Source organism: Microcebus murinus, chromosome 18, assembly GCF_040939455.1.
Source record: "Microcebus murinus isolate Inina chromosome 18, M.murinus_Inina_mat1.0, whole genome shotgun sequence".
Taxonomy (NCBI): domain Eukaryota; kingdom Metazoa; phylum Chordata; class Mammalia; order Primates; family Cheirogaleidae; genus Microcebus; species Microcebus murinus.
In genome coordinates this window covers 1479657-1546149 of record NC_134121.1, presented here as the reverse complement: position 1 = coordinate 1546149, position 66493 = coordinate 1479657, and the positions used below count along the sequence as shown (strand labels likewise).

The 66493-nt window shown below is 63.1% G+C and overlaps 16 non-coding genes and 1 pseudogene across 16 annotated transcripts; all 17 read left to right on the top strand.

Moving 5' to 3' along the window:
- The first annotated feature begins 719 nt into the window (after positions 1–719).
- LOC142862122 (uncharacterized) lies at positions 720–839 on the top strand (annotated as a pseudogene).
- A 3795-nt stretch (positions 840–4634) lies between these two features.
- On the top strand, positions 4635–4753 carry LOC142862045 (5S ribosomal RNA). The gene has a single exon (XR_012913191.1). It is a non-coding gene; the product is annotated as a 5S ribosomal RNA (ribosomal RNA).
- A 3788-nt stretch (positions 4754–8541) lies between these two features.
- On the top strand, positions 8542–8660 carry LOC142862044 (5S ribosomal RNA). The gene has a single exon (XR_012913190.1). It is a non-coding gene; the product is annotated as a 5S ribosomal RNA (ribosomal RNA).
- A 3787-nt stretch (positions 8661–12447) lies between these two features.
- Positions 12448–12566, top strand: LOC142862042 (5S ribosomal RNA). The gene has a single exon (XR_012913188.1). It is a non-coding gene; the product is annotated as a 5S ribosomal RNA (ribosomal RNA).
- A 3794-nt stretch (positions 12567–16360) lies between these two features.
- On the top strand, positions 16361–16479 carry LOC142862041 (5S ribosomal RNA). The gene has a single exon (XR_012913187.1). It is a non-coding gene; the product is annotated as a 5S ribosomal RNA (ribosomal RNA).
- Positions 16480–20273: 3794 nt separating this feature from the next.
- Positions 20274–20392, top strand: LOC142862040 (5S ribosomal RNA). Its single transcript, XR_012913186.1, has one exon. It is a non-coding gene; the product is annotated as a 5S ribosomal RNA (ribosomal RNA).
- Positions 20393–24187: 3795 nt separating this feature from the next.
- LOC142862039 (5S ribosomal RNA) lies at positions 24188–24306 on the top strand. The gene has a single exon (XR_012913185.1). It is a non-coding gene; the product is annotated as a 5S ribosomal RNA (ribosomal RNA).
- A 3801-nt stretch (positions 24307–28107) lies between these two features.
- LOC142862038 (5S ribosomal RNA) lies at positions 28108–28226 on the top strand. The gene has a single exon (XR_012913184.1). It is a non-coding gene; the product is annotated as a 5S ribosomal RNA (ribosomal RNA).
- Positions 28227–32016: 3790 nt separating this feature from the next.
- On the top strand, positions 32017–32135 carry LOC142862037 (5S ribosomal RNA). Its single transcript, XR_012913183.1, has one exon. It is a non-coding gene; the product is annotated as a 5S ribosomal RNA (ribosomal RNA).
- Positions 32136–35925: 3790 nt separating this feature from the next.
- LOC142862036 (5S ribosomal RNA) lies at positions 35926–36044 on the top strand. Its single transcript, XR_012913182.1, has one exon. It is a non-coding gene; the product is annotated as a 5S ribosomal RNA (ribosomal RNA).
- Positions 36045–39829: 3785 nt separating this feature from the next.
- Positions 39830–39948, top strand: LOC142862035 (5S ribosomal RNA). Its single transcript, XR_012913181.1, has one exon. It is a non-coding gene; the product is annotated as a 5S ribosomal RNA (ribosomal RNA).
- Positions 39949–43738: 3790 nt separating this feature from the next.
- On the top strand, positions 43739–43857 carry LOC142862034 (5S ribosomal RNA). The gene has a single exon (XR_012913180.1). It is a non-coding gene; the product is annotated as a 5S ribosomal RNA (ribosomal RNA).
- A 3786-nt stretch (positions 43858–47643) lies between these two features.
- LOC142862033 (5S ribosomal RNA) lies at positions 47644–47762 on the top strand. The gene has a single exon (XR_012913179.1). It is a non-coding gene; the product is annotated as a 5S ribosomal RNA (ribosomal RNA).
- A 3787-nt stretch (positions 47763–51549) lies between these two features.
- Positions 51550–51668, top strand: LOC142862031 (5S ribosomal RNA). The gene has a single exon (XR_012913177.1). It is a non-coding gene; the product is annotated as a 5S ribosomal RNA (ribosomal RNA).
- Positions 51669–55468: 3800 nt separating this feature from the next.
- LOC142862030 (5S ribosomal RNA) lies at positions 55469–55587 on the top strand. Its single transcript, XR_012913176.1, has one exon. It is a non-coding gene; the product is annotated as a 5S ribosomal RNA (ribosomal RNA).
- A 3785-nt stretch (positions 55588–59372) lies between these two features.
- LOC142862029 (5S ribosomal RNA) lies at positions 59373–59491 on the top strand. The gene has a single exon (XR_012913175.1). It is a non-coding gene; the product is annotated as a 5S ribosomal RNA (ribosomal RNA).
- Positions 59492–63287: 3796 nt separating this feature from the next.
- LOC142862028 (5S ribosomal RNA) lies at positions 63288–63406 on the top strand. The gene has a single exon (XR_012913174.1). It is a non-coding gene; the product is annotated as a 5S ribosomal RNA (ribosomal RNA).
- Positions 63407–66493: the final 3087 nt, after the last annotated feature.

The window sequence follows — 66493 nt, the reverse complement described above, 5'->3', positions numbered from 1 at the left end:
CGGGGTCCAAAGCAGCCCCGGCCAGGCCCAGGCCCCTTGGACTGGGCCACAGGAGGACACGGAGGAGGGTCCCGGCCCCCACGAAGCGGTGCCGGCAGTTCTCCACGGGCTTGGGTGTTTTCCAGAGGTAGGAGATGGAGGGGACTGATTTCTTCAGCGCCCCCCAAACCACGCCACCCCACCCCACCCATGGGACACATCCCCAGAGAGAGACGCCCCATACACTGGCTGTGCCCCAGCCCTGGCCCGGGGGAATAGGCGGCAGCCCACCCACAGGGCGAGGGGGGGGCGCAGCTGAAAGGGGTTGTGGGGGAGGGCGGCCCCTGGCTGGGGTCAAAGGGCGAGCGTCCCGCGCGTGCGCAGTCAGCGGCAGCGACGCGCTGGGGGTGGGCAGCGGGTAGGTGAAGGAGGCCGGGCGAGGAGACGAGGGGGGCTGGGAGGGCTCCACCTTGGCGAGTCCAGCCGTGGAGGCGCATCTTGTGTGAGTGTGAGTGAGTGTGAGTGTGTGTGTGTGTGTATAGAGAGACAGCCCCCCACCCCGCCCCGCCCCGCCCCGCCCCGCCCATCACCCCCGTCCCTGGGAGCCCGCGGGACCGGGCCAGCGAACTCAACCGGCCCGGCCCGGCCCCGCCCGGCGCGGGGCCTGGGGCGGGAGGCGGCGGCGGGGAAGCCCAGAGAGGCTCGGCTTCTCGAGCGGGGCAGGGGCGCCCTCCACCGCCGTCTAGGGCCACACCACCCTGAACGCCCCCGATCTCGTCTGGTCTCGGAAGCTAAGCAGGGTCGGGCCTGGTTAGTACTTGGATGGGAGACCGCCTGGGGAATACCGGGTGCCACAGGCTGCTGCTTTTTTTTTTTTTTTTTTTTGCCTCTTGTTCTGTCCCCTTTCTGGGAGCGCGGCGGCGGCCCGGGGTGGGGGTCACCCCCACCCTCAGCGCCCGCGCGGTGCCTGGCGCCCCAGCCCGCACCGTGGGGCCTCCTCTTGTCCCAAGCCGCGACACCGCCGCCACGCGGCAGCATGCGTGGCATCTGGACTGTCAGGTCTCAGACCAAAGGTCTGCTCTGTGGGAACCGACACGCTGGAGGAAACCTTGAGAGTCTGAGAGGGGAGGGAGTTCCAGAAGAAGGCCAGGATGTCATTTTGAGGGAGTATGTGACCAGAACTCGTCCCGTTGCTTTTGGGGTTCTATGGGCTACACGCAGGAATCTTTGGTGGTGGCACCTGATGTTGGGGGATCCGGAGTCACACCCAGACCTGCTCCACAGGCCTCCTTTTACTTTTCTCTTCGGATTCATTATTTTTAAAAAGTGTCTCTTACCTCTAGGATTGCATTTTCTTTTCTCTCTCTTTTCAAGCAGATGATGGGAGTACAAGTATTCAGGTGACATGTGTTGCCCGTGCCGCCCTCCCCCCTGTGTTCTTTTTTTTTTTTTTTTGAGACAGAGTCTCGTTTTGCTGCCCAGGCTAGAGTGAGTGCCATGGCGTCAGCCTAGCTCACAGCAACCTCAATCTCCGGGCTCAAGCAATCCTGCTGCCTCAGCCTCCCGAGTAGTTGGGACTACAGGCATGCACCACCACGCCCGGCTGTGTTTTTCTATATATATTAGTTGGCCAATTAATTTCTTTCTATTTTTAGTAGAGACGGGGTCTCGCTCTTGCTCAGGCGGGTTTCGAACTCCTGACCTGGAGCAATCCGCCCGGCTCGGCCTCCCAGAGAGCTAGGATTACAGGCGTGAGCCACCGCGCCCGGCCCCCCCTGTGTTCTTATTCATATACCTCTCATGTTGTTCCAGCGTATTGTGGGGGTACCAATGTTAAGGTCGGGTGCCTTGCCCTCTCCAAGCCTCCCCCCTCGGGTCAGAGCTTCAAGTGCGCCCATCCCCCAGTCGGTGCGCACCCACCCCATGCCTAATGGATGTGTATGCCCCTCCCCTCCCCCCACCCGCCCGCCCGACACCCACCCGATGAAGGTGATTCCTCTCTGTCCACTTAGGCGTCCATCCGTTCGTACCAATTTGCTGGTGAGCGCGCTCACGTGGTGCTCGTGTGTCCATTCTTGGGATACTTGGCTTACTGGATCGGGTTCCAGCTCTGGCCAGGAGAACACGAGAGGCGCCCTCTCACCGCTGCTCCTCACAGCCGAATGGCACTCCGTGGTGTCCACGCGCCACATTTTATTGATGCACTCCTGGATGGATGGGCACTCGGGTCGCTTCCACGTCTTTGGGATTGTGAATTGTGCCCTAACTGTAACCCTAACCCTTACCCAGCCCGTCTCCTCTGCCCCTGCCTGACGCACTCCTCCCCGGCCAGGCCCGTCACTGTCCTGGGCCCCCGCCTGACCGGCTCCTCCCCGCCCGGCCGGTCACCGTCCTCTGCCCCTGCCTGACACGCTCCTTCCCGCCCGGCCTCTCACCGTCCTCGGCCCCTGCCTGACCGGCTCCTCCGTCGCCTGGGCCTTCCAAGGGCTTGGTGTGGACGCTGCTTCCAGGAAGCCCTCCAGAAACCCGGCAGCAGGGTGGCCGCAGCAGTCTCCAGCAGCCGTCCCTAAGTCGCGTGAGTGCGGGGGACGTGCCCCCGCTGTGCCGCGGGGGCCCAGCCTGGTGTCTTCCCTGAGGCGCTGCGGCTGCCGGCTGGGCTGCCGCTCCCCGCAAGGGGAGAGCCGCGGAGGTGGGGACCGCCTCCTGATGGGGACGTACACGCAGCTCTCCACGTCGGATTCCGGGGCTCTCTGTCCTGCCCGAAGGCCCAGCTGGCCTGCGGGTCCTTAGAGTGGCAAAAACCTCCGAAAACTGAGACTGAGGGTCCGGTGGGTGTCTGCACTTTTGTGCTGGGCACCCCAGGGAGGCCCGGGGGCTGGCTGGACAACGTGGTCTGCTGGGCGGGGGGGGGGGGGGGGGTTGGAGGAGCAACTGATGCCCTTTGCACTTTGGGTAGCAAGAGTCTGAGGTGTCTCTGAGCCCTGTGCCCTGTGGGGGCGGGGCGGGGGGGAGGAGGAGGAGGAGGAGGAGGAGGTGGGAAGGGCCGGGGCCTGCAGTCCTGTTCCCGGGGTGGCACGGCAAGTGGCTTCTTCCACAGGCTGCTTGGCCTGGGCTCCCTGCACCTGGGCCTTTGGAGGACCGGCCCTGTGCTTGCCAACACTTCCTGCAGGGACCCAGAGCTGGGAGGTGGCATCTCTCAGCCCTGGGTCGGGCAGAGCCCCAGCGGGCCATGCCCACAACCTCTCTCAGCACCGGTCCCCCAGAAGGCTCCTTTGGGACCAGGATTCTCTTGCGGTGACTCTTTAAGGTCTGGCCCCTGGATGGAGGGGCACCAGGAGTAGAGGAGCAGGAAGGGGAAGGGGGTGGCCATGCGAGGGGACACTTTGAGGCCAAGTCCCAGCTTCAGCCTGATCCTCCTGGGAACCCCGCTCTGAGACAAGGAGCCGGGCTTCGCATTCCCACAGCAGCCAGTCGTGGGCTGAGGACACCTGGGGCGTTGGGAACTCCCTGGCTTCTCCTTGGTTTAACATCTAGAGCTGCTTGTGAATCGCGCCGCCACACACACCAGAGTGCAGGTGTCTTCCACACAGACTGCGGGCCTCGCTCTTCTGAATGCCGCTAGCTCGCCACCCACCCACGGGTGAACCTGGTCAGGGTGCTTTCTCTCAGGGGCAGACTCTTTTCCGGGCGGGCTACCGGTGTCTCTGTTTGCTCGTTTCTTTCTTCCATTTCGGGAAAGTCTTCCTTGCTGGGTGTGGAAATCTCCTATGCCTTCCCTCGCCTATTCTGTCAGCTTTAAAATTCTCCTTCAGTTGCCACCCTCACAGATGGATTAGGAAACTCTTTCCGGTGCACTCATTAGTGAAATGACCTCCAGGAAGCTGGAATCCAATATCTAATGGCCGATTTTTAGCGAGTCCACACGCCAGGGTGGTCGGGGTCCAATGCAGCCCCGGCCAGGCCCAGGCCCCTTGGACTGGGCCACAGGAGGACACGGAGGAGGGTCCCGGCCCCCACGAAGCGGTGCCGGCAGTTCTCCACGGGCTTGGGCGTTTTCCAGAGGTAGGAGATGGAGGGGACTGATTTCTTCAGCGCCCCCCAAACCACGCCACCCCACCCCACCCATGGGACACATCCCCAGAGAGAGACGCCCCATACACTGGCTGTGCCCCAGCCCTGGCCCGGGGGAATAGGCGGCAGCCCACCCACAGGGCGAGGGGGGGGGCGCAGCTGAAAGGGGTTGTGGGGGAGGGCGGCCCCTGGCTGGGGTCAAAGGGCGAGCGTCCCGCGCGTGCGCAGTCAGCGGCAGCGACGCGCTGGGGGTGGGCAGCGGGTAGGTGAAGGAGGCCGGGCGAGGAGACGAGGGGGGCTGGGAGGGCTCCACCTTGGCGAGTCCAGCCGTGGAGGCGCATCTTGTGTGAGTGTGAGTGAGTGTGAGTGTGTGTGTGTGTGTATAGAGAGACAGCCCCCCACCCCGCCCCGCCCCGCCCCGCCCCGCCCATCACCCCCGTCCCTGGGAGCCCGCGGGACCGGGCCAGCGAACTCAACCGGCCCGGCCCGGCCCCGCCCGGCGCGGGGCCTGGGGCGGGAGGCGGCGGCGGGGAAGCCCAGAGAGGCTCGGCTTCTCGAGCGGGGCAGGGGCGCCCTCCGCCGCCGTCTAGGGCCACACCACCCTGAACGCCCCCGATCTCGTCTGGTCTCGGAAGCTAAGCAGGGTCGGGCCTGGTTAGTACTTGGATGGGAGACCGCCTGGGAATACCGGGTGCCACAGGCTGCTGCTTTTTTTTTTTTTTTTTTTTTTGCCTCTTGTTCTGTCCCCTTTCTGGGAGCGCGGCGGCGGCCCGGGGTGGGGGTCACCCCCACCCTCAGCGCCCGCGCGGTGCCTGGCGCCCCAGCCCGCACCGTGGGGCCTCCTCTTGTCCCAAGCCGCGACACCGCCGCCACGCGGCAGCATGCGTGGCATCTGGACTGTCAGGTCTCAGACCAAAGGTCTGCTCTGTGGGAACCGACACGCTGGAGGAAACCTTGAGAGTCTGAGAGGGGAGGGAGTTCCAGAAGAAGGCCAGGATGTCATTTTGAGGGAGTATGTGACCAGAACTCGTCCCGTTGCTTTTGGGGTTCTATGGGCTACACGCAGGAATCTTTGGTGGTGGCACCTGATGTTGGGGGATCCGGAGTCACACCCAGACCTGCTCCACAGGCCTCCTTTTACTTTTCTCTTCGGATTCATTATTTTTAAAAAGTGTCTCTTACCTCTAGGATTGCATTTTCTTTTCTCTCTCTTTTCAAGCAGATGATGGGAGTACAAGTATTCAGGTGACATGTGTTGCCCGTGCCGCCCTCCCCACTGTGTTCTTTTTTTTTTTTTTTTTGAGACAGAGTCTCGTTTTGCTGCCCAGGCTAGAGTGAGTGCCATGGCGTCAGCCTAGCTCACAGCAACCTCAATCTCCGGGCTCAAGCAATCCTGCTGCCTCAGCCTCCCGAGTAGTTGGGACTACAGGCATGCACCACCACGCCCGGCTGTGTTTTTCTATATATATTAGTTGGCCAATTAATTTCTTTCTATTTTTAGTAGAGACGGGGTCTCGCTCTTGCTCAGGCTGGTTTCGAACTCCTGACCTGGAGCAATCCGCCCGCCTCGGCCTCCCAGAGAGCTAGGATTACAGGCGTGAGCCACCGCGCCCGGCCCCCCCTGTGTTCTTATTCATATACCTCTCATGTTGTTCCAGCGTATTGTGGGGGTACCAATGTTAAGGTCGGGTGCCTTGCCCTCTCCAAGCCTCCCCCCTCGGGTCAGAGCTTCAAGTGCGCCCATCCCCCAGTCGGTGCGCACCCACCCCATGCCTAATGGATGTGTATGCCCCTCCCCTCCCCCCACCCGCCCGCCCGACACCCACCCGATGAAGGTGATTCCTCTCTGTCCACTTAGGCGTCCATCCGTTCGTACCAATTTGCTGGTGAGCGCGCTCACGTGGTGCTCGTGTGTCCATTCCTGGGATACTTGGCTTACTGGAACGGGTTCCAGCTCTGGCCAGGAGAACACGAGAGGCGCCCTCTCACCGCTGCTCCTCACAGCCGAATGGCACTCCGTGGTGTCCACGCGCCACATTTTATTGATGCACTCCTGGATGGATGGGCACTCGGGTCGCTTCCACGTCTTTGGGATTGTGAATTGTGCCCTAACTGTAACCCTAACCCTTACCCAGCCCGTCTCCTCTGCCCCTGCCTGACGCACTCCTCCCCGGCCAGGCCCGTCACTGTCCTGGGCCCCCGCCTGACCGGCTCCTCCCCGCCCGGCCGGTCACCGTCCTCTGCCCCTGCCTGACACGCTCCTTCCCGCCCGGCCTCTCACCGTCCTCGGCCCCTGCCTGACCGGCTCCTCCGTCGCCTGGGCCTTCCAAGGGCTTGGTGTGGACGCTGCTTCCAGGAAGCCCTCCAGAAACCCGGCAGCAGGGTGGCCGCAGCAGTCTCCAGCAGCCGTCCCTAAGTCGCGTGAGTGCGGGGGACGTGCCCCCGCTGTGCCGCGGGGGCCCAGCCTGGTGTCTTCCCTGAGGCCCTGCGGCTGCCGGCTGGGCTGCCGCTCCCCGCAAGGGGAGAGCCGCGGAGGTGGGGACCGCCTCCTGATGGGGACGTACACGCAGCTCTCCACGTCGGATTCCGGGGCTCTCTGTCCTGCCCGAAGGCCCAGCTGGCCTGCGGGTCCTTAGAGTGGCAAAAACCTCCGAAAACTGAGACTGAGGGTCCGGTGGGTGTCTGCACTTTTGTGCTGGGCACCCCAGGGAGGCCCGGGGGCTGGCTGGACAACGTGGTCTGCTGGGCGGGGGGGGGGGGGGTTGGAGGAGCAACTGATGCCCTTTGCACTTTGGGTAGCAAGAGTCTGAGGTGTCTCTGAGCCCTGTGCCCTGTGGGGGCGGGGCGGGGGGGAGGAGGAGGAGGAGGAGGAGGAGGTGGGAAGGGCCGGGGCCTGCAGTCCTGTTCCCGGGGTGGCACGGCAAGTGGCTTCTTCCACAGGCTGCTTGGCCTGGGCTCCCTGCACCTGGGCCTTTGGAGGACCGGCCCTGTGCTTGCCAACACTTCCTGCAGGGACCCAGAGCTGGGAGGTGGCATCTCTCAGCCCTGGGTCGGGCAGAGCCCCAGCGGGCCATGCCCACAACCTCTCTCAGCACCGGTCCCCCAGAAGGCTCCTTTGGGACCAGGATTCTCTTGCGGTGACTCTTTAAGGTCTGGCCCCTGGATGGAGGGGCACCAGGAGTAGAGGAGCAGGAAGGGGAAGGGGGTGGCCATGCGAGGGGACACTTTGAGGCCAAGTCCCAGCTTCAGCCTGATCCTCCTGGGAACCCCGCTCTGAGACAAGGAGCCGGGCTTCGCATTCCCACAGCAGCCAGTCGTGGGCTGAGGACACCTGGGGCGTTGGGAACTCCCTGGCTTCTCCTTGGTTTAACATCTAGAGCTGCTTGTGAATCGCGCTGCCACACACACCAGAGTGCAGGTGTCTTCCGCACAGACTGCGGGCCTCGCTCTTCTGAATGCCGCTAGCTCGCCACCCACCCACGGGTGAACCTGGTCAGGGTGCTTTCTCTCAGGGGCAGACTCTTTTCCGGGCGGGCTACCGGTGTCTCTGTTTGCTCGTTTCTTTCTTCCATTTCGGGAAAGTCTTCCTTGCTGGGTGTGGAAATCTCCTATGCCTTCCCTCGCCTATTCTGTCAGCTTTAAAATTCTCCTTCAGTTGCCACCCTCACAGATGGATTAGGAAACTCTTTCCGGTGCACTCATTAGTGAAATGACCTCCAGGAAGCTGGAATCCAATATCTAATGGCCGATTTTTAGCGAGTCCACACGCCAGGGTGGTCGGGGTCCAAAGCAGCCCCGGCCAGGCCCAGGCCCCTTGGACTGGGCCACAGGAGGACACGGAGGAGGGTCCCGGCCCCCACGAAGCGGTGCCGGCAGTTCTCCACGGGCTTGGGTGTTTTCCAGAGGTAGGAGATGGAGGGGACTGATTTCTTCAGCGCCCCCCAAACCACGCCACCCCACCCCACCCATGGGACACATCCCCAGAGAGAGACGCCCCATACACTGGCTGTGCCCCAGCCCTGGCCCGGGGGAATAGGCGGCAGCCCACCCACAGGGCGAGGGGGGGGCGCAGCTGAAAGGGGTTGTGGGGGAGGGCGGCCCCTGGCTGGGGTCAAAGGGCGAGCGTCCCGCGCGTGCGCAGTCAGCGGCAGCGACGCGCTGGGGGTGGGCAGCGGGTAGGTGAAGGAGGCCGGGCGAGGAGACGAGGGGGGCTGGGAGGGCTCCACCTTGGCGAGTCCAGCCGTGGAGGCGCATCTTGTGTGAGTGTGAGTGAGTGTGAGTGTGTGTGTATAGAGAGACAGCCCCCCACCCCGCCCCGCCCCGCCCCGCCCCGCCCATCACCCCCGTCCCTGGGAGCCCGCGGGACCTGGCCAGCGAACTCAACCGGCCCGGCCCGGCCCCGCCCGGCGCGGGGCCTGGGGCGGGAGGCGGCGGCGGGGAAGCCCAGAGAGGCTCGGCTTCTCGAGCGGGGCAGGGGCGCCCTCCGCCGCCGTCTAGGGCCACACCACCCTGAACGCCCCCGATCTCGTCTGGTCTCGGAAGCTAAGCAGGGTCGGGCCTGGTTAGTACTTGGATGGGAGACCGCCTGGGAATACCGGGTGCCACAGGCTGCTGCTTTTTTTTTTTTTTTTTTTTTTTGCCTCTTGTTCTGTCCCCTTTCTGGGAGCGCGGCGGCGGCCCGGGGTGGGGGTCACCCCCACCCTCAGCGCCCGCGCGGTGCCTGGCGCCCCAGCCCGCACCGTGGGGCCTCCTCTTGTCCCAAGCCGCGACACCGCCGCCACGCGGCAGCATGCGTGGCATCTGGACTGTCAGGTCTCAGACCAAAGGTCTGCTCTGTGGGAACCGACACGCTGGAGGAAACCTTGAGAGTCTGAGAGGGGAGGGAGTTCCAGAAGAAGGCCAGGATGTCATTTTGAGGGAGTATGTGACCAGAACTCGTCCCGTTGCTTTTGGGGTTCTATGGGCTACACGCAGGAATCTTTGGTGGTGGCACCTGATGTTGGGGGATCCGGAGTCACACCCAGACCTGCTCCACAGGCCTCCTTTTACTTTTCTCTTCGGATTCATTATTTTTAAAAAGTGTCTCTTACCTCTAGGATTGCATTTTCTTTTCTCTCTCTTTTCAAGCAGATGATGGGAGTACAAGTATTCAGGTGACATGTGTTGCCCGTGCCGCCCTCCCCCCTGTGTTCTTTTTTTTTTTTTTTTGAGACAGAGTCTCGTTTTGCTGCCCAGGCTAGAGTGAGTGCCATGGCGTCAGCCTAGCTCACAGCAACCTCAATCTCCGGGCTCAAGCAATCCTGCTGCCTCAGCCTCCCGAGTAGTTGGGACTACAGGCATGCACCACCACGCCCGGCTGTGTTTTTCTATATATATTAGTTGGCCAATTAATTTCTTTCTATTTTTAGTAGAGACGGGGTCTCGCTCTTGCTCAGGCGGGTTTCGAACTCCTGACCTGGAGCAATCCGCCCGGCTCGGCCTCCCAGAGAGCTAGGATTACAGGCGTGAGCCACCGCGCCCGGCCCCCCCTGTGTTCTTATTCATATACCTCTCATGTTGTTCCAGCGTATTGTGGGGGTACCAATGTTAAGGTCGGGTGCCTTGCCCTCTCCAAGCCTCCCCCCTCGGGTCAGAGCTTCAAGTGCGCCCATCCCCCAGTCGGTGCACACCCACCCCATGCCTAATGGATGTGTATGCCCCTCCCCTCCCCCCACCCGCCCGCCCGACACCCACCCGATGAAGGTGATTCCTCTCTGTCCACTTAGGCGTCCATCCGTTCGTACCAATTTGCTGGTGAGCGCGCTCACGTGGTGCTCGTGTGTCCATTCTTGGGATACTTGGCTTACTGGAACGGGTTCCAGCTCTGGCCAGGAGAACACGAGAGGCGCCCTCTCACCGCTGCTCCTCACAGCCGAATGGCACTCCGTGGTGTCCACGCGCCACATTTTATTGATGCACTCCTGGATGGATGGGCACTCGGGTCGCTTCCACGTCTTTGGGATTGTGAATTGTGCCCTAACTGTAACCCTAACCCTTACCCAGCCCGTCTCCTCTGCCCCTGCCTGACGCACTCCTCCCCGGCCAGGCCCGTCACTGTCCTGGGCCCCCGCCTGACCGGCTCCTCCCCGCCCGGCCGGTCACCGTCCTCTGCCCCTGCCTGACACGCTCCTTCCCGCCCGGCCTCTCACCGTCCTCGGCCCCTGCCTGACCGGCTCCTCCGTCGCCTGGGCCTTCCAAGGGCTTGGTGTGGACGCTGCTTCCAGGAAGCCCTCCAGAAACCCGGCAGCAGGGTGGCCGCAGCAGTCTCCAGCAGCCGTCCCTAAGTCGCGTGAGTGCGGGGGACGTGCCCCCGCTGTGCCGCGGGGGCCCAGCCTGGTGTCTTCCCTGAGGCGCTGCGGCTGCCGGCTGGGCTGCCGCTCCCCGCAAGGGGAGAGCCGCGGAGGTGGGGACCGCCTCCTGATGGGGACGTACACGCAGCTCTCCACGTCGGATTCCGGGGCTCTCTGTCCTGCCCGAAGGCCCAGCTGGCCTGCGGGTCCTTAGAGTGGCAAAAACCTCCGAAAACTGAGACTGAGGGTCCGGTGGGTGTCTGCACTTTTGTGCTGGGCACCCCAGGGAGGCCCGGGGGCTGGCTGGACAACGTGGTCTGCTGGGCGGGGGGGGGGGGTTGGAGGAGCAACTGATGCCCTTTGCACTTTGGGTAGCAAGAGTCTGAGGTGTCTCTGAGCCCTGTGCCCTGTGGGGGCGGGGCGGGGGGGAGGAGGAGGAGGAGGAGGTGGGAAGGGCCGGGGCCTGCAGTCCTGTTCCCGGGGTGGCACGGCAAGTGGCTTCTTCCACAGGCTGCTTGGCCTGGGCTCCCTGCACCTGGGCCTTTGGAGGACCGGCCCTGTGCTTGCCAACACTTCCTGCAGGGACCCAGAGCTGGGAGGTGGCATCTCTCAGCCCTGGGTCGGGCAGAGCCCCAGCGGGCCATGCCCACAACCTCTCTCAGCACCGGTCCCCCAGAAGGCTCCTTTGGGACCAGGATTCTCTTGCGGTGACTCTTTAAGGTCTGGCCCCTGGATGGAGGGGCACCAGGAGTAGAGGAGCAGGAAGGGGAAGGGGGTGGCCATGCGAGGGGACACTTTGAGGCCAAGTCCCAGCTTCAGCCTGATCCTCCTGGGAACCCCGCTCTGAGACAAGGAGCCGGGCTTCGCATTCCCACAGCAGCCAGTCGTGGGCTGAGGACACCTGGGGCGTTGGGAACTCCCTGGCTTCTCCTTGGTTTAACATCTAGAGCTGCTTGTGAATCGCGCCGCCACACACACCAGAGTGCAGGTGTCTTCCACACAGACTGCGGGCCTCGCTCTTCTGAATGCCGCTAGCTCGCCACCCACCCACGGGTGAACCTGGTCAGGGTGCTTTCTCTCAGGGGCAGACTCTTTTCCGGGCGGGCTACCGGTGTCTCTGTTTGCTCGTTTCTTTCTTCCATTTCGGGAAAGTCTTCCTTGCTGGGTGTGGAAATCTCCTATGCCTTCCCTCGCCTATTCTGTCAGCTTTAAAATTCTCCTTCAGTTGCCACCCTCACAGATGGATTAGGAAACTCTTTCCGGTGCACTCATTAGTGAAATGACCTCCAGGAAGCTGGAATCCAATATCTAATGGCCGATTTTTAGCGAGTCCACACGCCAGGGTGGTCGGGGTCCAATGCAGCCCCGGCCAGGCCCAGGCCCCTTGGACTGGGCCACAGGAGGACACGGAGGAGGGTCCCGGCCCCCACGAAGCGGTGCCGGCAGTTCTCCACGGGCTTGGGCGTTTTCCAGAGGTAGGAGATGGAGGGGACTGATTTCTTCAGCGCCCCCCAAACCACGCCACCCCACCCCACCCATGGGACACATCCCCAGAGAGAGACGCCCCATACACTGGCTGTGCCCCAGCCCTGGCCCGGGGGAATAGGCGGCAGCCCACCCACAGGGCGAGGGGGGGGGCGCAGCTGAAAGGGGTTGTGGGGGAGGGCGGCCCCTGGCTGGGGTCAAAGGGCGAGCGTCCCGCGCGTGCGCAGTCAGCGGCAGCGACGCGCTGGGGGTGGGCAGCGGGTAGGTGAAGGAGGCCGGGCGAGGAGACGAGGGGGGCTGGGAGGGCTCCACCTTGGCGAGTCCAGCCGTGGAGGCGCATCTTGTGTGAGTGTGAGTGAGTGTGAGTGTGTGTGTGTGTGTATAGAGAGACAGCCCCCCACCCCGCCCCGCCCCGCCCCGCCCCGCCCATCACCCCCGTCCCTGGGAGCCCGCGGGACCGGGCCAGCGAACTCAACCGGCCCGGCCCGGCCCCGCCCGGCGCGGGGCCTGGGGCGGGAGGCGGCGGCGGGGAAGCCCAGAGAGGCTCGGCTTCTCGAGCGGGGCAGGGGCGCCCTCCGCCGCCGTCTAGGGCCACACCACCCTGAACGCCCCCGATCTCGTCTGGTCTCGGAAGCTAAGCAGGGTCGGGCCTGGTTAGTACTTGGATGGGAGACCGCCTGGGAATACCGGGTGCCACAGGCTGCTGCTTTTTTTTTTTTTTTTTTTTTTGCCTCTTGTTCTGTCCCCTTTCTGGGAGCGCGGCGGCGGCCCGGGGTGGGGGTCACCCCCACCCTCAGCGCCCGCGCGGTGCCTGGCGCCCCAGCCCGCACCGTGGGGCCTCCTCTTGTCCCAAGCCGCGACACCGCCGCCACGCGGCAGCATGCGTGGCATCTGGACTGTCAGGTCTCAGACCAAAGGTCTGCTCTGTGGGAACCGACACGCTGGAGGAAACCTTGAGAGTCTGAGAGGGGAGGGAGTTCCAGAAGAAGGCCAGGATGTCATTTTGAGGGAGTATGTGACCAGAACTCGTCCCGTTGCTTTTGGGGTTCTATGGGCTACACGCAGGAATCTTTGGTGGTGGCACCTGATGTTGGGGGATCCGGAGTCACACCCAGACCTGCTCCACAGGCCTCCTTTTACTTTTCTCTTCGGATTCATTATTTTTAAAAAGTGTCTCTTACCTCTAGGATTGCATTTTCTTTTCTCTCTCTTTTCAAGCAGATGATGGGAGTACAAGTATTCAGGTGACATGTGTTGCCCGTGCCGCCCTCCCCACTGTGTTCTTTTTTTTTTTTTTTTGAGACAGAGTCTCGTTTTGCTGCCCAGGCTAGAGTGAGTGCCATGGCGTCAGCCTAGCTCACAGCAACCTCAATCTCCGGGCTCAAGCAATCCTGCTGCCTCAGCCTCCCGAGTAGTTGGGACTACAGGCATGCACCACCACGCCCGGCTGTGTTTTTCTATATATATTAGTTGGCCAATTAATTTCTTTCTATTTTTAGTAGAGACGGGGTCTCGCTCTTGCTCAGGCTGGTTTCGAACTCCTGACCTGGAGCAATCCGCCCGCCTCGGCCTCCCAGAGAGCTAGGATTACAGGCGTGAGCCACCGCGCCCGGCCCCCCCTGTGTTCTTATTCATATACCTCTCATGTTGTTCCAGCGTATTGTGGGGGTACCAATGTTAAGGTCGGGTGCCTTGCCCTCTCCAAGCCTCCCCCCTCGGGTCAGAGCTTCAAGTGCGCCCATCCCCCAGTCGGTGCGCACCCACCCCATGCCTAATGGATGTGTATGCCCCTCCCCTCCCCCCACCCGCCCGCCCGACACCCACCCGATGAAGGTGATTCCTCTCTGTCCACTTAGGCGTCCATCCGTTCGTACCAATTTGCTGGTGAGCGCGCTCACGTGGTGCTCGTGTGTCCATTCCTGGGATACTTGGCTTACTGGAACGGGTTCCAGCTCTGGCCAGGAGAACACGAGAGGCGCCCTCTCACCGCTGCTCCTCACAGCCGAATGGCACTCCGTGGTGTCCACGCGCCACATTTTATTGATGCACTCCTGGATGGATGGGCACTCGGGTCGCTTCCACGTCTTTGGGATTGTGAATTGTGCCCTAACTGTAACCCTAACCCTTACCCAGCCCGTCTCCTCTGCCCCTGCCTGACGCACTCCTCCCCGGCCAGGCCCGTCACTGTCCTGGGCCCCCGCCTGACCGGCTCCTCCCCGCCCGGCCGGTCACCGTCCTCTGCCCCTGCCTGACACGCTCCTTCCCGCCCGGCCTCTCACCGTCCTCGGCCCCTGCCTGACCGGCTCCTCCGTCGCCTGGGCCTTCCAAGGGCTTGGTGTGGACGCTGCTTCCAGGAAGCCCTCCAGAAACCCGGCAGCAGGGTGGCCGCAGCAGTCTCCAGCAGCCGTCCCTAAGTCGCGTGAGTGCGGGGGACGTGCCCCCGCTGTGCCGCGGGGGCCCAGCCTGGTGTCTTCCCTGAGGCCCTGCGGCTGCCGGCTGGGCTGCCGCTCCCCGCAAGGGGAGAGCCGCGGAGGTGGGGACCGCCTCCTGATGGGGACGTACACGCAGCTCTCCACGTCGGATTCCGGGGCTCTCTGTCCTGCCCGAAGGCCCAGCTGGCCTGCGGGTCCTTAGAGTGGCAAAAACCTCCGAAAACTGAGACTGAGGGTCCGGTGGGTGTCTGCACTTTTGTGCTGGGCACCCCAGGGAGGCCCGGGGGCTGGCTGGACAACGTGGTCTGCTGGGCGGGGGGGGGGGGGGGTTGGAGGAGCAACTGATGCCCTTTGCACTTTGGGTAGCAAGAGTCTGAGGTGTCTCTGAGCCCTGTGCCCTGTGGGGGCGGGGCGGGGGGGAGGAGGAGGAGGAGGAGGAGGAGGTGGGAAGGGCCGGGGCCTGCAGTCCTGTTCCCGGGGTGGCACGGCAAGTGGCTTCTTCCACAGGCTGCTTGGCCTGGGCTCCCTGCACCTGGGCCTTTGGAGGACCGGCCCTGTGCTTGCCAACACTTCCTGCAGGGACCCAGAGCTGGGAGGTGGCATCTCTCAGCCCTGGGTCGGGCAGAGCCCCAGCGGGCCATGCCCACAACCTCTCTCAGCACCGGTCCCCCAGAAGGCTCCTTTGGGACCAGGATTCTCTTGCGGTGACTCTTTAAGGTCTGGCCCCTGGATGGAGGGGCACCAGGAGTAGAGGAGCAGGAAGGGGAAGGGGGTGGCCATGCGAGGGGACACTTTGAGGCCAAGTCCCAGCTTCAGCCTGATCCTCCTGGGAACCCCGCTCTGAGACAAGGAGCCGGGCTTCGCATTCCCACAGCAGCCAGTCGTGGGCTGAGGACACCTGGGGCGTTGGGAACTCCCTGGCTTCTCCTTGGTTTAACATCTAGAGCTGCTTGTGAATCGCGCTGCCACACACACCAGAGTGCAGGTGTCTTCCGCACAGACTGCGGGCCTCGCTCTTCTGAATGCCGCTAGCTCGCCACCCACCCACGGGTGAACCTGGTCAGGGTGCTTTCTCTCAGGGGCAGACTCTTTTCCGGGCGGGCTACCGGTGTCTCTGTTTGCTCGTTTCTTTCTTCCATTTCGGGAAAGTCTTCCTTGCTGGGTGTGGAAATCTCCTATGCCTTCCCTCGCCTATTCTGTCAGCTTTAAAATTCTCCTTCAGTTGCCACCCTCACAGATGGATTAGGAAACTCTTTCCGGTGCACTCATTAGTGAAATGACCTCCAGGAAGCTGGAATCCAATATCTAATGGCCGATTTTTAGCGAGTCCACACGCCAGGGTGGTCGGGGTCCAAAGCAGCCCCGGCCAGGCCCAGGCCCCTTGGACTGGGCCACAGGAGGACACGGAGGAGGGTCCCGGCCCCCACGAAGCGGTGCCGGCAGTTCTCCACGGGCTTGGGTGTTTTCCAGAGGTAGGAGATGGAGGGGACTGATTTCTTCAGCGCCCCCCAAACCACGCCACCCCACCCCACCCATGGGACACATCCCCAGAGAGAGACGCCCCATACACTGGCTGTGCCCCAGCCCTGGCCCGGGGGAATAGGCGGCAGCCCACCCACAGGGCGAGGGGGGGGCGCAGCTGAAAGGGGTTGTGGGGGAGGGCGGCCCCTGGCTGGGGTCAAAGGGCGAGCGTCCCGCGCGTGCGCAGTCAGCGGCAGCGACGCGCTGGGGGTGGGCAGCGGGTAGGTGAAGGAGGCCGGGCGAGGAGACGAGGGGGGCTGGGAGGGCTCCACCTTGGCGAGTCCAGCCGTGGAGGCGCATCTTGTGTGAGTGTGAGTGAGTGTGAGTGTGTGTGTGTGTGTATAGAGAGACAGCCCCCCACCCCGCCCCGCCCCGCCCCGCCCCGCCCATCACCCCCGTCCCTGGGAGCCCGCGGGACCGGGCCAGCGAACTCAACCGGCCCGGCCCGGCCCCGCCCGGCGCGGGGCCTGGGGCGGGAGGCGGCGGCGGGGAAGCCCAGAGAGGCTCGGCTTCTCGAGCGGGGCAGGGGCGCCCTCCACCGCCGTCTAGGGCCACACCACCCTGAACGCCCCCGATCTCGTCTGGTCTCGGAAGCTAAGCAGGGTCGGGCCTGGTTAGTACTTGGATGGGAGACCGCCTGGGAATACCGGGTGCCACAGGCTGCTGCTTTTTTTTTTTTTTTTTTTTTGCCTCTTGTTCTGTCCCCTTTCTGGGAGCGCGGCGGCGGCCCGGGGTGGGGGTCACCCCCACCCTCAGCGCCCGCGCGGTGCCTGGCGCCCCAGCCCGCACCGTGGGGCCTCCTCTTGTCCCAAGCCGCGACACCGCCGCCACGCGGCAGCATGCGTGGCATCTGGACTGTCAGGTCTCAGACCAAAGGTCTGCTCTGTGGGAACCGACACGCTGGAGGAAACCTTGAGAGTCTGAGAGGGGAGGGAGTTCCAGAAGAAGGCCAGGATGTCATTTTGAGGGAGTATGTGACCAGAACTCGTCCCGTTGCTTTTGGGGTTCTATGGGCTACACGCAGGAATCTTTGGTGGTGGCACCTGATGTTGGGGGATCCGGAGTCACACCCAGACCTGCTCCACAGGCCTCCTTTTACTTTTCTCTTCGGATTCATTATTTTTAAAAAGTGTCTCTTACCTCTAGGATTGCATTTTCTTTTCTCTCTCTTTTCAAGCAGATGATGGGAGTACAAGTATTCAGGTGACATGTGTTGCCCGTGCCGCCCTCCCCCCTGTGTTCTTTTTTTTTTTTTTTTGAGACAGAGTCTCGTTTTGCTGCCCAGGCTAGAGTGAGTGCCATGGCGTCAGCCTAGCTCACAGCAACCTCAATCTCCGGGCTCAAGCAATCCTGCTGCCTCAGCCTCCCGAGTAGTTGGGACTACAGGCATGCACCACCACGCCCGGCTGTGTTTTTCTATATATATTAGTTGGCCAATTAATTTCTTTCTATTTTTAGTAGAGACGGGGTCTCGCTCTTGCTCAGGCGGGTTTCGAACTCCTGACCTGGAGCAATCCGCCCGGCTCGGCCTCCCAGAGAGCTAGGATTACAGGCGTGAGCCACCGCGCCCGGCCCCCCCTGTGTTCTTATTCATATACCTCTCATGTTGTTCCAGCGTATTGTGGGGGTACCAATGTTAAGGTCGGGTGCCTTGCCCTCTCCAAGCCTCCCCCCTCGGGTCAGAGCTTCAAGTGCGCCCATCCCCCAGTCGGTGCGCACCCACCCCATGCCTAATGGATGTGTATGCCCCTCCCCTCCCCCCACCCGCCCGCCCGACACCCACCCGATGAAGGTGATTCCTCTCTGTCCACTTAGGCGTCCATCCGTTCGTACCAATTTGCTGGTGAGCGCGCTCACGTGGTGCTCGTGTGTCCATTCTTGGGATACTTGGCTTACTGGATCGGGTTCCAGCTCTGGCCAGGAGAACACGAGAGGCGCCCTCTCACCGCTGCTCCTCACAGCCGAATGGCACTCCGTGGTGTCCACGCGCCACATTTTATTGATGCACTCCTGGATGGATGGGCACTCGGGTCGCTTCCACGTCTTTGGGATTGTGAATTGTGCCCTAACTGTAACCCTAACCCTTACCCAGCCCGTCTCCTCTGCCCCTGCCTGACGCACTCCTCCCCGGCCAGGCCCGTCACTGTCCTGGGCCCCCGCCTGACCGGCTCCTCCCCGCCCGGCCGGTCACCGTCCTCTGCCCCTGCCTGACACGCTCCTTCCCGCCCGGCCTCTCACCGTCCTCGGCCCCTGCCTGACCGGCTCCTCCGTCGCCTGGGCCTTCCAAGGGCTTGGTGTGGACGCTGCTTCCAGGAAGCCCTCCAGAAACCCGGCAGCAGGGTGGCCGCAGCAGTCTCCAGCAGCCGTCCCTAAGTCGCGTGAGTGCGGGGGACGTGCCCCCGCTGTGCCGCGGGGGCCCAGCCTGGTGTCTTCCCTGAGGCGCTGCGGCTGCCGGCTGGGCTGCCGCTCCCCGCAAGGGGAGAGCCGCGGAGGTGGGGACCGCCTCCTGATGGGGACGTACACGCAGCTCTCCACGTCGGATTCCGGGGCTCTCTGTCCTGCCCGAAGGCCCAGCTGGCCTGCGGGTCCTTAGAGTGGCAAAAACCTCCGAAAACTGAGACTGAGGGTCCGGTGGGTGTCTGCACTTTTGTGCTGGGCACCCCAGGGAGGCCCGGGGGCTGGCTGGACAACGTGGTCTGCTGGGCGGGGGGGGGGGGGGGTTGGAGGAGCAACTGATGCCCTTTGCACTTTGGGTAGCAAGAGTCTGAGGTGTCTCTGAGCCCTGTGCCCTGTGGGGGCGGGGCGGGGGGGAGGAGGAGGAGGAGGAGGAGGAGGTGGGAAGGGCCGGGGCCTGCAGTCCTGTTCCCGGGGTGGCACGGCAAGTGGCTTCTTCCACAGGCTGCTTGGCCTGGGCTCCCTGCACCTGGGCCTTTGGAGGACCGGCCCTGTGCTTGCCAACACTTCCTGCAGGGACCCAGAGCTGGGAGGTGGCATCTCTCAGCCCTGGGTCGGGCAGAGCCCCAGCGGGCCATGCCCACAACCTCTCTCAGCACCGGTCCCCCAGAAGGCTCCTTTGGGACCAGGATTCTCTTGCGGTGACTCTTTAAGGTCTGGCCCCTGGATGGAGGGGCACCAGGAGTAGAGGAGCAGGAAGGGGAAGGGGGTGGCCATGCGAGGGGACACTTTGAGGCCAAGTCCCAGCTTCAGCCTGATCCTCCTGGGAACCCCGCTCTGAGACAAGGAGCCGGGCTTCGCATTCCCACAGCAGCCAGTCGTGGGCTGAGGACACCTGGGGCGTTGGGAACTCCCTGGCTTCTCCTTGGTTTAACATCTAGAGCTGCTTGTGAATCGCGCCGCCACACACACCAGAGTGCAGGTGTCTTCCACACAGACTGCGGGCCTCGCTCTTCTGAATGCCGCTAGCTCGCCACCCACCCACGGGTGAACCTGGTCAGGGTGCTTTCTCTCAGGGGCAGACTCTTTTCCGGGCGGGCTACCGGTGTCTCTGTTTGCTCGTTTCTTTCTTCCATTTCGGGAAAGTCTTCCTTGCTGGGTGTGGAAATCTCCTATGCCTTCCCTCGCCTATTCTGTCAGCTTTAAAATTCTCCTTCAGTTGCCACCCTCACAGATGGATTAGGAAACTCTTTCCGGTGCACTCATTAGTGAAATGACCTCCAGGAAGCTGGAATCCAATATCTAATGGCCGATTTTTAGCGAGTCCACACGCCAGGGTGGTCGGGGTCCAATGCAGCCCCGGCCAGGCCCAGGCCCCTTGGACTGGGCCACAGGAGGACACGGAGGAGGGTCCCGGCCCCCACGAAGCGGTGCCGGCAGTTCTCCACGGGCTTGGGCGTTTTCCAGAGGTAGGAGATGGAGGGGACTGATTTCTTCAGCGCCCCCCAAACCACGCCACCCCACCCCACCCATGGGACACATCCCCAGAGAGAGACGCCCCATACACTGGCTGTGCCCCAGCCCTGGCCCGGGGGAATAGGCGGCAGCCCACCCACAGGGCGAGGGGGGGGGCGCAGCTGAAAGGGGTTGTGGGGGAGGGCGGCCCCTGGCTGGGGTCAAAGGGCGAGCGTCCCGCGCGTGCGCAGTCAGCGGCAGCGACGCGCTGGGGGTGGGCAGCGGGTAGGTGAAGGAGGCCGGGCGAGGAGACGAGGGGGGCTGGGAGGGCTCCACCTTGGCGAGTCCAGCCGTGGAGGCGCATCTTGTGTGAGTGTGAGTGAGTGTGAGTGTGTGTGTGTGTGTATAGAGAGACAGCCCCCCACCCCGCCCCGCCCCGCCCCGCCCCGCCCATCACCCCCGTCCCTGGGAGCCCGCGGGACCGGGCCAGCGAACTCAACCGGCCCGGCCCGGCCCCGCCCGGCGCGGGGCCTGGGGCGGGAGGCGGCGGCGGGGAAGCCCAGAGAGGCTCGGCTTCTCGAGCGGGGCAGGGGCGCCCTCCGCCGCCGTCTAGGGCCACACCACCCTGAACGCCCCCGATCTCGTCTGGTCTCGGAAGCTAAGCAGGGTCGGGCCTGGTTAGTACTTGGATGGGAGACCGCCTGGGAATACCGGGTGCCACAGGCTGCTGCTTTTTTTTTTTTTTTTTTTTTTGCCTCTTGTTCTGTCCCCTTTCTGGGAGCGCGGCGGCGGCCCGGGGTGGGGGTCACCCCCACCCTCAGCGCCCGCGCGGTGCCTGGCGCCCCAGCCCGCACCGTGGGGCCTCCTCTTGTCCCAAGCCGCGACACCGCCGCCACGCGGCAGCATGCGTGGCATCTGGACTGTCAGGTCTCAGACCAAAGGTCTGCTCTGTGGGAACCGACACGCTGGAGGAAACCTTGAGAGTCTGAGAGGGGAGGGAGTTCCAGAAGAAGGCCAGGATGTCATTTTGAGGGAGTATGTGACCAGAACTCGTCCCGTTGCTTTTGGGGTTCTATGGGCTACACGCAGGAATCTTTGGTGGTGGCACCTGATGTTGGGGGATCCGGAGTCACACCCAGACCTGCTCCACAGGCCTCCTTTTACTTTTCTCTTCGGATTCATTATTTTTAAAAAGTGTCTCTTACCTCTAGGATTGCATTTTCTTTTCTCTCTCTTTTCAAGCAGATGATGGGAGTACAAGTATTCAGGTGACATGTGTTGCCCGTGCCGCCCTCCCCACTGTGTTCTTTTTTTTTTTTTTTTTGAGACAGAGTCTCGTTTTGCTGCCCAGGCTAGAGTGAGTGCCATGGCGTCAGCCTAGCTCACAGCAACCTCAATCTCCGGGCTCAAGCAATCCTGCTGCCTCAGCCTCCCGAGTAGTTGGGACTACAGGCATGCACCACCACGCCCGGCTGTGTTTTTCTATATATATTAGTTGGCCAATTAATTTCTTTCTATTTTTAGTAGAGACGGGGTCTCGCTCTTGCTCAGGCTGGTTTCGAACTCCTGACCTGGAGCAATCCGCCCGCCTCGGCCTCCCAGAGAGCTAGGATTACAGGCGTGAGCCACCGCGCCCGGCCCCCCCTGTGTTCTTATTCATATACCTCTCATGTTGTTCCAGCGTATTGTGGGGGTACCAATGTTAAGGTCGGGTGCCTTGCCCTCTCCAAGCCTCCCCCCTCGGGTCAGAGCTTCAAGTGCGCCCATCCCCCAGTCGGTGCGCACCCACCCCATGCCTAATGGATGTGTATGCCCCTCCCCTCCCCCCACCCGCCCGCCCGACACCCACCCGATGAAGGTGATTCCTCTCTGTCCACTTAGGCGTCCATCCGTTCGTACCAATTTGCTGGTGAGCGCGCTCACGTGGTGCTCGTGTGTCCATTCCTGGGATACTTGGCTTACTGGAACGGGTTCCAGCTCTGGCCAGGAGAACACGAGAGGCGCCCTCTCACCGCTGCTCCTCACAGCCGAATGGCACTCCGTGGTGTCCACGCGCCACATTTTATTGATGCACTCCTGGATGGATGGGCACTCGGGTCGCTTCCACGTCTTTGGGATTGTGAATTGTGCCCTAACTGTAACCCTAACCCTTACCCAGCCCGTCTCCTCTGCCCCTGCCTGACGCACTCCTCCCCGGCCAGGCCCGTCACTGTCCTGGGCCCCCGCCTGACCGGCTCCTCCCCGCCCGGCCGGTCACCGTCCTCTGCCCCTGCCTGACACGCTCCTTCCCGCCCGGCCTCTCACCGTCCTCGGCCCCTGCCTGACCGGCTCCTCCGTCGCCTGGGCCTTCCAAGGGCTTGGTGTGGACGCTGCTTCCAGGAAGCCCTCCAGAAACCCGGCAGCAGGGTGGCCGCAGCAGTCTCCAGCAGCCGTCCCTAAGTCGCGTGAGTGCGGGGGACGTGCCCCCGCTGTGCCGCGGGGGCCCAGCCTGGTGTCTTCCCTGAGGCCCTGCGGCTGCCGGCTGGGCTGCCGCTCCCCGCAAGGGGAGAGCCGCGGAGGTGGGGACCGCCTCCTGATGGGGACGTACACGCAGCTCTCCACGTCGGATTCCGGGGCTCTCTGTCCTGCCCGAAGGCCCAGCTGGCCTGCGGGTCCTTAGAGTGGCAAAAACCTCCGAAAACTGAGACTGAGGGTCCGGTGGGTGTCTGCACTTTTGTGCTGGGCACCCCAGGGAGGCCCGGGGGCTGGCTGGACAACGTGGTCTGCTGGGCGGGGGGGGGGGGGGGTTGGAGGAGCAACTGATGCCCTTTGCACTTTGGGTAGCAAGAGTCTGAGGTGTCTCTGAGCCCTGTGCCCTGTGGGGGCGGGGCGGGGGGGAGGAGGAGGAGGAGGAGGAGGAGGTGGGAAGGGCCGGGGCCTGCAGTCCTGTTCCCGGGGTGGCACGGCAAGTGGCTTCTTCCACAGGCTGCTTGGCCTGGGCTCCCTGCACCTGGGCCTTTGGAGGACCGGCCCTGTGCTTGCCAACACTTCCTGCAGGGACCCAGAGCTGGGAGGTGGCATCTCTCAGCCCTGGGTCGGGCAGAGCCCCAGCGGGCCATGCCCACAACCTCTCTCAGCACCGGTCCCCCAGAAGGCTCCTTTGGGACCAGGATTCTCTTGCGGTGACTCTTTAAGGTCTGGCCCCTGGATGGAGGGGCACCAGGAGTAGAGGAGCAGGAAGGGGAAGGGGGTGGCCATGCGAGGGGACACTTTGAGGCCAAGTCCCAGCTTCAGCCTGATCCTCCTGGGAACCCCGCTCTGAGACAAGGAGCCGGGCTTCGCATTCCCACAGCAGCCAGTCGTGGGCTGAGGACACCTGGGGCGTTGGGAACTCCCTGGCTTCTCCTTGGTTTAACATCTAGAGCTGCTTGTGAATCGCGCTGCCACACACACCAGAGTGCAGGTGTCTTCCGCACAGACTGCGGGCCTCGCTCTTCTGAATGCCGCTAGCTCGCCACCCACCCACGGGTGAACCTGGTCAGGGTGCTTTCTCTCAGGGGCAGACTCTTTTCCGGGCGGGCTACCGGTGTCTCTGTTTGCTCGTTTCTTTCTTCCATTTCGGGAAAGTCTTCCTTGCTGGGTGTGGAAATCTCCTATGCCTTCCCTCGCCTATTCTGTCAGCTTTAAAATTCTCCTTCAGTTGCCACCCTCACAGATGGATTAGGAAACTCTTTCCGGTGCACTCATTAGTGAAATGACCTCCAGGAAGCTGGAATCCAATATCTAATGGCCGATTTTTAGCAAGTCCACACGCCAGGGTGGTCGGGGTCCAAAGCAGCCCCGGCCAGGCCCAGGCCCCTTGGACTGGGCCACAGGAGGACACGGAGGAGGGTCCCGGCCCCCACGAAGCGGTGCCGGCAGTTCTCCACGGGCTTGGGTGTTTTCCAGAGGTAGGAGATGGAGGGGACTGATTTCTTCAGCGCCCCCCAAACCACGCCACCCCACCCCACCCATGGGACACATCCCCAGAGAGAGACGCCCCATACACTGGCTGTGCCCCAGCCCTGGCCCGGGGGAATAGGCGGCAGCCCACCCACAGGGCGAGGGGGGGGCGCAGCTGAAAGGGGTTGTGGGGGAGGGCGGCCCCTGGCTGGGGTCAAAGGGCGAGCGTCCCGCGCGTGCGCAGTCAGCGGCAGCGACGCGCTGGGGGTGGGCAGCGGGTAGGTGAAGGAGGCCGGGCGAGGAGACGAGGGGGGCTGGGAGGGCTCCACCTTGGCGAGTCCAGCCGTGGAGGCGCATCTTGTGTGAGTGTGAGTGAGTGTGAGTGTGTGTGTGTGTGTATAGAGAGACAGCCCCCCACCCCGCCCCGCCCCGCCCCGCCCCGCCCATCACCCCCGTCCCTGGGAGCCCGCGGGACCGGGCCAGCGAACTCAACCGGCCCGGCCCGGCCCCGCCCGGCGCGGGGCCTGGGGCGGGAGGCGGCGGCGGGGAAGCCCAGAGAGGCTCGGCTTCTCGAGCGGGGCAGGGGCGCCCTCCACCGCCGTCTAGGGCCACACCACCCTGAACGCCCCCGATCTCGTCTGGTCTCGGAAGCTAAGCAGGGTCGGGCCTGGTTAGTACTTGGATGGGAGACCGCCTGGGAATACCGGGTGCCACAGGCTGCTGCTTTTTTTTTTTTTTTTTTTTTTGCCTCTTGTTCTGTCCCCTTTCTGGGAGCGCGGCGGCGGCCCGGGGTGGGGGTCACCCCCACCCTCAGCGCCCGCGCGGTGCCTGGCGCCCCAGCCCGCACCGTGGGGCCTCCTCTTGTCCCAAGCCGCGACACCGCCGCCACGCGGCAGCATGCGTGGCATCTGGACTGTCAGGTCTCAGACCAAAGGTCTGCTCTGTGGGAACCGACACGCTGGAGGAAACCTTGAGAGTCTGAGAGGGGAGGGAGTTCCAGAAGAAGGCCAGGATGTCATTTTGAGGGAGTATGTGACCAGAACTCGTCCCGTTGCTTTTGGGGTTCTATGGGCTACACGCAGGAATCTTTGGTGGTGGCACCTGATGTTGGGGGATCCGGAGTCACACCCAGACCTGCTCCACAGGCCTCCTTTTACTTTTCTCTTCGGATTCATTATTTTTAAAAAGTGTCTCTTACCTCTAGGATTGCATTTTCTTTTCTCTCTCTTTTCAAGCAGATGATGGGAGTACAAGTATTCAGGTGACATGTGTTGCCCGTGCCGCCCTCCCCCCTGTGTTCTTTTTTTTTTTTTTTTGAGACAGAGTCTCGTTTTGCTGCCCAGGCTAGAGTGAGTGCCATGGCGTCAGCCTAGCTCACAGCAACCTCAATCTCCGGGCTCAAGCAATCCTGCTGCCTCAGCCTCCCGAGTAGTTGGGACTACAGGCATGCACCACCACGCCCGGCTGTGTTTTTCTATATATATTAGTTGGCCAATTAATTTCTTTCTATTTTTAGTAGAGACGGGGTCTCGCTCTTGCTCAGGCGGGTTTCGAACTCCTGACCTGGAGCAATCCGCCCGGCTCGGCCTCCCAGAGAGCTAGGATTACAGGCGTGAGCCACCGCGCCCGGCCCCCCCTGTGTTCTTATTCATATACCTCTCATGTTGTTCCAGCGTATTGTGGGGGTACCAATGTTAAGGTCGGGTGCCTTGCCCTCTCCAAGCCTCCCCCCTCGGGTCAGAGCTTCAAGTGCGCCCATCCCCCAGTCGGTGCGCACCCACCCCATGCCTAATGGATGTGTATGCCCCTCCCCTCCCCCCACCCGCCCGCCCGACACCCACCCGATGAAGGTGATTCCTCTCTGTCCACTTAGGCGTCCATCCGTTCGTACCAATTTGCTGGTGAGCGCGCTCACGTGGTGCTCGTGTGTCCATTCTTGGGATACTTGGCTTACTGGATCGGGTTCCAGCTCTGGCCAGGAGAACACGAGAGGCGCCCTCTCACCGCTGCTCCTCACAGCCGAATGGCACTCCGTGGTGTCCACGCGCCACATTTTATTGATGCACTCCTGGATGGATGGGCACTCGGGTCGCTTCCACGTCTTTGGGATTGTGAATTGTGCCCTAACTGTAACCCTAACCCTTACCCAGCCCGTCTCCTCTGCCCCTGCCTGACGCACTCCTCCCCGGCCAGGCCCGTCACTGTCCTGGGCCCCCGCCTGACCGGCTCCTCCCCGCCCGGCCGGTCACCGTCCTCTGCCCCTGCCTGACACGCTCCTTCCCGCCCGGCCTCTCACCGTCCTCGGCCCCTGCCTGACCGGCTCCTCCGTCGCCTGGGCCTTCCAAGGGCTTGGTGTGGACGCTGCTTCCAGGAAGCCCTCCAGAAACCCGGCAGCAGGGTGGCCGCAGCAGTCTCCAGCAGCCGTCCCTAAGTCGCGTGAGTGCGGGGGACGTGCCCCCGCTGTGCCGCGGGGGCCCAGCCTGGTGTCTTCCCTGAGGCCCTGCGGCTGCCGGCTGGGCTGCCGCTCCCCGCAAGGGGAGAGCCGCGGAGGTGGGGACCGCCTCCTGATGGGGACGTACACGCAGCTCTCCACGTCGGATTCCGGGGCTCTCTGTCCTGCCCGAAGGCCCAGCTGGCCTGCGGGTCCTTAGAGTGGCAAAAACCTCCGAAAACTGAGACTGAGGGTCCGGTGGGTGTCTGCACTTTTGTGCTGGGCACCCCAGGGAGGCCCGGGGGCTGGCTGGACAACGTGGTCTGCTGGGCGGGGGGGGGGGGGGGGGGGGGTTGGAGGAGCAACTGATGCCCTTTGCACTTTGGGTAGCAAGAGTCTGAGGTGTCTCTGAGCCCTGTGCCCTGTGGGGGCGGGGCGGGGGGGAGGAGGAGGAGGAGGAGGAGGAGGTGGGAAGGGCCGGGGCCTGCAGTCCTGTTCCCGGGGTGGCACGGCAAGTGGCTTCTTCCACAGGCTGCTTGGCCTGGGCTCCCTGCACCTGGGCCTTTGGAGGACCGGCCCTGTGCTTGCCAACACTTCCTGCAGGGACCCAGAGCTGGGAGGTGGCATCTCTCAGCCCTGGGTCGGGCAGAGCCCCAGCGGGCCATGCCCACAACCTCTCTCAGCACCGGTCCCCCAGAAGGCTCCTTTGGGACCAGGATTCTCTTGCGGTGACTCTTTAAGGTCTGGCCCCTGGATGGAGGGGCACCAGGAGTAGAGGAGCAGGAAGGGGAAGGGGGTGGCCATGCGAGGGGACACTTTGAGGCCAAGTCCCAGCTTCAGCCTGATCCTCCTGGGAACCCCGCTCTGAGACAAGGAGCCGGGCTTCGCATTCCCACAGCAGCCAGTCGTGGGCTGAGGACACCTGGGGCGTTGGGAACTCCCTGGCTTCTCCTTGGTTTAACATCTAGAGCTGCTTGTGAATCGCGCCGCCACACACACCAGAGTGCAGGTGTCTTCCACACAGACTGCGGGCCTCGCTCTTCTGAATGCCGCTAGCTCGCCACCCACCCACGGGTGAACCTGGTCAGGGTGCTTTCTCTCAGGGGCAGACTCTTTTCCGGGCGGGCTACCGGTGTCTCTGTTTGCTCGTTTCTTTCTTCCATTTCGGGAAAGTCTTCCTTGCTGGGTGTGGAAATCTCCTATGCCTTCCCTCGCCTATTCTGTCAGCTTTAAAATTCTCCTTCAGTTGCCACCCTCACAGATGGATTAGGAAACTCTTTCCGGTGCACTCATTAGTGAAATGACCTCCAGGAAGCTGGAATCCAATATCTAATGGCCGATTTTTAGCGAGTCCACACGCCAGGGTGGTCGGGGTCCAATGCAGCCCCGGCCAGGCCCAGGCCCCTTGGACTGGGCCACAGGAGGACACGGAGGAGGGTCCCGGCCCCCACGAAGCGGTGCCGGCAGTTCTCCACGGGCTTGGGCGTTTTCCAGAGGTAGGAGATGGAGGGGACTGATTTCTTCAGCGCCCCCCAAACCACGCCACCCCACCCCACCCATGGGACACATCCCCAGAGAGAGACGCCCCATACACTGGCTGTGCCCCAGCCCTGGCCCGGGGGAATAGGCGGCAGCCCACCCACAGGGCGAGGGGGGGGGCGCAGCTGAAAGGGGTTGTGGGGGAGGGCGGCCCCTGGCTGGGGTCAAAGGGCGAGCGTCCCGCGCGTGCGCAGTCAGCGGCAGCGACGCGCTGGGGGTGGGCAGCGGGTAGGTGAAGGAGGCCGGGCGAGGAGACGAGGGGGGCTGGGAGGGCTCCACCTTGGCGAGTCCAGCCGTGGAGGCGCATCTTGTGTGAGTGTGAGTGAGTGTGAGTGTGTGTGTGTGTGTATAGAGAGACAGCCCCCCACCCCGCCCCGCCCCGCCCCGCCCCGCCCATCACCCCCGTCCCTGGGAGCCCGCGGGACCGGGCCAGCGAACTCAACCGGCCCGGCCCGGCCCCGCCCGGCGCGGGGCCTGGGGCGGGAGGCGGCGGCGGGGAAGCCCAGAGAGGCTCGGCTTCTCGAGCGGGGCAGGGGCGCCCTCCACCGCCGTCTAGGGCCACACCACCCTGAACGCCCCCGATCTCGTCTGGTCTCGGAAGCTAAGCAGGGTCGGGCCTGGTTAGTACTTGGATGGGAGACCGCCTGGGAATACCGGGTGCCACAGGCTGCTGCTTTTTTTTTTTTTTTTTTTTCTTGCCTCTTGTTCTGTCCCCTTTCTGGGAGCGAGGCGGCGGCCCGGGGTGGGGGTCACCCCCACCCTCAGCGCCCGCGCGGTGCCTGGCGCCCCAGCCCGCACCGTGGGGCCTCCTCTTGTCCCAAGCCGCGACACCGCCGCCACGCGGCAGCATGCGTGGCATCTGGACTGTCAGGTCTCAGACCAAAGGTCTGCTCTGTGGGAACCGACACGCTGGAGGAAACCTTGAGAGTCTGAGAGGGGAGGGAGTTCCAGAAGAAGGCCAGGATGTCATTTTGAGGGAGTATGTGACCAGAACTCGTCCCGTTGCTTTTGGGGTTCTATGGGCTACACGCAGGAATCTTTGGTGGTGGCACCTGATGTTGGGGGATCCGGAGTCACACCCAGACCTGCTCCACAGGCCTCCTTTTACTTTTCTCTTCGGATTCATTATTTTTAAAAAGTGTCTCTTACCTCTAGGATTGCATTTTCTTTTCTCTCTCTTTTCAAGCAGATGATGGGAGTACAAGTATTCAGGTGACATGTGTTGCCCGTGCCGCCCTCCCCCCTGTGTTCTTTTTTTTTTTTTTTGAGACAGAGTCTCGTTTTGCTGCCCAGGCTAGAGTGAGTGCCATGGCGTCAGCCTAGCTCACAGCAACCTCAATCTCCGGGCTCAAGCAATCCTGCTGCCTCAGCCTCCCGAGTAGTTGGGACTACAGGCATGCACCACCACGCCCGGCTGTGTTTTTCTATATATATTAGTTGGCCAATTAATTTCTTTCTATTTTTAGTAGAGACGGGGTCTCGCTCTTGCTCAGGCTGGTTTCGAACTCCTGACCTGGAGCAATCCGCCCGGCTCGGCCTCCCAGAGAGCTAGGATTACAGGCGTGAGCCACCGCGCCCGGCCCCCCCTGTGTTCTTATTCATATACCTCTCATGTTGTTCCAGCGTATTGTGGGGGTACCAATGTTAAGGTCGGGTGCCTTGCCCTCTCCAAGCCTCCCCCCTCGGGTCAGAGCTTCAAGTGCGCCCATCCCCCAGTCGGTGCGCACCCACCCCATGCCTAATGGATGTGTATGCCCCTCCCCTCCCCCCACCCGCCCGCCCGACACCCACCCGATGAAGGTGATTCCTCTCTGTCCACTTAGGCGTCCATCCGTTCGTACCAATTTGGTGGTGAGCGCGCTCACGTGGTGCTCGTGTGTCCATTCTTGGGATACTTGGCTTACTGGATCGGGTTCCAGCTCTGGCCAGGAGAACACGAGAGGCGCCCTCTCACCGCTGCTCCTCACAGCCGAATGGCACTCCGTGGTGTCCACGCGCCACATTTTATTGATGCACTCCTGGATGGATGGGCACTCGGGTCGCTTCCACGTCTTTGGGATTGTGAATTGTGCCCTAACTGTAACCCTAACCCTTACCCAGCCCGTCTCCTCTGCCCCTGCCTGACGCACTCCTCCCCGGCCAGGCCCGTCACTGTCCTGGGCCCCCGCCTGACCGGCTCCTCCCCGCCCGGCCGGTCACCGTCCTCTGCCCCTGCCTGACACGCTCCTTCCCGCCCGGCCTCTCACCGTCCTCGGCCCCTGCCTGACCGGCTCCTCCGTCGCCTGGGCCTTCCAAGGGCTTGGTGTGGACGCTGCTTCCAGGAAGCCCTCCAGAAACCCGGCAGCAGGGTGGCCACAGCAGTCTCCAGCAGCCGTCCCTAAGTCGCGTGAGTGCGGGGGACGTGCCCCCGCTGTGCCGCGGGGGCCCAGCCTGGTGTCTTCCCTGAGGCCCTGCGGCTGCCGGCTGGGCTGCCGCTCCCCGCAAGGGGAGAGCCGCGGAGGTGGGGACCGCCTCCTGATGGGGACGTACACGCAGCTCTCCACGTCGGATTCCGGGGCTCTCTGTCCTGCCCGAAGGCCCAGCTGGCCTGCGGGTCCTTAGAGTGGCAAAAACCTCCGAAAACTGAGACTGAGGGTCCGGTGGGTGTCTGCACTTTTGTGCTGGGCACCCCAGGGAGGCCCGGGGGCTGGCTGGACAACGTGGTCTGCTGGGCGGGGGGGGGGGGGTTGGAGGAGCAACTGATGCCCTTTGCACTTTGGGTAGCAAGAGTCTGAGGTGTCTCTGAGCCCTGTGCCCTGTGGGGGCGGGGCGGGGGGGAGGAGGAGGAGGAGGAGGAGGAGGTGGGAAGGGCCGGGGCCTGCAGTCCTGTTCCCGGGGTGGCACGGCAAGTGGCTTCTTCCACAGGCTGCTTGGCCTGGGCTCCCTGCACCTGGGCCTTTGGAGGACCGGCCCTGTGCTTGCCAACACTTCCTGCAGGGACCCAGAGCTGGGAGGTGGCATCTCTCAGCCCTGGGTCGGGCAGAGCCCCAGCGGGCCATGCCCACAACCTCTCTCAGCACCGGTCCCCCAGAAGGCTCCTTTGGGACCAGGATTCTCTTGCGGTGACTCTTTAAGGTCTGGCCCCTGGATGGAGGGGCACCAGGAGTAGAGGAGCAGGAAGGGGAAGGGGGTGGCCATGCGAGGGGACACTTTGAGGCCAAGTCCCAGCTTCAGCCTGATCCTCCTGGGAACCCCGCTCTGAGACAAGGAGCCGGGCTTCGCATTCCCACAGCAGCCAGTCGTGGGCTGAGGACACCTGGGGCGTTGGGAACTCCCTGGCTTCTCCTTGGTTTAACATCTAGAGCTGCTTGTGAATCGCGCCGCCACACACACCAGAGTGCAGGTGTCTTCCACACAGACTGCGGGCCTCGCTCTTCTGAATGCCGCTAGCTCGCCACCCACCCACGGGTGAACCTGGTCAGGGTGCTTTCTCTCAGGGGCAGACTCTTTTCCGGGCAGGCTACCGGTGTCTCTGTTTGCTCGTTTCTTTCTTCCATTTCGGGAAAGTCTTCCTTGCTGGGTGTGGAAATCTCCTATGCCTTCCCTCGCCTATTCTGTCAGCTTTAAAATTCTCCTTCAGTTGCCACCCTCACAGATGGATTAGGAAACTCTTTCCGGTGCACTCATTAGTGAAATGACCTCCAGGAAGCTGGAATCCAATATCTAATGGCCGATTTTTAGCGAGTCCACACGCCAGGGTGGTCGGGGTCCAATGCAGCCCCGGCCAGGCCCAGGCCCCTTGGACTGGGCCACAGGAGGACACGGAGGAGGGTCCCGGCCCCCACGAAGCGGTGCCGGCAGTTCTCCACGGGCTTGGGCGTTTTCCAGAGGTAGGAGATGGAGGGGACTGATTTCTTCAGCGCCCCCCAAACCACGCCACCCCACCCCACCCATGGGACACATCCCCAGAGAGAGACGCCCCATACACTGGCTGTGTCCCAGCCCTGGCCCGGGGGAATAGGCGGCAGCCCACCCACAGGGCGAGGGGGGGGGCGCAGCTGAAAGGGGTTGTGGGGGAGGGCGGCCCCTGGCTGGGGTCAAAGGGCGAGCGTCCCGCGCGTGCGCAGTCAGCGGCAGCGACGCGCTGGGGGTGGGCAGCGGGTAGGTGAAGGAGGCCGGGCGAGGAGACGAGGGGGGCTGGGAGGGCTCCACCTTGGCGAGTCCAGCCGTGGAGGCGCATCTTGTGTGAGTGTGAGTGAGTGTGAGTGTGTGTGTGTGTGTGTATAGAGAGACAGCCCCCCACCCCGCCCCGCCCCGCCCCGCCCCGCCCATCACCCCCGTCCCTGGGAGCCAGCGGGACCTGGCCAGCGAACTCAACCGGCCCGGCCCGGCCCGGCGCGGGGCCTGGGGCGGGAGGCGGCGGCGGGGAAGCCCAGAGAGGCTCGGCTTCTCGAGCGGGGCAGGGGCGCCCTCCGCCGCCGTCTAGGGCCACACCACCCTGAACGCCCCCGATCTCGTCTGGTCTCGGAAGCTAAGCAGGGTCGGGCCTGGTTAGTACTTGGATGGGAGACCGCCTGGGAATACCGGGTGCCACAGGCTGCTGCTTTTTTTTTTTTTTTTTCTTGCCTCTTGTTCTGTCCCCTTTCTGGGAGCGAGGCGGCGGCCCGGGGTGGGGGTCACCCCCACCCTCAGCGCCCGCGCGGTGCCTGGCGCCCCAGCCCGCACCGTGGGGCCTCCTCTTGTCCCAAGCCGCGACACCGCCGCCACGCGGCAGCATGCGTGGCATCTGGACTGTCAGGTCTCAGACCAAAGGTCTGCTCTGTGGGAACCGACACGCTGGAGGAAACCTTGAGAGTCTGAGAGGGGAGGGAGTTCCAGAAGAAGGCCAGGATGTCATTTTGAGGGAGTATGTGACCAGAACTCGTCCCGTTGCTTTTGGGGTTCTATGGGCTACACGCAGGAATCTTTGGTGGTGGCACCTGATGTTGGGGGATCCGGAGTCACACCCAGACCTGCTCCACAGGCCTCCTTTTACTTTTCTCTTCGGATTCATTATTTTTAAAAAGTGTCTCTTACCTCTAGGATTGCATTTTCTTTTCTCTCTCTTTTCAAGCAGATGATGGGAGTACAAGTATTCAGGTGACATGTGTTGCCCGTGCCGCCCTCCCCCCTGTGTTCTTTTTTTTTTTTTTTTTGAGACAGAGTCTCGTTTTGCTGCCCAGGCTAGAGTGAGTGCCATGGCGTCAGCCTAGCTCACAGCAACCTCAATCTCCGGGCTCAAGCAATCCTGCTGCCTCAGCCTCCCGAGTAGTTGGGACTACAGGCATGCACCACCACGCCCGGCTGTGTTTTTCTATATATATTAGTTGGCCAATTAATTTCTTTCTATTTTTAGTAGAGACGGGGTCTCGCTCTTGCTCAGGCTGGTTTCGAACTCCTGACCTGGAGCAATCCGCCCGCCTCGGCCTCCCAGAGAGCTAGGATTACAGGCGTGAGCCACCGCGCCCGGCCCCCCCTGTGTTCTTATTCATATACCTCTCATGTTGTTCCAGCGTATTGTGGGGGTACCAATGTTAAGGTCGGGTGCCTTGCCCTCTCCAAGCCTCCCCCCTCGGGTCAGAGCTTCAAGTGCGCCCATCCCCCAGTCGGTGCGCACCCACCCCATGCCTAATGGATGTGTATGCCCCTCCCCTCCCCCCACCCGCCCGACACCCACCCGATGAAGGTGATTCCTCTCTGTCCACTTAGGCGTCCATCCGTTCGTACCAATTTGCTGGTGAGCGCGCTCACGTGGTGCTCGTGTGTCCATTCTCGGGATACTTGGCTTACTGGAACGGGTTCCAGCTCTGGCCAGGAGAACACGAGAGGCGCCCTCTCACCGCTGCTCCTCACAGCCGAATGGCACTCCGTGGTGTCCACGCGCCACATTTTATTGATGCACTCCTGGATGGATGGGCACTCGGGTCGCTTCCACGTCTTTGGGATTGTGAATTGTGCCCTAACTGTAACCCTAACCCTTACCCAGCCCGTCTCCTCTGCCCCTGCCTGACGCACTCCTCCCCGGCCAGGCCCGTCACTGTCCTGGGCCCCCGCCTGACCGGCTCCTCCCCGCCCGGCCGGTCACCGTCCTCTGCCCCTGCCTGACACGCTCCTTCCCGCCCGGCCTCTCACCGTCCTCGGCCCCTGCCTGACCGGCTCCTCCGTCGCCTGGGCCTTCCAAGGGCTTGGTGTGGATGCTGCTTCCAGGAAGCCCTCCAGAAACCCGGCAGCAGGGTGGCCGCAGCAGTCTCCAGCAGCCGTCCCTAAGTCGCGTGAGTGCGGGGGACGTGCCCCCGCTGTGCCGCGGGGGCCCAGCCTGGTGTCTTCCCTGAGGCCCTGCGGCTGCCGGCTGGGCTGCCGCTCCCCGCAAGGGGAGAGCCGCGGAGGTGGGGACCGCCTCCTGATGCGGACGTACACGCAGCTCTCCACGTCGGATTCCGGGGCTCTCTGTCCTGCCCGAAGGCCCAGCTGGCCTGCGGGTCCTTAGAGTGGCAAAAACCTCCGAAAACTGAGACTGAGGGTCCGGTGGGTGTCTGCACTTTTGTGCTGGGCACCCCAGGGAGGCCCGGGGGCTGGCTGGACAACGCGGTCTGCTGGGCGGGGGGTTTGGAGGAGCAACTGATGCCCTTTGCACTTTGGGTAGCAAGAGTCTGAGGTGTCTCTGAGCCCTGTGCCATGTCGGGGGGGGGGGGTGCGGGGCGGAGGAGGAGGAGGAGGAGGTGGGAAGGGCCGGGGCCTGCAGTCCTGTTCCCGGGGTGGCACGGCAAGTGGCTTCTTCCACAGGCTGCTTGGCCTGGGCTCCCTGCACCTGGGCCTTTGGAGGACCGGCCCTGTGCTTGCCAACACTTCCTGCAGGGACCCAGAGCTGGGAGGTGGCATCTCTCAGCCCTGGGTCGGGCAGAGCCCCAGCGGGCCATGCCCACAACCTCTCTCAGCACCGGTCCCCCAGAAGGCTCCTTTGGGACCAGGATTCTCTTGCGGTGACTCTTTAAGGTCTGGCCCCTGGATGGAGGGGCACCAGGAGTAGAGGAGCAGGAAGGGGAAGGGGGTGGCTATGCGAGGGGACACTTTGAGGCCAAGTCCCAGCTTCAGCCTGATCCTCCTGGGAACCCCGCTCTGAGACAAGGAGCCGGGCTTCGCATTCCCACAGCAGCCAGTCGTGGGCTGAGGACACCTGGGGCGTTGGGAACTCCCTGGCTTCTCCTTGGTTTAACATCTAGAGCTGCTTGTGAATCGCGCCGCCACACACACCGCCGCCACACACACCCGAGCGCAGGTGTCTTCCGCACAGACTGCGGGCCTCGCTCTTCTGAATGCCGCTGGCTCGCCACCCACCCACGGGTGAACCTGGTCAGGGTGCTTTCTCTCAGGGGCAGACTCTTTTCCGGGCGGGCTACCGGTGTCTCTGTTTGCTCGTTTCTTTCTTCCATTTCGGGAAAGTCTTCCTTGCTGGGTGTGGAAATCTCCTATGCCTTCCCTCGCCTATTCTGTCAGCTTTAAAATTCTCTTTCAGTTGCCACCCTCACAGATGGATTAGGAAACTCTTTCCGGTGCACTCATTAGTGAAATGACCTCCAGGAAGCTGGAATCCAATATCTAATGGCCGATTTTTAGCGAGTCCACACGCCAGGGTGGTCGGGGTCCAATGCAGCCCCGGCCAGGCCCAGGCCCCTTGGACTGGGCCACAGGAGGACACGGAGGAGGGTCCCGGCCCCCACGAAGCGGTGCCGGCAGTTCTCCACGGGCTTGGGCGTTTTCCAGAGGTAGGAGATGGAGGGGACTGATTTCTTCAGCGCCCCCCAAACCACGCCACCCCACCCCACCCATGGGACACATCCCCAGAGAGAGACGCCCCATACACTGGCTGTGCCCCAGCCCTGGCCCGGGGGAATAGGCGGCAGCCCACCCACAGGGCGAGGGGGGGGCGCAGCTGAAAGGGGTTGTGGGGGAGGGCGGCCCCTGGCTGGGGTCAAAGGGCGAGCGTCCCGCGCGTGCGCAGTCAGCGGCAGCGACGCGCTGGGGGTGGGCAGCGGGTAGGTGAAGGAGGCCGGGCGAGGAGACGAGGGGGGCTGGGAGGGCTCCACCTTGGCGAGTCCAGCCGTGGAGGCGCATCTTGTGTGAGTGTGAGTGAGTGTGAGTGTGTGTGTGTGTGTATAGAGAGACAGCCCCCCACCCCGCCCCGCCCCGCCCCGCCCCGCCCATCACCCCCGTCCCTGGGAGCCAGCGGGACCCGGCCGGCGAACTCAACCGGCCCGGCCCGGCCCGGCGCGGGGCCTGGGGCGGGAGGCGGCGGCGGGGAAGCCCAGAGAGGCTCGGCTTCTCGAGCGGGGCAGGGGCGCCCTCCGCCGCGGTCTAGGGCCACACCACCCTGAACGCCCCCGATCTCGTCTGGTCTCGGAAGCTAAGCAGGGTCGGGCCTGGTTAGTACTTGGATGGGAGACCGCCTGGGAATACCGGGTGCCACAGGCTGCTGCTTTTTTTTTTTTTTTCTTGCCTCTTGTTCTGTCCCCTTTCTGGGAGCGAGGCGGCGGCCCGGGGTGGGGGTCACCCCCACCCTCAGCGCCCGCGCGGTGCCTGGCGCCCCAGCCCGCACCGTGGGGCCTCCTCTTGTCCCAAGCCGCGACACCGCCGCCACGCGGCAGCATGCGTGGCATCTGGACTGTCAGGTCTCAGACCAAAGGTCTGCTCTGTGGGAACCGACACGCTGGAGGAAACCTTGAGAGTCTGAGAGGGGAGGGAGTTCCAGAAGAAGGCCAGGATGTCATTTTGAGGGAGTATGTGACCAGAACTCGTCCCGTTGCTTTTGGGGTTCTATGGGCTACACGCAGGAATCTTTGGTGGTGGCACCTGATGTTGGGGGATCCGGAGTCACACCCAGACCTGCTCCACAGGCCTCCTTTTACTTTTCTCTTCGGATTCATTATTTTTAAAAAGTGTCTCTTACCTCTAGGATTGCATTTTCTTTTCTCTCTCTTTTCAAGCAGATGATGGGAGTACAAGTATTCAGGTGACATGTGTTGCCCGTGCCGCCCTCCCCCCTGTGTTCTTTTTTTTTTTTTTTGAGACAGAGTCTCGTTTTGCTGCCCAGGCTAGAGTGAGTGCCATGGCGTCAGCCTAGCTCACAGCAACCTCAATCTCCGGGCTCAAGCAATCCTGCTGCCTCAGCCTCCCGAGTAGTTGGGACTACAGGCATGCACCACCACGCCCGGCTGTGTTTTTCTATATATATTAGTTGGCCAATTAATTTCTTTCTATTTTTAGTAGAGACGGGGTCTCGCTCTTGCTCAGGCTGGTTTCGAACTCCTGACCTGGAGCAATCCGCCCGGCTCGGCCTCCCAGAGAGCTAGGATTACAGGCGTGAGCCACCGCGCCCGGCCCCCCCTGTGTTCTTATTCATATACCTCTCATGTTGTTCCAGCGTATTGTGGGGGTACCAATGTTAAGGTCGGGTGCCTTGCCCTCTCCAAGCCTCCCCCCTCGGGTCAGAGCTTCAAGTGCGCCCATCCCCCAGTCGGTGCGCACCCACCCCATGCCTAATGGATGTGTATGCCCCTCCCCTCCCCCCACCCGCCCGCCCGACACCCACCCGATGAAGGTGATTCCTCTCTGTCCACTTAGGCGTCCATCCGTTCGTACCAATTTGGTGGTGAGCGCGCTCACGTGGTGCTCGTGTGTCCATTCTTGGGATACTTGGCTTACTGGATCGGGTTCCAGCTCTGGCCAGGAGAACACGAGAGGCGCCCTCTCACCGCTGCTCCTCACAGCCGAATGGCACTCCGTGGTGTCCACGCGCCACATTTTATTGATGCACTCCTGGATGGATGGGCACTCGGGTCGCTTCCACGTCTTTGGGATTGTGAATTGTGCCCTAACTGTAACCCTAACCCTTACCCAGCCCGTCTCCTCTGCCCCTGCCTGACGCACTCCTCCCCGGCCAGGCCCGTCACTGTCCTGGGCCCCCGCCTGACCGGCTCCTCCCCGCCCGGCCGGTCACCGTCCTCTGCCCCTGCCTGACACGCTCCTTCCCGCCCGGCCTCTCACCGTCCTCGGCCCCTGCCTGACCGGCTCCTCCGTCGCCTGGGCCTTCCAAGGGCTTGGTGTGGACGCTGCTTCCAGGAAGCCCTCCAGAAACCCGGCAGCAGGGTGGCCACAGCAGTCTCCAGCAGCCGTCCCTAAGTCGCGTGAGTGCGGGGGACGTGCCCCCGCTGTGCCGCGGGGGCCCAGCCTGGTGTCTTCCCTGAGGCCCTGCGGCTGCCGGCTGGGCTGCCGCTCCCCGCAAGGGGAGAGCCGCGGAGGTGGGGACCGCCTCCTGATGGGGACGTACACGCAGCTCTCCACGTCGGATTCCGGGGCTCTCTGTCCTGCCCGAAGGCCCAGCTGGCCTGCGGGTCCTTAGAGTGGCAAAAACCTCCGAAAACTGAGACTGAGGGTCCGGTGGGTGTCTGCACTTTTGTGCTGGGCACCCCAGGGAGGCCCGGGGGCTGGCTGGACAACGTGGTCTGCTGGGCGGGGGGGGGGGGGTTGGAGGAGCAACTGATGCCCTTTGCACTTTGGGTAGCAAGAGTCTGAGGTGTCTCTGAGCCCTGTGCCCTGTGGGGGCGGGGCGGGGGGGAGGAGGAGGAGGAGGAGGAGGAGGTGGGAAGGGCCGGGGCCTGCAGTCCTGTTCCCGGGGTGGCACGGCAAGTGGCTTCTTCCACAGGCTGCTTGGCCTGGGCTCCCTGCACCTGGGCCTTTGGAGGACCGGCCCTGTGCTTGCCAACACTTCCTGCAGGGACCCAGAGCTGGGAGGTGGCATCTCTCAGCCCTGGGTCGGGCAGAGCCCCAGCGGGCCATGCCCACAACCTCTCTCAGCACCGGTCCCCCAGAAGGCTCCTTTGGGACCAGGATTCTCTTGCGGTGACTCTTTAAGGTCTGGCCCCTGGATGGAGGGGCACCAGGAGTAGAGGAGCAGGAAGGGGAAGGGGGTGGCCATGCGAGGGGACACTTTGAGGCCAAGTCCCAGCTTCAGCCTGATCCTCCTGGGAACCCCGCTCTGAGACAAGGAGCCGGGCTTCGCATTCCCACAGCAGCCAGTCGTGGGCTGAGGACACCTGGGGCGTTGGGAACTCCCTGGCTTCTCCTTGGTTTAACATCTAGAGCTGCTTGTGAATCGCGCCGCCACACACACCAGAGTGCAGGTGTCTTCCACACAGACTGCGGGCCTCGCTCTTCTGAATGCCGCTAGCTCGCCACCCACCCACGGGTGAACCTGGTCAGGGTGCTTTCTCTCAGGGGCAGACTCTTTTCCGGGCAGGCTACCGGTGTCTCTGTTTGCTCGTTTCTTTCTTCCATTTCGGGAAAGTCTTCCTTGCTGGGTGTGGAAATCTCCTATGCCTTCCCTCGCCTATTCTGTCAGCTTTAAAATTCTCCTTCAGTTGCCACCCTCACAGATGGATTAGGAAACTCTTTCCGGTGCACTCATTAGTGAAATGACCTCCAGGAAGCTGGAATCCAATATCTAATGGCCGATTTTTAGCGAGTCCACACGCCAGGGTGGTCGGGGTCCAATGCAGCCCCGGCCAGGCCCAGGCCCCTTGGACTGGGCCACAGGAGGACACGGAGGAGGGTCCCGGCCCCCACGAAGCGGTGCCGGCAGTTCTCCACGGGCTTGGGCGTTTTCCAGAGGTAGGAGATGGAGGGGACTGATTTCTTCAGCGCCCCCCAAACCACGCCACCCCACCCCACCCATGGGACACATCCCCAGAGAGAGACGCCCCATACACTGGCTGTGTCCCAGCCCTGGCCCGGGGGAATAGGCGGCAGCCCACCCACAGGGCGAGGGGGGGGGCGCAGCTGAAAGGGGTTGTGGGGGAGGGCGGCCCCTGGCTGGGGTCAAAGGGCGAGCGTCCCGCGCGTGCGCAGTCAGCGGCAGCGACGCGCTGGGGGTGGGCAGCGGGTAGGTGAAGGAGGCCGGGCGAGGAGACGAGGGGGGCTGGGAGGGCTCCACCTTGGCGAGTCCAGCCGTGGAGGCGCATCTTGTGTGAGTGTGAGTGAGTGTGAGTGTGTGTGTGTGTGTGTATAGAGAGACAGCCCCCCACCCCGCCCCGCCCCGCCCCGCCCCGCCCATCACCCCCGTCCCTGGGAGCCAGCGGGACCTGGCCAGCGAACTCAACCGGCCCGGCCCGGCCCGGCGCGGGGCCTGGGGCGGGAGGCGGCGGCGGGGAAGCCCAGAGAGGCTCGGCTTCTCGAGCGGGGCAGGGGCGCCCTCCGCCGCCGTCTAGGGCCACACCACCCTGAACGCCCCCGATCTCGTCTGGTCTCGGAAGCTAAGCAGGGTCGGGCCTGGTTAGTACTTGGATGGGAGACCGCCTGGGAATACCGGGTGCCACAGGCTGCTGCTTTTTTTTTTTTTTTTTCTTGCCTCTTGTTCTGTCCCCTTTCTGGGAGCGAGGCGGCGGCCCGGGGTGGGGGTCACCCCCACCCTCAGCGCCCGCGCGGTGCCTGGCGCCCCAGCCCGCACCGTGGGGCCTCCTCTTGTCCCAAGCCGCGACACCGCCGCCACGCGGCAGCATGCGTGGCATCTGGACTGTCAGGTCTCAGACCAAAGGTCTGCTCTGTGGGAACCGACACGCTGGAGGAAACCTTGAGAGTCTGAGAGGGGAGGGAGTTCCAGAAGAAGGCCAGGATGTCATTTTGAGGGAGTATGTGACCAGAACTCGTCCCGTTGCTTTTGGGGTTCTATGGGCTACACGCAGGAATCTTTGGTGGTGGCACCTGATGTTGGGGGATCCGGAGTCACACCCAGACCTGCTCCACAGGCCTCCTTTTACTTTTCTCTTCGGATTCATTATTTTTAAAAAGTGTCTCTTACCTCTAGGATTGCATTTTCTTTTCTCTCTCTTTTCAAGCAGATGATGGGAGTACAAGTATTCAGGTGACATGTGTTGCCCGTGCCGCCCTCCCCCCTGTGTTCTTTTTTTTTTTTTTTTTGAGACAGAGTCTCGTTTTGCTGCCCAGGCTAGAGTGAGTGCCATGGCGTCAGCCTAGCTCACAGCAACCTCAATCTCCGGGCTCAAGCAATCCTGCTGCCTCAGCCTCCCGAGTAGTTGGGACTACAGGCATGCACCACCACGCCCGGCTGTGTTTTTCTATATATATTAGTTGGCCAATTAATTTCTTTCTATTTTTAGTAGAGACGGGGTCTCGCTCTTGCTCAGGCTGGTTTCGAACTCCTGACCTGGAGCAATCCGCCCGCCTCGGCCTCCCAGAGAGCTAGGATTACAGGCGTGAGCCACCGCGCCCGGCCCCCCCTGTGTTCTTATTCATATACCTCTCATGTTGTTCCAGCGTATTGTGGGGGTACCAATGTTAAGGTCGGGTGCCTTGCCCTCTCCAAGCCTCCCCCCTCGGGTCAGAGCTTCAAGTGCGCCCATCCCCCAGTCGGTGCGCACCCACCCCATGCCTAATGGATGTGTATGCCCCTCCCCTCCCCCCACCCGCCCGACACCCACCCGATGAAGGTGATTCCTCTCTGTCCACTTAGGCGTCCATCCGTTCGTACCAATTTGCTGGTGAGCGCGCTCACGTGGTGCTCGTGTGTCCATTCTCGGGATACTTGGCTTACTGGAACGGGTTCCAGCTCTGGCCAGGAGAACACGAGAGGCGCCCTCTCACCGCTGCTCCTCACAGCCGAATGGCACTCCGTGGTGTCCACGCGCCACATTTTATTGATGCACTCCTGGATGGATGGGCACTCGGGTCGCTTCCACGTCTTTGGGATTGTGAATTGTGCCCTAACTGTAACCCTAACCCTTACCCAGCCCGTCTCCTCTGCCCCTGCCTGACGCACTCCTCCCCGGCCAGGCCCGTCACTGTCCTGGGCCCCCGCCTGACCGGCTCCTCCCCGCCCGGCCGGTCACCGTCCTCTGCCCCTGCCTGACACGCTCCTTCCCGCCCGGCCTCTCACCGTCCTCGGCCCCTGCCTGACCGGCTCCTCCGTCGCCTGGGCCTTCCAAGGGCTTGGTGTGGATGCTGCTTCCAGGAAGCCCTCCAGAAACCCGGCAGCAGGGTGGCCGCAGCAGTCTCCAGCAGCCGTCCCTAAGTCGCGTGAGTGCGGGGGACGTGCCCCCGCTGTGCCGCGGGGGCCCAGCCTGGTGTCTTCCCTGAGGCCCTGCGGCTGCCGGCTGGGCTGCCGCTCCCCGCAAGGGGAGAGCCGCGGAGGTGGGGACCGCCTCCTGATGCGGACGTACACGCAGCTCTCCACGTCGGATTCCGGGGCTCTCTGTCCTGCCCGAAGGCCCAGCTGGCCTGCGGGTCCTTAGAGTGGCAAAAACCTCCGAAAACTGAGACTGAGGGTCCGGTGGGTGTCTGCACTTTTGTGCTGGGCACCCCAGGGAGGCCCGGGGGCTGGCTGGACAACGCGGTCTGCTGGGCGGGGGGTTTGGAGGAGCAACTGATGCCCTTTGCACTTTGGGTAGCAAGAGTCTGAGGTGTCTCTGAGCCCTGTGCCATGTCGGGGGGGGGGGGTGCGGGGCGGAGGAGGAGGAGGAGGAGGTGGGAAGGGCCGGGGCCTGCAGTCCTGTTCCCGGGGTGGCACGGCAAGTGGCTTCTTCCACAGGCTGCTTGGCCTGGGCTCCCTGCACCTGGGCCTTTGGAGGACCGGCCCTGTGCTTGCCAACACTTCCTGCAGGGACCCAGAGCTGGGAGGTGGCATCTCTCAGCCCTGGGTCGGGCAGAGCCCCAGCGGGCCATGCCCACAACCTCTCTCAGCACCGGTCCCCCAGAAGGCTCCTTTGGGACCAGGATTCTCTTGCGGTGACTCTTTAAGGTCTGGCCCCTGGATGGAGGGGCACCAGGAGTAGAGGAGCAGGAAGGGGAAGGGGGTGGCTATGCGAGGGGACACTTTGAGGCCAAGTCCCAGCTTCAGCCTGATCCTCCTGGGAACCCCGCTCTGAGACAAGGAGCCGGGCTTCGCATTCCCACAGCAGCCAGTCGTGGGCTGAGGACACCTGGGGCGTTGGGAACTCCCTGGCTTCTCCTTGGTTTAACATCTAGAGCTGCTTGTGAATCGCGCCGCCACACACACCGCCGCCACACACACCCGAGCGCAGGTGTCTTCCGCACAGACTGCGGGCCTCGCTCTTCTGAATGCCGCTGGCTCGCCACCCACCCACGGGTGAACCTGGTCAGGGTGCTTTCTCTCAGGGGCAGACTCTTTTCCGGGCGGGCTACCGGTGTCTCTGTTTGCTCGTTTCTTTCTTCCATTTCGGGAAAGTCTTCCTTGCTGGGTGTGGAAATCTCCTATGCCTTCCCTCGCCTATTCTGTCAGCTTTAAAATTCTCTTTCAGTTGCCACCCTCACAGATGGATTAGGAAACTCTTTCCGGTGCACTCATTAGTGAAATGACCTCCAGGAAGCTGGAATCCAATATCTAATGGCCGATTTTTAGCGAGTCCACACGCCAGGGTGGTCGGGGTCCAATGCAGCCCCGGCCAGGCCCAGGCCCCTTGGACTGGGCCACAGGAGGACACGGAGGAGGGTCCCGGCCCCCACGAAGCGGTGCCGGCAGTTCTCCACGGGCTTGGGCGTTTTCCAGAGGTAGGAGATGGAGGGGACTGATTTCTTCAGCGCCCCCCAAACCACGCCACCCCACCCCACCCATGGGACACATCCCCAGAGAGAGACGCCCCATACACTGGCTGTGCCCCAGCCCTGGCCCGGGGGAATAGGCGGCAGCCCACCCACAGGGCGAGGGGGGGGCGCAGCTGAAAGGGGTTGTGGGGGAGGGCGGCCCCTGGCTGGGGTCAAAGGGCGAGCGTCCCGCGCGTGCGCAGTCAGCGGCAGCGACGCGCTGGGGGTGGGCAGCGGGTAGGTGAAGGAGGCCGGGCGAGGAGACGAGGGGGGCTGGGAGGGCTCCACCTTGGCGAGTCCAGCCGTGGAGGCGCATCTTGTGTGAGTGTGAGTGAGTGTGAGTGTGTGTGTGTGTGTATAGAGAGACAGCCCCCCACCCCGCCCCGCCCCGCCCCGCCCCGCCCATCACCCCCGTCCCTGGGAGCCAGCGGGACCCGGCCGGCGAACTCAACCGGCCCGGCCCGGCCCGGCGCGGGGCCTGGGGCGGGAGGCGGCGGCGGGGAAGCCCAGAGAGGCTCGGCTTCTCGAGCGGGGCAGGGGCGCCCTCCGCCGCGGTCTAGGGCCACACCACCCTGAACGCCCCCGATCTCGTCTGGTCTCGGAAGCTAAGCAGGGTCGGGCCTGGTTAGTACTTGGATGGGAGACCGCCTGGGAATACCGGGTGCCACAGGCTGCTGCTTTTTTTTTTTTTTTCTTGCCTCTTGTTCTGTCCCCTTTCTGGGAGCGAGGCGGCGGCCCGGGGTGGGGGTCACCCCCACCCTCAGCGCCCGCGCGGTGCCTGGCGCCCCAGCCCGCACCGTGGGGCCTCCTCTTGTCCCAAGCCGCGACACCGCCGCCACGCGGCAGCATGCGTGGCATCTGGACTGTCAGGTCTCAGACCAAAGGTCTGCTCTGTGGGAACCGACACGCTGGAGGAAACCTTGAGAGTCTGAGAGGGGAGGGAGTTCCAGAAGAAGGCCAGGATGTCATTTTGAGGGAGTATGTGACCAGAACTCGTCCCGTTGCTTTTGGGGTTCTATGGGCTACACGCAGGAATCTTTGGTGGTGGCACCTGATGTTGGGGGATCCGGAGTCACACCCAGACCTGCTCCACAGGCCTCCTTTTACTTTTCTCTTCGGATTCATTATTTTTAAAAAGTGTCTCTTACCTCTAGGATTGCATTTTCTTTTCTCTCTCTTTTCAAGCAGATGATGGGAGTACAAGTATTCAGGTGACATGTGTTGCCCGTGCCGCCCTCCCCCCTGTGTTCTTTTTTTTTTTTTTTTTGAGACAGAGTCTCGTTTTGCTGCCCAGGCTAGAGTGAGTGCCATGGCGTCAGCCTAGCTCACAGCAACCTCAATCTCCGGGCTCAAGCAATCCTGCTGCCTCAGCCTCCCGAGTAGTTGGGACTACAGGCATGCACCACCACGCCCGGCTGTGTTTTTCTATATATATTAGTTGGCCAATTAATTTCTTTCTATTTTTAGTAGAGACGGGGTCTCGCTCTTGCTCAGGCTGGTTTCGAACTCCTGACCTGGAGCAATCCGCCCGCCTCGGCCTCCCAGAGAGCTAGGATTACAGGCGTGAGCCACCGCGCCCGGCCCCCCCTGTGTTCTTATTCATATACCTCTCATGTTGTTCCAGCGTATTGTGGGGGTACCAATGTTAAGGTCGGGTGCCTTGCCCTCTCCAAGCCTCCCCCCTCGGGTCAGAGCTTCAAGTGCGCCCATCCCCCAGTCGGTGCGCACCCACCCCATGCCTAATGGATGTGTATGCCCCTCCCCTCCCCCCACCCGCCCGACACCCACCCGATGAAGGTGATTCCTCTCTGTCCACTTAGGCGTCCATCCGTTCGTACCAATTTGCTGGTGAGCGCGCTCACGTGGTGCTCGTGTGTCCATTCTCGGGATACTTGGCTTACTGGAACGGGTTCCAGCTCTGGCCAGGAGAACACGAGAGGCGCCCTCTCACCGCTGCTCCTCACAGCCGAATGGCACTCCGTGGTGTCCACGCGCCACATTTTATTGATGCACTCCTGGATGGATGGGCACTCGGGTCGCTTCCACGTCTTTGGGATTGTGAATTGTGCCCTAACTGTAACCCTAACCCTTACCCAGCCCGTCTCCTCTGCCCCTGCCTGACGCACTCCTCCCCGGCCAGGCCCGTCACTGTCCTGGGCCCCCGCCTGACCGGCTCCTCCCCGCCCGGCCGGTCACCGTCCTCTGCCCCTGCCTGACACGCTCCTTCCCGCCCGGCCTCTCACCGTCCTCGGCCCCTGCCTGACCGGCTCCTCCGTCGCCTGGGCCTTCCAAGGGCTTGGTGTGGATGCTGCTTCCAGGAAGCCCTCCAGAAACCCGGCAGCAGGGTGGCCGCAGCAGTCTCCAGCAGCCGTCCCTAAGTCGCGTGAGTGCGGGGGACGTGCCCCCGCTGTGCCGCGGGGGCCCAGCCTGGTGTCTTCCCTGAGGCCCTGCGGCTGCCGGCTGGGCTGCCGCTCCCCGCAAGGGGAGAGCCGCGGAGGTGGGGACAGCCTCCTGATGCGGACGTACACGCAGCTCTCCACGTCGGATTCCGGGGCTCTCTGTCCTGCCCGAAGGCCCAGCTGGCCTGCGGGTCCTTAGAGTGGCAAAAACCTCCGAAAACTGAGACTGAGGGTCCGGTGGGTGTCTGCACTTTTGTGCTGGGCACCCCAGGGAGGCCCGGGGGCTGGCTGGACAACGCGGTCTGCTGGGCGGGGGGTTTGGAGGAGCAACTGATGCCCTTTGCACTTTGGGTAGCAAGAGTCTGAGGTGTCTCTGAGCCCTGTGCCATGTCGGGGGGGGGGTGCGGGGCGGAGGAGGAGGAGGAGGAGGTGGGAAGGGCCGGGGCCTGCAGTCCTGTTCCCGGGGTGGCACGGCAAGTGGCTTCTTCCACAGGCTGCTTGGCCTGGGCTCCCTGCACCTGGGCCTTTGGAGGACCGGCCCTGTGCTTGCCAACACTTCCTGCAGGGACCCAGAGCTGGGAGGTGGCATCTCTCAGCCCTGGGTCGGGCAGAGCCCCAGCGGGCCATGCCCACAACCTCTCTCAGCACCGGTCCCCCAGAAGGCTCCTTTGGGACCAGGATTCTCTTGCGGTGACTCTTTAAGGTCTGGCCCCTGGATGGAGGGGCACCAGGAGTAGAGGAGCAGGAAGGGGAAGGGGGTGGCTATGCGAGGGGACACTTTGAGGCCAAGTCCCAGCTTCAGCCTGATCCTCCTGGGAACCCCGCTCTGAGACAAGGAGCCGGGCTTCGCATTCCCACAGCAGCCAGTCGTGGGCTGAGGACACCTGGGGCGTTGGGAACTCCCTGGCTTCTCCTTGGTTTAACATCTAGAGCTGCTTGTGAATCGCGCCGCCACACACACCGCCGCCACACACACCCGAGCGCAGGTGTCTTCCGCACAGACTGCGGGCCTCGCTCTTCTGAATGCCGCTGGCTCGCCACCCACCCACGGGTGAACCTGGTCAGGGTGCTTTCTCTCAGGGGCAGACTCTTTTCCGGGCGGGCTACCGGTGTCTCTGTTTGCTCGTTTCTTTCTTCCATTTCGGGAAAGTCTTCCTTGCTGGGTGTGGAAATCTCCTATGCCTTCCCTCGCCTATTCTGTCAGCTTTAAAATTCTCTTTCAGTTGCCACTCTCACAGATGGATTAGGAAACTCTTTCCGGTGCACTCATTAGTGAAATGACCTCCAGGAAGCTGGAATCCAATATCTAATGGCCGATTTTTAGCGAGTCCACACGCCAGGGTGGTCGGGGTCCAATGCAGCCCCGGCCAGGCCCAGGCCCCTTGGACTGGGCCACAGGAGGACACGGAGGAGGGTCCCGGCCCCCACGAAGCGGTGCCGGCAGTTCTCCACGGGCTTGGGCGTTTTCCAGAGGTAGGAGATGGAGGGGACTGATTTCTTCAGCGCCCCCCAAACCACGCCACCCCACCCCACCCATGGGACACATCCCCAGAGAGAGACGCCCCATACACTGGCTGTGCCCCAGCCCTGGCCCGGGGGAATAGGCGGCAGCCCACCCACAGGGCGAGGGGGGGGCGCAGCTGAAAGGGGTTGTGGGGGAGGGCGGCCCCTGGCTGGGGTCAAAGGGCGAGCGTCCCGCGCGTGCGCAGTCAGCGGCAGCGACGCGCTGGGGGTGGGCAGCGGGTAGGTGAAGGAGGCCGGGCGAGGAGACGAGGGGGGCTGGGAGGGCTCCACCTTGGCGAGTCCAGCCGTGGAGGCGCATCTTGTGTGAGTGTGAGTGAGTGTGAGTGTGTGTGTGTGTGTATAGAGAGACAGCCCCCCACCCCGCCCCGCCCCGCCCCGCCCCGCCCATCACCCCCGTCCCTGGGAGCCAGCGGGACCCGGCCGGCGAACTCAACCGGCCCGGCCCGGCCCGGCGCGGGGCCTGGGGCGGGAGGCGGCGGCGGGGAAGCCCAGAGAGGCTCGGCTTCTCGAGCGGGGCAGGGGCGCCCTCCGCCGCGGTCTAGGGCCACACCACCCTGAACGCCCCCGATCTCGTCTGGTCTCGGAAGCTAAGCAGGGTCGGGCCTGGTTAGTACTTGGATGGGAGACCGCCTGGGAATACCGGGTGCCACAGGCTGCTGCTTTTTTTTTTTTTTTCTTGCCTCTTGTTCTGTCCCCTTTCTGGGAGCGAGGCGGCGGCCCGGGGTGGGGGTCACCCCCACCCTCAGCGCCCGCGCGGTGCCTGGCGCCCCAGCCCGCACCGTGGGGCCTCCTCTTGTCCCAAGCCGCGACACCGCCGCCACGCGGCAGCATGCGTGGCATCTGGACTGTCAGGTCTCAGACCAAAGGTCTGCTCTGTGGGAACCGACACGCTGGAGGAAACCTTGAGAGTCTGAGAGGGGAGGGAGTTCCAGAAGAAGGCCAGGATGTCATTTTGAGGGAGTATGTGACCAGAACTCGTCCCGTTGCTTTTGGGGTTCTATGGGCTACACGCAGGAATCTTTGGTGGTGGCACCTGATGTTGGGGGATCCGGAGTCACACCCAGACCTGCTCCACAGGCCTCCTTTTACTTTTCTCTTCGGATTCATTATTTTTAAAAAGTGTCTCTTACCTCTAGGATTGCATTTTCTTTTCTCTCTCTTTTCAAGCAGATGATGGGAGTACAAGTATTCAGGTGACATGTGTTGCCCGTGCCGCCCTCCCCCCTGTGTTCTTTTTTTTTTTTTTTTTGAGACAGAGTCTCGTTTTGCTGCCCAGGCTAGAGTGAGTGCCATGGCGTCAGCCTAGCTCACAGCAACCTCAATCTCCGGGCTCAAGCAATCCTGCTGCCTCAGCCTCCCGAGTAGTTGGGACTACAGGCATGCACCACCACGCCCGGCTGTGTTTTTCTATATATATTAGTTGGCCAATTAATTTCTTTCTATTTTTAGTAGAGACGGGGTCTCGCTCTTGCTCAGGCTGGTTTCGAACTCCTGACCTGGAGCAATCCGCCCGCCTCGGCCTCCCAGAGAGCTAGGATTACAGGCGTGAGCCACCGCGCCCGGCCCCCCCTGTGTTCTTATTCATATACCTCTCATGTTGTTCCAGCGTATTGTGGGGGTACCAATGTTAAGGTCGGGTGCCTTGCCCTCTCCAAGCCTCCCCCCTCGGGTCAGAGCTTCAAGTGCGCCCATCCCCCAGTCGGTGCGCACCCACCCCATGCCTAATGGATGTGTATGCCCCTCCCCTCCCCCCACCCGCCCGACACCCACCCGATGAAGGTGATTCCTCTCTGTCCACTTAGGCGTCCATCCGTTCGTACCAATTTGCTGGTGAGCGCGCTCACGTGGTGCTCGTGTGTCCATTCTCGGGATACTTGGCTTACTGGAACGGGTTCCAGCTCTGGCCAGGAGAACACGAGAGGCGCCCTCTCACCGCTGCTCCTCACAGCCGAATGGCACTCCGTGGTGTCCACGCGCCACATTTTATTGATGCACTCCTGGATGGATGGGCACTCGGGTCGCTTCCACGTCTTTGGGATTGTGAATTGTGCCCTAACTGTAACCCTAACCCTTACCCAGCCCGTCTCCTCTGCCCCTGCCTGACGCACTCCTCCCCGGCCAGGCCCGTCACTGTCCTGGGCCCCCGCCTGACCGGCTCCTCCCCGCCCGGCCGGTCACCGTCCTCTGCCCCTGCCTGACACGCTCCTTCCCGCCCGGCCTCTCACCGTCCTCGGCCCCTGCCTGACCGGCTCCTCCGTCGCCTGGGCCTTCCAAGGGCTTGGTGTGGATGCTGCTTCCAGGAAGCCCTCCAGAAACCCGGCAGCAGGGTGGCCGCAGCAGTCTCCAGCAGCCGTCCCTAAGTCGCGTGAGTGCGGGGGACGTGCCCCCGCTGTGCCGCGGGGGCCCAGCCTGGTGTCTTCCCTGAGGCCCTGCGGCTGCCGGCTGGGCTGCCGCTCCCCGCAAGGGGAGAGCCGCGGAGGTGGGGACCGCCTCCTGATGCGGACGTACACGCAGCTCTCCACGTCGGATTCCGGGGCTCTCTGTCCTGCCCGAAGGCCCAGCTGGCCTGCGGGTCCTTAGAGTGGCAAAAACCTCCGAAAACTGAGACTGAGGGTCCGGTGGGTGTCTGCACTTTTGTGCTGGGCACCCCAGGGAGGCCCGGGGGCTGGCTGGACAACGCGGTCTGCTGGGCGGGGGGTTTGGAGGAGCAACTGATGCCCTTTGCACTTTGGGTAGCAAGAGTCTGAGGTGTCTCTGAGCCCTGTGCCATGTCGGGGGGGGGGGTGCGGGGCGGAGGAGGAGGAGGAGGAGGTGGGAAGGGCCGGGGCCTGCAGTCCTGTTCCCGGGGTGGCACGGCAAGTGGCTTCTTCCACAGGCTGCTTGGCCTGGGCTCCCTGCACCTGGGCCTTTGGAGGACCGGCCCTGTGCTTGCCAACACTTCCTGCAGGGACCCAGAGCTGGGAGGTGGCATCTCTCAGCCCTGGGTCGGGCAGAGCCCCAGCGGGCCATGCCCACAACCTCTCTCAGCACCGGTCCCCCAGAAGGCTCCTTTGGGACCAGGATTCTCTTGCGGTGACTCTTTAAGGTCTGGCCCCTGGATGGAGGGGCACCAGGAGTAGAGGAGCAGGAAGGGGAAGGGGGTGGCTATGCGAGGGGACACTTTGAGGCCAAGTCCCAGCTTCAGCCTGATCCTCCTGGGAACCCCGCTCTGAGACAAGGAGCCGGGCTTCGCATTCCCACAGCAGCCAGTCGTGGGCTGAGGACACCTGGGGCGTTGGGAACTCCCTGGCTTCTCCTTGGTTTAACATCTAGAGCTGCTTGTGAATCGCGCCGCCACACACACCGCCGCCACACACACCCGAGCGCAGGTGTCTTCCGCACAGACTGCGGGCCTCGCTCTTCTGAATGCCGCTGGCTCGCCACCCACCCACGGGTGAACCTGGTCAGGGTGCTTTCTCTCAGGGGCAGACTCTTTTCCGGGCGGGCTACCGGTGTCTCTGTTTGCTCGTTTCTTTCTTCCATTTCGGGAAAGTCTTCCTTGCTGGGTGTGGAAATCTCCTATGCCTTCCCTCGCCTATTCTGTCAGCTTTAAAATTCTCTTTCAGTTGCCACCCTCACAGATGGATTAGGAAACTCTTTCCGGTGCACTCATTAGTGAAATGACCTCCAGGAAGCTGGAATCCAATATCTAATGGCCGATTTTTAGCGAGTCCACACGCCAGGGTGGTCGGGGTCCAATGCAGCCCCGGCCAGGCCCAGGCCCCTTGGACTGGGCCACAGGAGGACACGGAGGAGGGTCCCGGCCCCCACGAAGCGGTGCCGGCAGTTCTCCACGGGCTTGGGCGTTTTCCAGAGGTAGGAGATGGAGGGGACTGATTTCTTCAGCGCCCCCCAAACCACGCCACCCCACCCCACCCATGGGACACATCCCCAGAGAGAGACGCCCCATACACTGGCTGTGCCCCAGCCCTGGCCCGGGGGAATAGGCGGCAGCCCACCCACAGGGCGAGGGGGGGGCGCAGCTGAAAGGGGTTGTGGGGGAGGGCGGCCCCTGGCTGGGGTCAAAGGGCGAGCGTCCCGCGCGTGCGCAGTCAGCGGCAGCGACGCGCTGGGGGTGGGCAGCGGGTAGGTGAAGGAGGCCGGGCGAGGAGACGAGGGGGGCTGGGAGGGCTCCACCTTGGCGAGTCCAGCCGTGGAGGCGCATCTTGTGTGAGTGTGAGTGAGTGTGAGTGTGTGTGTGTGTGTATAGAGAGACAGCCCCCCACCCCGCCCCGCCCCGCCCCGCCCCGCCCATCACCCCCGTCCCTGGGAGCCAGCGGGACCCGGCCGGCGAACTCAACCGGCCCGGCCCGGCCCGGCGCGGGGCCTGGGGCGGGAGGCGGCGGCGGGGAAGCCCAGAGAGGCTCGGCTTCTCGAGCGGGGCAGGGGCGCCCTCCGCCGCGGTCTAGGGCCACACCACCCTGAACGCCCCCGATCTCGTCTGGTCTCGGAAGCTAAGCAGGGTCGGGCCTGGTTAGTACTTGGATGGGAGACCGCCTGGGAATACCGGGTGCCACAGGCTGCTGCTTTTTTTTTTTTTTTCTTGCCTCTTGTTCTGTCCCCTTTCTGGGAGCGAGGCGGCGGCCCGGGGTGGGGGTCACCCCCACCCTCAGCGCCCGCGCGGTGCCTGGCGCCCCAGCCCGCACCGTGGGGCCTCCTCTTGTCCCAAGCCGCGACACCGCCGCCACGCGGCAGCATGCGTGGCATCTGGACTGTCAGGTCTCAGACCAAAGGTCTGCTCTGTGGGAACCGACACGCTGGAGGAAACCTTGAGAGTCTGAGAGGGGAGGGAGTTCCAGAAGAAGGCCAGGATGTCATTTTGAGGGAGTATGTGACCAGAACTCGTCCCGTTGCTTTTGGGGTTCTATGGGCTACACGCAGGAATCTTTGGTGGTGGCACCTGATGTTGGGGGATCCGGAGTCACACCCAGACCTGCTCCACAGGCCTCCTTTTACTTTTCTCTTCGGATTCATTATTTTTAAAAAGTGTCTCTTACCTCTAGGATTGCATTTTCTTTTCTCTCTCTTTTCAAGCAGATGATGGGAGTACAAGTATTCAGGTGACATGTGTTGCCCGTGCCGCCCTCCCCCCTGTGTTCTTTTTTTTTTTTTTTTTGAGACAGAGTCTCGTTTTGCTGCCCAGGCTAGAGTGAGTGCCATGGCGTCAGCCTAGCTCACAGCAACCTCAATCTCCGGGCTCAAGCAATCCTGCTGCCTCAGCCTCCCGAGTAGTTGGGACTACAGGCATGCACCACCACGCCCGGCTGTGTTTTTCTATATATATTAGTTGGCCAATTAATTTCTTTCTATTTTTAGTAGAGACGGGGTCTCGCTCTTGCTCAGGCTGGTTTCGAACTCCTGACCTGGAGCAATCCGCCCGCCTCGGCCTCCCAGAGAGCTAGGATTACAGGCGTGAGCCACCGCGCCCGGCCCCCCCTGTGTTCTTATTCATATACCTCTCATGTTGTTCCAGCGTATTGTGGGGGTACCAATGTTAAGGTCGGGTGCCTTGCCCTCTCCAAGCCTCCCCCCTCGGGTCAGAGCTTCAAGTGCGCCCATCCCCCAGTCGGTGCGCACCCACCCCATGCCTAATGGATGTGTATGCCCCTCCCCTCCCCCCACCCGCCCGACACCCACCCGATGAAGGTGATTCCTCTCTGTCCACTTAGGCGTCCATCCGTTCGTACCAATTTGCTGGTGAGCGCGCTCACGTGGTGCTCGTGTGTCCATTCTCGGGATACTTGGCTTACTGGAACGGGTTCCAGCTCTGGCCAGGAGAACACGAGAGGCGCCCTCTCACCGCTGCTCCTCACAGCCGAATGGCACTCCGTGGTGTCCACGCGCCACATTTTATTGATGCACTCCTGGATGGATGGGCACTCGGGTCGCTTCCACGTCTTTGGGATTGTGAATTGTGCCCTAACTGTAACCCTAACCCTTACCCAGCCCGTCTCCTCTGCCCCTGCCTGACGCACTCCTCCCCGGCCAGGCCCGTCACTGTCCTGGGCCCCCGCCTGACCGGCTCCTCCCCGCCCGGCCGGTCACCGTCCTCTGCCCCTGCCTGACACGCTCCTTCCCGCCCGGCCTCTCACCGTCCTCGGCCCCTGCCTGACCGGCTCCTCCGTCGCCTGGGCCTTCCAAGGGCTTGGTGTGGATGCTGCTTCCAGGAAGCCCTCCAGAAACCCGGCAGCAGGGTGGCCGCAGCAGTCTCCAGCAGCCGTCCCTAAGTCGCGTGAGTGCGGGGGACGTGCCCCAGCTGTGCCGCGGGGGCCCAGCCTGGTGTCTTCCCTGAGGCCCTGCGGCTGCCGGCTGGGCTGCCGCTCCCCGCAAGGGGAGAGCCGCGGAGGTGGGGACCGCATCATGATGGGGACGTACACGCAGCTCTCCACGTCGGATTCCGGGGCTCTCTGTCCTGCCCGAAGGCCCAGCTGGCCTGCGGGTCCTTAGAGTGGCAAAAACCTCCGAAAACTGAGACTGAGGGTCCGGTGGGTGTCTGCACTTTTGTGCTGGGCACCCCAGGGAGGCCCGGGGGCTGGCTGGACAACGTGGTCTGCTGGGCGGGGGGGGGGGGGGTTGGAGGAGCAACTGATGCCCTTTGCACTTTGGGTAGCAAGAGTCTGAGGTGTCTCTGAGCCCTGTGCCCTGTGGGGGTGGGGCGGGGGGGAGTTGGAGGAGGAGGAGGAGGAGGAGGTGGGAAGGGCCGGGGCCTGCAGTCCTGTTCCCGGGGTGGCACGGCAAGTGGCTTCTTCCACAGGCTGCTTGGCCTTGGCTCCCTGCACCTGGGCCTTTGGAGGACCGGCCCTGTGCTTGCCAACACTTCCTGCAGGGACCCAGAGCTGGGAGGTGGCATCTCTCAGCCCTGGGTCGGGCAGAGCCCCAGCGGGCCATGCCCACAACCTCTCTCAGCACCGGTCCCCCAGAATGCTCCTTTGGGACCAGGATTCTCTTGCGGTGACTCTTTAAGGTCTGGCCCCTGGATGGAGGGGCACCAGGAGTAGAGGAGCAGGAAGGGGAAGGGGGTGGCCATGCGAGGGGACACTTTGAGGCCAAGTCCCAGCTTCAGCCTGATCCTCCTGGGAACCCCGCTCTGAGACAAGGAGCCGGGCTTCGCATTCCCACAGCAGCCAGTCGTGGGCTGAGGACACCTGGGGCGTTGGGAACTCCCTGGCTTCTCCTTGGTTTAACATCTAGAGCTGCTTGTGAATCGCGCCGCCACACACACCGCCGTCACACACACCCGAGCGCAGGTGTCTTCCGCACAGACTGCGGGCCTCGCTCTTCTGAATGCCGCTGGCTCGCCACCCACCCACGGGTGAACCTGGTCAGGGTGCTTTCTCTCAGGGGCAGACTCTTTTCCGGGCGGGCTACCGGTGTCTCTGTTTGCTCGTTTCTTTCTTCCATTTCGGGAAAGTCTTCCTTGCTGGGTGTGGAAATCTCCTATGCCTTCCCTCGCCTATTCTGTCAGCTTTAAAATTCTCTTTCAGTTGCCACCCTCACAGATGGATTAGGAAACTCTTTCCGGTGCACTCATTAGTGAAATGACCTCCAGGAAGCTGGAATCCAATATCTAATGGCCGATTTTTAGCGAGTCCACACGCCAGGGTGGTCGGGGTCCAATGCAGCCCCGGCCAGGCCCAGGCCCCTTGGACTGGGCCACAGGAGGACACGGAGGAGGGTCCCGGCCCCCACGAAGCGGTGCCGGCAGTTCTCCACGGGCTTGGGCGTTTTCCAGAGGTAGGAGATGGAGGGGACTGATTTCTTCAGCGCCCCCCAAACCACGCCACCCCACCCCACCCATGGGACACATCCCCAGAGAGAGACGCCCCATACACTGGCTGTGCCCCAGCCCTGGCCCGGGGGGAATAGGCGGCAGCCCACCCACAGGGCGAGGGGGGGGCGCAGCTGAAAGGGGTTGTGGGGGAGGGCGGCCCCTGGCTGGGGTCAAAGGGCGAGCGTCCCGCGCGTGCGCAGTCAGCGGCAGCGACGCGCTGGGGGTGGGCAGCGGGTAGGTGAAGGAGGCCGGGCGAGGAGACGAGGGGGGCTGGGAGGGCTCCACCTTGGCGAGTCCAGCCGTGGAGGCGCATCTTGTGTGAGTGTGAGTGAGTGTGAGTGTGTGTGTGTGTGTATAGAGAGACAGCCCCCCACCCCGCCCCGCCCCGCCCCGCCCCGCCCATCACCCCCGTCCCTGGGAGCCAGCGGGACCCGGCCGGCGAACTCAACCGGCCCGGCCCGGCCCGGCGCGGGGCCTGGGGCGGGAGGCGGCGGCGGGGAAGCCCAGAGAGGCTCGGCTTCTCGAGCGGGGCAGGGGCGCCCTCCGCCGCGGTCTAGGGCCACACCACCCTGAACGCCCCCGATCTCGTCTGGTCTCGGAAGCTAAGCAGGGTCGGGCCTGGTTAGTACTTGGATGGGAGACCGCCTGGGAATACCGGGTGCCACAGGCTGCTGCTTTTTTTTTTTTTTTCTTGCCTCTTGTTCTGTCCCCTTTCTGGGAGCGAGGCGGCGGCCCGGGGTGGGGGTCACCCCCACCCTCAGCGCCCGCGCGGTGCCTGGCGCCCCAGCCCGCACCGTGGGGCCTCCTCTTGTCCCAAGCCGCGACACCGCCGCCACGCGGCAGCATGCGTGGCATCTGGACTGTCAGGTCTCAGACCAAAGGTCTGCTCTGTGGGAACCGACACGCTGGAGGAAACCTTGAGAGTCTGAGAGGGGAGGGAGTTCCAGAAGAAGGCCAGGATGTCATTTTGAGGGAGTATGTGACCAGAACTCGTCCCGTTGCTTTTGGGGTTCTATGGGCTACACGCAGGAATCTTTGGTGGTGGCACCTGATGTTGGGGGATCCGGAGTCACACCCAGACCTGCTCCACAGGCCTCCTTTTACTTTTCTCTTCGGATTCATTATTTTTAAAAAGTGTCTCTTACCTCTAGGATTGCATTTTCTTTTCTCTCTCTTTTCAAGCAGATGATGGGAGTACAAGTATTCAGGTGACATGTGTTGCCCGTGCCGCCCTCCCCCCTGTGTTCTTTTTTTTTTTTTTTTGAGACAGAGTCTCGTTTTGCTGCCCAGGCTAGAGTGAGTGCCATGGCGTCAGCCTAGCTCACAGCAACCTCAATCTCCGGGCTCAAGCAATCCTGCTGCCTCAGCCTCCCGAGTAGTTGGGACTACAGGCATGCACCACCACGCCCGGCTGTGTTTTTCTATATATATTAGTTGGCCAATTAATTTCTTTCTATTTTTAGTAGAGACGGGGTCTCGCTCTTGCTCAGGCTGGTTTCGAACTCCTGACCTGGAGCAATCCGCCCGCCTCGGCCTCCCAGAGAGCTAGGATTACAGGCGTGAGCCACCGCGCCCGGCCCCCCCTGTGTTCTTATTCATATACCTCTCATGTTGTTCCAGCGTATTGTGGGGGTACCAATGTTAAGGTCGGGTGCCTTGCCCTCTCCAAGCCTCCCCCCTCGGGTCAGAGCTTCAAGTGCGCCCATCCCCCAGTCGGTGCGCACCCACCCCATGCCTAATGGATGTGTATGCCCCTCCCCTCCCCCCACCCGCCCGACACCCACCCGATGAAGGTGATTCCTCTCTGTCCACTTAGGCGTCCATCCGTTCGTACCAATTTGCTGGTGAGCGCGCTCACGTGGTGCTCGTGTGTCCATTCTCGGGATACTTGGCTTACTGGAACGGGTTCCAGCTCTGGCCAGGAGAACACGAGAGGCGCCCTCTCACCGCTGCTCCTCACAGCCGAATGGCACTCCGTGGTGTCCACGCGCCACATTTTATTGATGCACTCCTGGATGGATGGGCACTCGGGTCGCTTCCACGTCTTTGGGATTGTGAATTGTGCCCTAACTGTAACCCTAACCCTTACCCAGCCCGTCTCCTCTGCCCCTGCCTGACGCACTCCTCCCCGGCCAGGCCCGTCACTGTCCTGGGCCCCCGCCTGACCGGCTCCTCCCCGCCCGGCCGGTCACCGTCCTCTGCCCCTGCCTGACACGCTCCTTCCCGCCCGGCCTCTCACCGTCCTCGGCCCCTGCCTGACCGGCTCCTCCGTCGCCTGGGCCTTCCAAGGGCTTGGTGTGGATGCTGCTTCCAGGAAGCCCTCCAGAAACCCGGCAGCAGGGTGGCCGCAGCAGTCTCCAGCAGCCGTCCCTAAGTCGCGTGAGTGCGGGGGACGTGCCCCCGCTGTGCCGCGGGGGCCCAGCCTGGTGTCTTCCCTGAGGCCCTGCGGCTGCCGGCTGGGCTGCCGCTCCCCGCAAGGGGAGAGCCGCGGAGGTGGGGACCGCCTCCTGATGCGGACGTACACGCAGCTCTCCACGTCGGATTCCGGGGCTCTCTGTCCTGCCCGAAGGCCCAGCTGGCCTGCGGGTCCTTAGAGTGGCAAAAACCTCCGAAAACTGAGACTGAGGGTCCGGTGGGTGTCTGCACTTTTGTGCTGGGCACCCCAGGGAGGCCCGGGGGCTGGCTGGACAACGCGGTCTGCTGGGCGGGGGGTTTGGAGGAGCAACTGATGCCCTTTGCACTTTGGGTAGCAAGAGTCTGAGGTGTCTCTGAGCCCTGTGCCATGTCGGGGGGGGGGTGCGGGGCGGAGGAGGAGGAGGAGGAGGTGGGAAGGGCCGGGGCCTGCAGTCCTGTTCCCGGGGTGGCACGGCAAGTGGCTTCTTCCACAGGCTGCTTGGCCTGGGCTCCCTGCACCTGGGCCTTTGGAGGACCGGCCCTGTGCTTGCCAACACTTCCTGCAGGGACCCAGAGCTGGGAGGTGGCATCTCTCAGCCCTGGGTCGGGCAGAGCCCCAGCGGGCCATGCCCACAACCTCTCTCAGCACCGGTCCCCCAGAAGGCTCCTTTGGGACCAGGATTCTCTTGCGGTGACTCTTTAAGGTCTGGCCCCTGGATGGAGGGGCACCAGGAGTAGAGGAGCAGGAAGGGGAAGGGGGTGGCTATGCGAGGGGACACTTTGAGGCCAAGTCCCAGCTTCAGCCTGATCCTCCTGGGAACCCCGCTCTGAGACAAGGAGCCGGGCTTCGCATTCCCACAGCAGCCAGTCGTGGGCTGAGGACACCTGGGGCGTTGGGAACTCCCTGGCTTCTCCTTGGTTTAACATCTAGAGCTGCTTGTGAATCGCGCCGCCACACACACCGCCGCCACACACACCCGAGCGCAGGTGTCTTCCGCACAGACTGCGGGCCTCGCTCTTCTGAATGCCGCTGGCTCGCCACCCACCCACGGGTGAACCTGGTCAGGGTGCTTTCTCTCAGGGGCAGACTCTTTTCCGGGCGGGCTACCGGTGTCTCTGTTTGCTCGTTTCTTTCTTCCATTTCGGGAAAGTCTTCCTTGCTGGGTGTGGAAATCTCCTATGCCTTCCCTCGCCTATTCTGTCAGCTTTAAAATTCTCTTTCAGTTGCCACCCTCACAGATGGATTAGGAAACTCTTTCCGGTGCACTCATTAGTGAAATGACCTCCAGGAAGCTGGAATCCAATATCTAATGGCCGATTTTTAGCGAGTCCACACGCCAGGGTGGTCGGGGTCCAATGCAGCCCCGGCCAGGCCCAGGCCCCTTGGACTGGGCCACAGGAGGACACGGAGGAGGGTCCCGGCCCCCACGAAGCGGTGCCGGCAGTTCTCCACGGGCTTGGGCGTTTTCCAGAGGTAGGAGATGGAGGGGACTGATTTCTTCAGCGCCCCCCAAACCACGCCACCCCACCCCACCCATGGGACACATCCCCAGAGAGAGACGCCCCATACACTGGCTGTGCCCCAGCCCTGGCCCGGGGGAATAGGCGGCAGCCCACCCACAGGGCGAGGGGGGGGCGCAGCTGAAAGGGGTTGTGGGGGAGGGCGGCCCCTGGCTGGGGTCAAAGGGCGAGCGTCCCGCGCGTGCGCAGTCAGCGGCAGCGACGCGCTGGGGGTGGGCAGCGGGTAGGTGAAGGAGGCCGGGCGAGGAGACGAGGGGGGCTGGGAGGGCTCCACCTTGGCGAGTCCAGCCGTGGAGGCGCATCTTGTGTGAGTGTGAGTGAGTGTGAGTGTGTGTGTGTGTGTATAGAGAGACAGCCCCCCACCCCGCCCCGCCCCGCCCCGCCCCGCCCATCACCCCCGTCCCTGGGAGCCAGCGGGACCCGGCCGGCGAACTCAACCGGCCCGGCCCGGCCCGGCGCGGGGCCTGGGGCGGGAGGCGGCGGCGGGGAAGCCCAGAGAGGCTCGGCTTCTCGAGCGGGGCAGGGGCGCCCTCCGCCGCGGTCTAGGGCCACACCACCCTGAACGCCCCCGATCTCGTCTGGTCTCGGAAGCTAAGCAGGGTCGGGCCTGGTTAGTACTTGGATGGGAGACCGCCTGGGAATACCGGGTGCCACAGGCTGCTGCTTTTTTTTTTTTTTTCTTGCCTCTTGTTCTGTCCCCTTTCTGGGAGCGAGGCGGCGGCCCGGGGTGGGGGTCACCCCCACCCTCAGCGCCCGCGCGGTGCCTGGCGCCCCAGCCCGCACCGTGGGGCCTCCTCTTGTCCCAAGCCGCGACACCGCCGCCACGCGGCAGCATGCGTGGCATCTGGACTGTCAGGTCTCAGACCAAAGGTCTGCTCTGTGGGAACCGACACGCTGGAGGAAACCTTGAGAGTCTGAGAGGGGAGGGAGTTCCAGAAGAAGGCCAGGATGTCATTTTGAGGGAGTATGTGACCAGAACTCGTCCCGTTGCTTTTGGGGTTCTATGGGCTACACGCAGGAATCTTTGGTGGTGGCACCTGATGTTGGGGGATCCGGAGTCACACCCAGACCTGCTCCACAGGCCTCCTTTTACTTTTCTCTTCGGATTCATTATTTTTAAAAAGTGTCTCTTACCTCTAGGATTGCATTTTCTTTTCTCTCTCTTTTCAAGCAGATGATGGGAGTACAAGTATTCAGGTGACATGTGTTGCCCGTGCCGCCCTCCCCCCTGTGTTCTTTTTTTTTTTTTTTTTGAGACAGAGTCTCGTTTTGCTGCCCAGGCTAGAGTGAGTGCCATGGCGTCAGCCTAGCTCACAGCAACCTCAATCTCCGGGCTCAAGCAATCCTGCTGCCTCAGCCTCCCGAGTAGTTGGGACTACAGGCATGCACCACCACGCCCGGCTGTGTTTTTCTATATATATTAGTTGGCCAATTAATTTCTTTCTATTTTTAGTAGAGACGGGGTCTCGCTCTTGCTCAGGCTGGTTTCGAACTCCTGACCTGGAGCAATCCGCCCGCCTCGGCCTCCCAGAGAGCTAGGATTACAGGCGTGAGCCACCGCGCCCGGCCCCCCCTGTGTTCTTATTCATATACCTCTCATGTTGTTCCAGCGTATTGTGGGGGTACCAATGTTAAGGTCGGGTGCCTTGCCCTCTCCAAGCCTCCCCCCTCGGGTCAGAGCTTCAAGTGCGCCCATCCCCCAGTCGGTGCGCACCCACCCCATGCCTAATGGATGTGTATGCCCCTCCCCTCCCCCCACCCGCCCGACACCCACCCGATGAAGGTGATTCCTCTCTGTCCACTTAGGCGTCCATCCGTTCGTACCAATTTGCTGGTGAGCGCGCTCACGTGGTGCTCGTGTGTCCATTCTCGGGATACTTGGCTTACTGGAACGGGTTCCAGCTCTGGCCAGGAGAACACGAGAGGCGCCCTCTCACCGCTGCTCCTCACAGCCGAATGGCACTCCGTGGTGTCCACGCGCCACATTTTATTGATGCACTCCTGGATGGATGGGCACTCGGGTCGCTTCCACGTCTTTGGGATTGTGAATTGTGCCCTAACTGTAACCCTAACCCTTACCCAGCCCGTCTCCTCTGCCCCTGCCTGACGCACTCCTCCCCGGCCAGGCCCGTCACTGTCCTGGGCCCCCGCCTGACCGGCTCCTCCCCGCCCGGCCGGTCACCGTCCTCTGCCCCTGCCTGACACGCTCCTTCCCGCCCGGCCTCTCACCGTCCTCGGCCCCTGCCTGACCGGCTCCTCCGTCGCCTGGGCCTTCCAAGGGCTTGGTGTGGATGCTGCTTCCAGGAAGCCCTCCAGAAACCCGGCAGCAGGGTGGCCGCAGCAGTCTCCAGCAGCCGTCCCTAAGTCGCGTGAGTGCGGGGGACGTGCCCCCGCTGTGCCGCGGGGGCCCAGCCTGGTGTCTTCCCTGAGGCCCTGCGGCTGCCGGCTGGGCTGCCGCTCCCCGCAAGGGGAGAGCCGCGGAGGTGGGGACCGCCTCCTGATGCGGACGTACACGCAGCTCTCCACGTCGGATTCCGGGGCTCTCTGTCCTGCCCGAAGGCCCAGCTGGCCTGCGGGTCCTTAGAGTGGCAAAAACCTCCGAAAACTGAGACTGAGGGTCCGGTGGGTGTCTGCACTTTTGTGCTGGGCACCCCAGGGAGGCCCGGGGGCTGGCTGGACAACGTGGTCTGCTGGGCGGGGGGGGGGGTTGGAGGAGCAACTGATGCCCTTTGCACTTTGGGTAGCAAGAGTCTGAGGTGTCTCTGAGCCCTGTGCCCTGTGGGGGTGGGGCGGGGGGGAGTTGGAGGAGGAGGAGGAGGAGGAGGTGGGAAGGGCCGGGGCCTGCAGTCCTGTTCCCGGGGTGGCACGGCAAGTGGCTTCTTCCACAGGCTGCTTGGCCTTGGCTCCCTGCACCTGGGCCTTTGGAGGACCGGCCCTGTGCTTGCCAACACTTCCTGCAGGGACCCAGAGCTGGGAGGTGGCATCTCTCAGCCCTGGGTCGGGCAGAGCCCCAGCGGGCCATGCCCACAACCTCTCTCAGCACCGGTCCCCCAGAATGCTCCTTTGGGACCAGGATTCTCTTGCGGTGACTCTTTAAGGTCTGGCCCCTGGATGGAGGGGCACCAGGAGTAGAGGAGCAGGAAGGGGAAGGGGGTGGCCATGCGAGGGGACACTTTGAGGCCAAGTCCCAGCTTCAGCCTGATCCTCCTGGGAACCCCGCTCTGAGACAAGGAGCCGGGCTTCGCATTCCCACAGCAGCCAGTCGTGGGCTGAGGACACCTGGGGCGTTGGGAACTCCCTGGCTTCTCCTTGGTTTAACATCTAGAGCTGCTTGTGAATCGCGCCGCCACACACACCGCCGTCACACACACCCGAGCGCAGGTGTCTTCCGCACAGACTGCGGGCCTCGCTCTTCTGAATGCCGCTGGCTCGCCACCCACCCACGGGTGAACCTGGTCAGGGTGCTTTCTCTCAGGGGCAGACTCTTTTCCGGGCGGGCTACCGGTGTCTCTGTTTGCTCGTTTCTTTCTTCCATTTCGGGAAAGTCTTCCTTGCTGGGTGTGGAAATCTCCTATGCCTTCCCTCGCCTATTCTGTCAGCTTTAAAATTCTCTTTCAGTTGCCACCCTCACAGATGGATTAGGAAACTCTTTCCGGTGCACTCATTAGTGAAATGACCTCCAGGAAGCTGGAATCCAATATCTAATGGCCGATTTTTAGCGAGTCCACACGCCAGGGTGGTCGGGGTCCAATGCAGCCCCGGCCAGGCCCAGGCCCCTTGGACTGGGCCACAGGAGGACACGGAGGAGGGTCCCGGCCCCCACGAAGCGGTGCCGGCAGTTCTCCACGGGCTTGGGCGTTTTCCAGAGGTAGGAGATGGAGGGGACTGATTTCTTCAGCGCCCCCCAAACCACGCCACCCCACCCCACCCATGGGACACATCCCCAGAGAGAGACGCCCCATACACTGGCTGTGCCCCAGCCCTGGCCCGGGGGAATAGGCGGCAGCCCACCCACAGGGCGAGGGGGGGGCGCAGCTGAAAGGGGTTGTGGGGGAGGGCGGCCCCTGGCTGGGGTCAAAGGGCGAGCGTCCCGCGCGTGCGCAGTCAGCGGCAGCGACGCGCTGGGGGTGGGCAGCGGGTAGGTGAAGGAGGCCGGGCGAGGAGACGAGGGGGGCTGGGAGGGCTCCACCTTGGCGAGTCCAGCCGTGGAGGCGCATCTTGTGTGAGTGTGAGTGAGTGTGAGTGTGTGTGTGTGTGTATAGAGAGACAGCCCCCCACCCCGCCCCGCCCCGCCCCGCCCCGCCCATCACCCCCGTCCCTGGGAGCCAGCGGGACCCGGCCGGCGAACTCAACCGGCCCGGCCCGGCCCGGCGCGGGGCCTGGGGCGGGAGGCGGCGGCGGGGAAGCCCAGAGAGGCTCGGCTTCTCGAGCGGGGCAGGGGCGCCCTCCGCCGCGGTCTAGGGCCACACCACCCTGAACGCCCCCGATCTCGTCTGGTCTCGGAAGCTAAGCAGGGTCGGGCCTGGTTAGTACTTGGATGGGAGACCGCCTGGGAATACCGGGTGCCACAGGCTGCTGCTTTTTTTTTTTTTTCTTGCCTCTTGTTCTGTCCCCTTTCTGGGAGCGAGGCGGCGGCCCGGGGTGGGGGTCACCCCCACCCTCAGCGCCCGCGCGGTGCCTGGCGCCCCAGCCCGCACCGTGGGGCCTCCTCTTGTCCCAAGCCGCGACACCGCCGCCACGCGGCAGCATGCGTGGCATCTGGACTGTCAGGTCTCAGACCAAAGGTCTGCTCTGTGGGAACCGACACGCTGGAGGAAACCTTGAGAGTCTGAGAGGGGAGGGAGTTCCAGAAGAAGGCCAGGATGTCATTTTGAGGGAGTATGTGACCAGAACTCGTCCCGTTGCTTTTGGGGTTCTATGGGCTACACGCAGGAATCTTTGGTGGTGGCACCTGATGTTGGGGGATCCGGAGTCACACCCAGACCTGCTCCACAGGCCTCCTTTTACTTTTCTCTTCGGATTCATTATTTTTAAAAAGTGTCTCTTACCTCTAGGATTGCATTTTCTTTTCTCTCTCTTTTCAAGCAGATGATGGGAGTACAAGTATTCAGGTGACATGTGTTGCCCGTGCCGCCCTCCCCCCTGTGTTCTTTTTTTTTTTTTTTTTGAGACAGAGTCTCGTTTTGCTGCCCAGGCTAGAGTGAGTGCCATGGCGTCAGCCTAGCTCACAGCAACCTCAATCTCCGGGCTCAAGCAATCCTGCTGCCTCAGCCTCCCGAGTAGTTGGGACTACAGGCATGCACCACCACGCCCGGCTGTGTTTTTCTATATATATTAGTTGGCCAATTAATTTCTTTCTATTTTTAGTAGAGACGGGGTCTCGCTCTTGCTCAGGCTGGTTTCGAACTCCTGACCTGGAGCAATCCGCCCGCCTCGGCCTCCCAGAGAGCTAGGATTACAGGCGTGAGCCACCGCGCCCGGCCCCCCCTGTGTTCTTATTCATATACCTCTCATGTTGTTCCAGCGTATTGTGGGGGTACCAATGTTAAGGTCGGGTGCCTTGCCCTCTCCAAGCCTCCCCCCTCGGGTCAGAGCTTCAAGTGCGCCCATCCCCCAGTCGGTGCGCACCCACCCCATGCCTAATGGATGTGTATGCCCCTCCCCTCCCCCCACCCGCCCGACACCCACCCGATGAAGGTGATTCCTCTCTGTCCACTTAGGCGTCCATCCGTTCGTACCAATTTGCTGGTGAGCGCGCTCACGTGGTGCTCGTGTGTCCATTCTCGGGATACTTGGCTTACTGGAACGGGTTCCAGCTCTGGCCAGGAGAACACGAGAGGCGCCCTCTCACCGCTGCTCCTCACAGCCGAATGGCACTCCGTGGTGTCCACGCGCCACATTTTATTGATGCACTCCTGGATGGATGGGCACTCGGGTCGCTTCCACGTCTTTGGGATTGTGAATTGTGCCCTAACTGTAACCCTAACCCTTACCCAGCCCGTCTCCTCTGCCCCTGCCTGACGCACTCCTCCCCGGCCAGGCCCGTCACTGTCCTGGGCCCCCGCCTGACCGGCTCCTCCCCGCCCGGCCGGTCACCGTCCTCTGCCCCTGCCTGACACGCTCCTTCCCGCCCGGCCTCTCACCGTCCTCGGCCCCTGCCTGACCGGCTCCTCCGTCGCCTGGGCCTTCCAAGGGCTTGGTGTGGATGCTGCTTCCAGGAAGCCCTCCAGAAACCCGGCAGCAGGGTGGCCGCAGCAGTCTCCAGCAGCCGTCCCTAAGTCGCGTGAGTGCGGGGGACGTGCCCCCGCTGTGCCGCGGGGGCCCAGCCTGGTGTCTTCCCTGAGGCCCTGCGGCTGCCGGCTGGGCTGCCGCTCCCCGCAAGGGGAGAGCCGCGGAGGTGGGGACCGCCTCCTGATGCGGACGTACACGCAGCTCTCCACGTCGGATTCCGGGGCTCTCTGTCCTGCCCGAAGGCCCAGCTGGCCTGCGGGTCCTTAGAGTGGCAAAAACCTCCGAAAACTGAGACTGAGGGTCCGGTGGGTGTCTGCACTTTTGTGCTGGGCACCCCAGGGAGGCCCGGGGGCTGGCTGGACAACGCGGTCTGCTGGGCGGGGGGTTTGGAGGAGCAACTGATGCCCTTTGCACTTTGGGTAGCAAGAGTCTGAGGTGTCTCTGAGCCCTGTGCCATGTCGGGGGGGGGGGTGCGGGGCGGAGGAGGAGGAGGAGGAGGTGGGAAGGGCCGGGGCCTGCAGTCCTGTTCCCGGGGTGGCACGGCAAGTGGCTTCTTCCACAGGCTGCTTGGCCTGGGCTCCCTGCACCTGGGCCTTTGGAGGACCGGCCCTGTGCTTGCCAACACTTCCTGCAGGGACCCAGAGCTGGGAGGTGGCATCTCTCAGCCCTGGGTCGGGCAGAGCCCCAGCGGGCCATGCCCACAACCTCTCTCAGCACCGGTCCCCCAGAAGGCTCCTTTGGGACCAGGATTCTCTTGCGGTGACTCTTTAAGGTCTGGCCCATGGATGGAGGGGCACCAGGAGTAGAGGAGCAGGAAGGGGAAGGGGGTGGCTATGCGAGGGGACACTTTGAGGCCAAGTCCCAGCTTCAGCCTGATCCTCCTGGGAACCCCGCTCTGAGACAAGGAGCCGGGCTTCGCATTCCCACAGCAGCCAGTCGTGGGCTGAGGACACCTGGGGCGTTGGGAACTCCCTGGCTTCTCCTTGGTTTAACATCTAGAGCTGCTTGTGAATCGCGCCGCCACACACACCCGAGCGCAGGTGTCTTCCGCACAGACTGCGGGCCTCGCTCTTCTGAATGCCGCTAGCTCGCCACCCACCCACGGGTGAACCTGGTCAGGGTGCTTTCTCTCAGGGGCAGACTCTTTTCCGGGCGGGCTACCGGTGTCTCTGTTTGCTCGTTTCTTTCTTCCATTTCGGGAAAGTCTTCCTTGCTGGGTGTGGAAATCTCCTATGCCTTCCCTCGCCTATTCTGTCAGCTTTAAAATTCTCTTTCAGTTGCCACCCTCACAGATGGATTAGGAAACTCTTTCCGGTGCACTCATTAGTGAAATGACCTCCAGGAAGCTGGAATCCAATATCTAATGGCCGATTTTTAGCGAGTCCACACGCCAGGGTGGTCGGGGTCCAATGCAGCCCCGGCCAGGCCCA